The sequence below is a fragment of the Bidens hawaiensis genome, unplaced genomic scaffold (genome assembly GCF_021521415.1).
Source record: "Bidens hawaiensis isolate Kalapana, Puna unplaced genomic scaffold, B.hawaiensis_p1.1 tig00036355_1, whole genome shotgun sequence".
NCBI classification, from domain to species: Eukaryota; Viridiplantae; Streptophyta; class Magnoliopsida; order Asterales; family Asteraceae; genus Bidens; species Bidens hawaiensis.
Genome location: NW_027496341.1, coordinates 14,384 through 85,020, shown reverse-complemented (window position 1 = coordinate 85,020; position 70,637 = coordinate 14,384). Strand labels below are relative to the sequence as shown.

Here is a 70,637-nt window from a genome sequence, read left to right as displayed (position 1 = left end):
TCTCACTGTGCGAACACGTCGCGCCCCGCCACCCCACTCAGGCCAACTATGTTGACATGATCGGGATCCACGCTGGCATCCGAGTTTGGCTTGGCGTTCCCGGTAAAACCCAGTTGGCTCACCCCGCCCGAAGGCACGACAGGTTTTAATGCTCTGGTAAAATCTAGTCGGAATCAGGATTCGAATCATTATTTACGAAAAAAATAAACTGCATTTACATCTTTTTATGGAATTAAAAAATCTTGAAAACGAAAAATATAAAATTAACTTTATTTCTAGGTGACTAAAAAGACAATAGATCTTAGCATATATAGTGTGTCACGTATTTACGTTGATTTACCTACTTATTAATATAGTATTTTTGTTAGCCATAGTATGTGCCGAACTCATTACTAGCACGTCCTTCCCGGATGGTTTTCCTGATCCGGCTCAGTCCTCCCCCACTACTTTCGTCGGCCCATCTCCTGTCACACGTGCCGCCCAACCGTCCACTTCATCAGCTAGCCCACCTCGCGTCACACCTCAGTCAGGTTCGACTGTTTCCACAACCCATCTTATAATTAACCACCCTGTGCGCGAGCCAACATCTCCAAGCCCCATCTCATGAATCCCGGCATCTTATAGCTAGATTATTGTTAAGGGTATGCATGAGTCGGTTTTGGGCAAAAACACAAACCGAAAGCAAAAATTTTGGTTTTAAGTTTTTGAAAACCGTGGTTTTAGTTTTTTTATGTTGTTTTTTATTCAGGTTCGTTTAGTTTTGGTATTTTCAGTTTTGCTACATGATTGAAGTTTTAGGCCAAATAAAAAAAAGTTGGCCAAAAATGATGAATTTAGGCCTAAATTGTTATTATATTTAATAGCTTGTTTTAATTATTATATATTTGGGTTAAACTATATATTAAATTATTATAATTTACTTAAAAGGAAAATTTATAAGTTGGGTTCAGAGTTTTCGGTTTTAGATGAGTACTAAATTGATTACTGAGTTCCAATCTATCTATTCTAATAAATGACTATTTATTTTTGCCACTTTTCACTTTCTTAGCTCTCTTCCTTTTTTTTCAACATTTCAATATTAATCCTTATATTTTAAATCATTTCAATATATGAATTAAAGTTTATTTTTCTTTAATGTAAATCCTATTTGATTCATTCATTAACATTAATGGTGAAAGATAATAAAATGAGGAAATATCAAAATTGAAGTTTGAGACCTATTAGAATAACTCATTTTTGCCACTTGTCACTCTCATAGCTCTCTTCCTCTTTTTTCATTTCAATATTAATCCTTATATTTTAAGTCATTTCAATATATGAATTGAAGTTTATTCTTTTTTAATGTAAATCCTATTTGATTCATTCATTAACATTAATGGTGAAAGATAATAAAATGAGGAAATATCAAAATTGAAGTTTGAGACCTATTAGAATAAAATTTTAAAATCATAGGTAATTAATCAAAGTGTAAGGCCCCGTTACCGGTAGCCATACTTTCGCGTTGGATTTACTCATAAACACAGTTCTAAATATCAGAGTTAATTAAAACATTTACGCGGAATATGAAACTTTCATAAAACATTACATAACAATTCATAATCATGTCTTAAAACATTCCTCTTGTCTTTCAAAATCAAAACATAACTTATAAAACATATCAGATCATCAGATGCCAGGCTCTTGCTCGGTGCCATGTGTCTCCTCAAGCGAGCTGCCTCATCCTACTCACCTGCGTGCATACTAAAAGTCAGCTACGCTGAGTGAGTTCTAGATAATCACATAATCATACTATTCACATAACATAATATTCTTTCATTCATACTTTCATACTTTCATACTTTCATACTCTCATACTGTATTAACTTACTGTCATATCTTACGTTATAAAGAGCGTTACGCCCTACATTCCTCGAGTATTATTAGGGCTCGGTACCCTCCTTCCTCGAGTATTATTAGGGCTCGGTACCCTCCTTCCTCGAGTATTATTAGGGCTCGGTACCCTCTTTCCACGAGTATTATTAGGGCTCGGTTTCCCTCTTTCCACGAGTATTAGGGCTCGGTTTCCCTCTTTCCACGAATATTAGTAGGGTTCGGTTCCCTAGTTCTCGAATATTAGTAGGGTTCGATTCCCTCTTCGTTACCATACAACCATACATCATACCTCGAGTATTATTAGGGCTCGGTACCCTTTTCGTAACCATACAACCGTCCTTTCCTTCTTTTATTAACATTATCACATTCATACACATAAGCATACATATCATATCTACATTCCTGCTAGCGTACAACTTGGCAGTACGTGCAATATCCGAAGATCGTTCACGCACCATCAAGCAATCATTCGTACATAACATACCTACCTTATACATAACTTTACAACCTGACAGTACGTGCAATATCCGAAGATCGTTCACGCACCATCAAGCAATCATTCGTACTTACATATTATTCACATAAGGCATACACTTATCTCTTAGGATAAGCGTATTAACAAACATATTGAGTATGCACACAGCCCCGAAAACATAACACATAAGTGGGGCTAGAAACTCACCTGGATCCTGTTACGCTCGCCGTTGATTGTAATTCCTTTCTTTAACTGGGCTCGGCTAACTGTATAATATTTACACATATCAATTACTACTACTACTATTACTACTACTCATTTTCGATAACCGCCTTAACACATTTTCCATTAGGTTTTTAATTTATTTCATAAACGAACTTCACTTCAGGCGAATCTTGGAAACAACTTGGTTCTGGCTTGATTCGGTCGAATAGGGACATATTCGATCGAATCTGAGGCACACTCGATCGAACTAGACACACACTCGATCGAACCAGTTGGGGAAACTCGTTCGGTCGGACATGGCACTTGTTCGATTGAATAGGAACTCGTTCGGTCGAATATGCAGCTTATTCGGTCGAATAAGATGGAGACCATTCGGTTGCTTCCCTATTCGATCGAATGGACTGATTCGATTGACTCATTCGATCGAATGGACTGATTCGATTGACTCATTCGATCGAATGGACTGATTCGATTGACTCATTCGATCGAATGGACTGATTCGACGCCTTCAAGCTGGGCGACGGAGAAACCTACGGATTTTCCGGTTTTTCCAGATTTTTGACCCAAAATCGAAGTTTTTGACATGGAAATGTTCGGGATTGAAAGGGCTATCGATTCCCAGTGATTTTAAACATCAAAAGTTGCATTTTGACACCAAAACAAGACGGTTTTTGACCCGAAAACTCAAGTTACGAAAATGGGAGTTTTTGCTCGATTTGAGGCTGAAAATGGTTATGAAAACGGATGATTTTCGAGAGGGACTTACCAAAAACGATTAGGAACAAGATTGTGGACTCGGATTTGTGATTTGAGAACTTTCTCTCTCTAGTTTCTCTCTCTAGAATTGAGAGTGTTTGGGTGTGGGAGTGGAAGGAAGTTAGTGAAAAATGGGAGGTAGGGTCTTGTGGTAGTAACTCTCGAGCCCACGGGCCCAAGGCCCATTCTCATTTAACCCATCTTACGTAATCTAAGCCCATGACCCGTTCCTTACTCGACATTAAATAACTAAAACGTGAAATCACTAAACATAACTTTCTTTTATTTATCATTATAAAAATTTTAGGATGTTACAAGTCTTCCTCCCTTAAAGAGGTTTCGTCCCCGAAACCTAACTATTACATAAACAAACTAGGGTAAAACTTGCGCATCTCATCCTCAACTTCCCAAGTAGCATCTGATCCCTTGCGGTGTTTCCATATCACTTTGACCAAGGGTATAACCTTATGACGAAGCTGCTTCTCCTTGCGATCAACGATCTTTATCGGTTGCTCGATGTAGTTCAATTGTTCATCAACCTCGATGTCCATTAATGGCACGTGAGACGTGTCATCAGCTAGACACTTCCTCAGATGAGAGACATGGAAGGTTGAATGAATTCCTTCTAACTCATCGGGTAAGTCCAGTTTGTAAGCTACATCACCCACACGTTTTACAATCTTGAACGGTCCAATGTACCTCGGACTCAACTTTCCTCTTTTCCTAAAACGGATAATCCCCTTCCAAGGCGAGACCTTAAGCATCACATTGTCACCAACGTCAAACTCAATTGGTCGTCGCCGCTTATCTGCATAAGACTTTTGTCTGTCTTGAGCGGCTTTCATTCTTGCTTTGATCTGATCGAACTTTGAAGACGTTTCTTGAACCACTTCTAGGCTTCCCATTTCTTTCTGACCAATCTCACCCCAACACACCGGGGTTCTACATCGTCTACCGTACAACATCTCAAACGGTGGCATACCGATACTTGAATGGTAACTGTTGTTATAGGAGAACTCTGCCAGATGCAGATGATCATCCCAACTTCCACCAAAATCTAAAACACAAGCACGTAGCATATCCTCAAGGGTTTGGATCGTCCGTTCGGACTGTCCATCAGTTTGAGGATGATACGCCGTACCGATGTTCAACCTCGTCCCCAAAGCTTCATGAAATTTCTTCCAGAACCTCGAAGTAAACCGTGTATCCCTATCAGACACGATCGATAACGGTACTCCATGCTTGGTTACCACTTCCTTGATGAACAAGCTTGCTAACGTTTCTGACGAGATGGCCTCTCGTATGGGCAGAAAGTGAGCACTCTTGGTCAAACGGTCCACAATCACCCAGATGGTATCATGTTGCTTAGCCGTACGAGGTAGCTTAGTTATGAAATCCATGGTGATGTGTTCCCATTTCCACTCAGGTATCTCTAGCGGTTGCATCTTCCCATAAGGCTTCTGATGCTCGGCTTTGACTTGTAAGCAAGTTAAGCACTTACTAACATAATCCACTACATCATTCTTCATTCCTGGCCACCAGTAATCTCTCTTCAGGTCTTGGTACATCTTTGTAGCTCCAGGATGGATTGAGTACCTTGACTTATGAGCTTCATCTAAGATTCGACTTCTAAGATCACCATGGCGTGGGATCCACATACGGTCGAACCTAGTTTTAACTCCATGAGTGTTTTCCACCAACTCATCTTGCTGGCCATAAATCCTTTCTTTCTTTACTAACCCTTCATCTACTAACACCTCCGACTGCACTTTGATGATTTCTTCAAAAAGACTTGAGTTCACAATCAGCTTGTATGACTTCACTGTTGCAAGGACTTCCTCATTCTTACGACTTAGCGCATCAGCGACCACGTTAGCTTTACCGGGGTAATACTTAATCTCACAGTCGTAATCCTTTATCAATTCTAACCATCTTCTCTGCCTCATGTTCAATTCTTTCTGCTCGAAGAAGTACTTTAAACTCTTATGATCGGTATAGATAGTACACTTAGTGCCGTACAGATAGTGCCTCCATATCTTAAGAGCATGCACTACAGCTGCTAACTCCAAATCATGCGTCGGATAAGTACTTTCATGGACCTTCAACTGTCTGGACGCGTAAGCTATCACCTTCCCTCGTTGCATCAACACGCAACCTAATCCTTGATGCGAAGCATCAGCACAAACAACGAAATCCTCGTCACCATCGGGTAGAGTAAGGATTGGAGCTTGCGTGAGTCTCTTCTTCAATTCTTCAAAGGCTTCTTCTTGAAATTTTCCCCAGCTGAATACTATCGACCTTCGGGTCATACCGGTCAGCGGTGCGGCTATCTTGGAGAAACCTTCGATGAATCTCCTGTAGTAGCCGGCTAACCCTAGGAAACTTCGTATATCAGTCGGATTTTGCGGAGTCTTCCAATTCGTTATCGCTTCAATCTTAGCTGGGTCCACGGTAATCCCTTCAGGATTAATCACGTGACCTAAAAATTGCACTTCTCTTAGCCAGAACGCGCACTTCGAAAACTTGGCGTACAACTTCTCTTTCTTCAGTGTCTCCAATACCTCTCTCAGATGCTCAGCATGGTCAGACTCGTTCTTTGAATAAATCAATATATCGTCAATGAAGACGATAACCGACTTATCCAACATCGGCCGACACACCCTATTCATCATGTCCATAAATGCTGCAGGAGCATTTGTTAGACCGAATGACATTACGAGGAACTCGTAGTGTCCATACCGCGTTCGGAACGCTGTCTTAGGGATGTCTGCCTCCTTCACCTTCAGCTGATGGTAGCCTGATCTGAGATCTATTCGTGAGAACCAACTTGAACCTTGCAGTTGGTCAAACAGATCATCGATCCTTGGCAAAGGATATCTATTCTTTACCGTAAGCTTATTCAACTCACGATAGTCTATGCACATTCTCATACTTCCATCCTTCTTTTTCACAAACAAAACCGGTGCGCCCCACGGAGAAACACTCGGTCTTATGAAACCTTTGTCGAGGAGTTCTTGCAGTTGTGACATCAATTCCTTCATCTCGGACGGTGCTAGACGGTAAGGCGCTTTCGCGACGGGCTGGGCTCCTGGTACTAGATCTATCTGAAATTCTATCTCTCGCTCAGGTGGCAACCCCGGAAGATCCTCAGGGAATACTTCTGGGTAGTCGCGCACAATAGGAACATTCTTCATTTCTTTCGTCTCGGCCGTAGCGTTGACAACATACGCCAGGTAGGCTCCGCACCCCCGCCTTAACAAACCCTCGGCTTTTATCATCGAAATGACATTAAGCCCACAACTCTCCTTATCACCATAAACCGTCACCGCACTACCATCCAATGACTTTAACCTTATCATCTTACTTTTACATACTATCTGAGCCTCAAACTCAGACAACCAATCCATACCCAAAACTACGTCGAACCCTCCCAAGGTCATAACGTACAAGGTAACCGGGAACTCATGCCCTTCCAATTCTATTTTGCAGTTCTTAACCATATTCGTTATTTTAACCGAAGTGTCACTAGCGGTTTCTACTATCAGGGTCTCAGACACTCGGCAACATATCATTTTAGCTAGTTTACTAAATGGTGTGGCTACGAAACTTTTGTTTGCGCCCGAATCAAATAATACAGTAGCGGAAACACCGTTCACTAGAAACGTACCTGTGACAACATCCGGAATCTGCTTGGCTTGTTCTTGAGTCAGCATGTAGGCTCCGGTTCTTTGCCTAGCTTGACCAGCATCCTTCTTCCCGCTACCTCCAGCCTCACCATCGGTGCATTCCCTCGCCATGTGGCCTGTCTTGCCACATTTGTAACATGCTGGTTTTGCACTGCACTCATTGGCATAATGTCCTACCTTCCCACACTTATAGCAAACATTCGACCCAACTCTACACTCTACAGCATGCATCTTTCCACACTTATGACATGTATCCGAACCCTTTCCCCATCTACACTCACCATTGTGTGCCTTGCCACAGGTCTTGCACGACCTGTTCTCCCAAACTCTCGGCTGCTTGTTCTTAGGGTTCCACATCTGGGTACCGGGTCGTTTAGCAGGAGCGACCCATTTCTTTTCTTTCTTCTCATCTCCCACCACCACATCATCCGCAGTTAAGTCTGCATAGACCATTTCTGCGAGTTCGACAGCAGAATCGAAAGTAGCAGGTTTACTTGTCCTGACTAGCATGCGGACTCTCTGTGGTAATCCCCTCACGTAACACTTGATCCTTTTAGCCTCGGTGTTGACCATATCAGGCACCAACCTAGACATTCGATTGAACTCGGTGGTGTACTCACGATGTGTCATCGTCCCAGCTTTCAAGTTTAGGAACTTCATCTCCGCCCTTTCAACTTCGGCGTCAGCACAGAACTTCATCATCACTAACTCCTTCAGATCGTCCCATTTCATCTCCTTGATCTCTTCACGGGTCTTCCTCTGCTCCACACTCTCCCACCAATACATAGCTTCATCCTCGAATGATTGAGTAGCATAACCTACCGCTTGATCGGGACGGCACTCGCTAATGCGGATAACCTTATCCATGGCGGTTATCCACTGAAGAGTAGCGATCGCGTCTCCTAAACCAGTCAGCTTAGGCGGGTCACAACCTTTGAAGGACTTATAGTTGCAACCGCCTCGGCCCCTCCTCCTAACATCAACCTTCACAGATCTTACCTCGCTTGAATCGCCCTTTTCCCTATCGTCATTCTTTCTATCATTACCACCAGCCCCTTCAACAGTTCGTTCACGGCTTCCAGCAGATCCTTCAGGGTTCAGGTTCTTCACAGCAGCAACTACAGCCTGAACAATGGCTGCTTGAACTGCAGGGCTAAGTTGAACTTCCTCGTTGTTGTTCTGGTCTCCTCCAGCTGCGCTTCCTTCATCTTCGGTGTGGGAAGCTTCTTTTACCGAGGGTTGCCGGACAAGACGAGGCCTGCCACGACGCCCAGTGCGACCCCCAGTTTCAATAAATTCTCCAGCTCCAGCCATCAGTATCCTATATGAGAAAACACAAACATCATCACTCAAGGAACTATTTAGTACAAGGATAGTAAGGCTAACAGGTAATAACAGTGGCCAGTTGTGATTAGCTGATCACGTTACTTTCCGTGTCCTGTACACTTCCCTTTATGAGTCTATTTGTGCTGGTTCTACTTAAGCAGTTTGTCAAATCAAACAATCAATTATTCCTATCCCTGACGTTCACATATCTTTCCTTTCTCATTAATATATATCATTTAATCATACACCTTACCTTCACTGATCTTGCTTGAGCGACACATGGCATTCTTGGACTGGCATCTTCTTTCCTTTCTTACTTAAATCTCATACTCTGTTCGAGTCTAAGCATGTAGGATGCTTAAATCTCTCGAACTTTGCTCTGATACCAACTTGTAAGGCCCCGTTACCGGTAGCCCTACTTTCGCGTTGGATTTACTCATAAACACAGTTCTAAATATCAGAGTTAATTAAAACATTTACGCGGAATATGAAACTTTCATAAAACATTACATAACAATTCATAATCATGTCTTAAAACATTCCTCTTGTCTTTCAAAATCAAAACATAACTTATAAAACATATCAGATCATCAGATGCCAGGCTCTTGCTCGGTGCCATGTGTCTCCTCAAGCGAGCTGCCTCATCCTACTCACCTGCGTGCATACTAAAAGTCAGCTACGCTGAGTGAGTTCTAGATAATCACATAATCATACTATTCACATAACATAATATTCTTTCATTCATACTTTCATACTTTCATACTTTCATACTCTCATACTGTATTAACTTACTGTCATATCTTACGTTATAAAGAGCGTTACGCCCTACATTCCTCGAGTATTATTAGGGCTCGGTACCCTCCTTCCTCGAGTATTATTAGGGCTCGGTACCCTCCTTCCTCGAGTATTATTAGGGCTCGGTACCCTCCTTCCTCGAGTATTATTAGGGCCCCGGTACCCTCTTTCCACGAGTATTATTAGGGCTCGGTTTCCCTCTTTCCACGAGTATTAGGGCTCGGTTTCCCTCTTTCCACGAATATTAGTAGGGTTCGGTTCCCTAGTTCTCGAATATTAGTAGGGTTCGATTCCCTCTTCGTTACCATACAACCATACATCATACCTCGAGTATTATTAGGGCTCGGTACCCTTTTCGTAACCATACAACCGTCCTTTCCTTCTTTCATTAACATTATCACATTCATACACATAAGCATACATATCATATCTACATTCCTGCTAGCGTACAACTTGGCAGTACGTGCAATATCCGAAGATCGTTCACGCACCATCAAGCAATCATTCGTACATAACATACCTACCTTATACATAACTTTACAACCTGACAGTACGTGCAATATCCGAAGATCGTTCACGCACCATCAAGCAATCATTCGTACTTACATATTATTCACATAAGGCATACACTTATCTCTTAGGATAAGCGTATTAACAAACATATTGAGTATGCACACAGCCCCGAAAACATAACACATAAGTGGGGCTAGAAACTCACCTGGATCCTGTTACGCTCGCCGTTGATTGTAATTCCTTTCTTTAACTGGGCTCGGCTAACTGTATAATATTTACACATATCAATTACTACTACTACTATTACTACTACTCATTTTCGATAACCGCCTTAACACATTTTCCATTAGGTTTTTAATTTATTTCATAAACGAACTTCACTTCAGGCGAATCTTGGAAACAACTTGGTTCTGGCTTGATTCGGTCGAATAGGGACATATTCGATCGAATCTGAGGCACACTCGATCGAACTAGACACACACTCGATCGAACCAGTTGGGGAAACTCGTTCGGTCGGACATGGCACTTGTTCGATCGAATAGGAACTCGTTCGGTCGAATATGCAGCTTATTCGGTCGAATAAGATGGAGACCATTCGGTTGCTTCCCTATTCGATCGAATGGACTGATTCGACTGACTCATTCGATCGAATGGACTGATTCGATTGACTCATTCGATCGAATGGACTGATTCGACGCCTTCAAGCTGGGCGACGGAGAAACCTACGGATTTTCCGGATTTTCCAGATTTTTGACCCAAAATCGAAGTTTTTGACATGGAAATGTTCGGGATTGAAAGGGCTATCGATTCCCAGTGATTTTAAACATCAAAAGTTGCATTTTGACACCAAAACAAGACGGTTTTTGACCCGAAAACTCAAGTTACGAAAATGGGAGTTTTTGCTCGATTTGAGGCCGAAAATGGTTATGAAAACGGATGATTTTCGAGAGGGACTTACCAAAAACGATTAGGAACAAGATTGTGGACTCGGATTTGTGATTTGAGAACTTTCTCTCTCTAGTTTCTCTCTCTAGAATTGAGAGTGTTTGGGTGTGGGAGTGGAAGGAAGTTAGTGAAAAATGGGAGGTAGGGTCTTGTGGTAGTAACTCTCGAGCCCACGGGCCCAAGGCCCATTCTCATTTAACCCATCTTACGTAATCTAAGCCCATGACCCGTTCCTTACTCGACATTAAATAACTAAAACGTGAAATCACTAAACATAACTTTCTTTTATTTATCATTATAAAAATTTTAGGATGTTACACAAAGGTAAACTATAACTTGTTTTTAAACTGGGATTTGAGAAACAATGCATAATCTTTTATATAAGATTGGTTAGAAAATGGGATTTAAAATTTCCTCATGTGTATTTGAACTCAGGAAAATGTGTATTTTCTTAATTTTCTCCAACCATTTTATATAAATATTGCAAACATGAAAAATACATTTTATATATATCTCGGTGTTTAGCATTAAATCATTGAAGTTGAATATTATAATTATAATCCATATGGATAATGATTTACTATATGAACTATCTATCATTTATTTATATAACTTTTTTGTGCAGTATAAAATATTAGAAATAAGAAGATCAATATTTAGTTTCCAATATTTTTTTTCATAACTCAAGACAAAAATGCTCTAGAAACATATATTTTATGACTTGATTTATACTTTTTTATACATTCAAATATATTATAATTTATCTAGGGTCACGATATGTACTTGAATAACCATATTTGTCACACAGACAACTATACATGACTATATAAAGAGTTACAAGCAGACATATATGTTGCCTTATAAAGAGTTACAAGCAGACATGAATTAAAAATTTTGATTATTAATAAACAATTAACCAATACAATTACAAATGTAGTGTACAAGGAAGGTTACACTCCCTCCATCCCATTAAAAGTGCCAATGTTTTTTTTTTTCATTACAAATGGGCACTTTCAAAATTTATTAGTCAATTTTCAAATTTACCCTTAAAAACACACAATTACCATTAATAACCAATGTTGATGGACCCAATTTTCAAGGGCATTATGGTCATTTGGTAAGCAAAAAAAATAATCATTCAATCTACCTTAAACTTTGTGTTTTTCAAACCATGACATTTCTATTGGGACGGGGGGAGTTTTTATTTGTAACATATTTGTGTAATCTTAGTTATGTAATTTATGTAATTTTTCATATAAATTGTAATTGTGTTAACAATATATATCATTTTGTTGACTGTATACTACTAGAAAAAAGGCCTTTAATGACACGCATTGTGTGTCATTAAAGGGTATAGATGACACGCAAATGTGTGTCATTGAAGCCCCGTCATAAATTGAAAATGACACGCAATCTGCGTGTCATATTTTATGACACGCATTAATGACACGCGTTTATGACATGCATGTGTGACACTTGTATATGACTAGCATTTATGCATGTCATCGTATATTGTTTTTAAAAATAATATATATATATATATGCATAATTACTAATATTTACATTAATGACACAAATATAGCAACAAAACCGACCATTTCATTTTCTTAATTAGACATTACAAGTCAAAATATTACAAATATTCTCAAAGTTAACAAAAATTTTGGTTACTATTCAACACCACACATAAAACTACTGGAAAATAAACTATGTTGCGTAAATCGACCATTCTTCATGAACTGCATCGAAATCAGCCTCCATGTATTCGTCTTCATCTCCCCAACCTAAAACGAAAAATAAACAAAGAAAACGTTACAAAATTTAGTCGGATCAAACCGAATTGGGTTAAAACAAACCAATATAAACATAATCGAGCAAGTATTATTACACTTACATTGTTATTGACGTGTATTTGAAGTCCTTCATGAATTATAAGACATAATAACCACTTGGTACTTCTTGGCTGAGTCAGACGCAACAAAATTACAAACAATAAAATAATTAAGACATATAATTAAGCTTTCTAGTGATTTATAAACAAGAATATAGTACCCAAACCCGACCATTTTAACCTATATATTAAACATGTCCGATACATTTATGGGCCTTTAACTATACGCTTTTACATTACTTTTAAAGTTGATACAAAGTAAAAAAGGATTATTAACAAAACAAAACATATATTTATTTGTTTCACCTCGTAATCCAATCTGTATATTTTTCAAAGTCAAACATAAAAAAGTGCTACCTGTGATAATAAGTATGTGTGTTTAGTTCATAGATATAACATATTAGCTAACCTTGGAATACTATAGCCAACCTTGAACATTAAGAAAAAGCGTTGCAGCAACATGAAGGTGACTGCACCATTAAAAAAAGAAAAATAAAACTATACATATCATTAATGCAAGAAAATGATTGATACATAATGCACAAAACATATGAATACAAATAAATAATGATAGATTTTTCATAATCTTACTAAAAAGATAAAGAGATACCTTTATATTAATTATAGCAGAAAACTCGACCCATTTGTATCTGCACCATACTCCATTTTGCAAGTCTTAAATACTTCCAGAAATACCCTTGATGATGACTTGGGTTTTTAAGCCTCTTGCGCCTTATACTATCTATTGACCAAAAGAGTCAACAACCCATAATACCCTTATGTTTACTAGCATGATCCGCAACTGAAGATGGCACTGAAAACAGAAGATGGGACTAAAAGCTGCCATACGAATTGCTCTCGTCGCTCATCCATCTGTGGACTTCCAACTTTTTCTCTGTCAAAATCTTTATATTCAATTGAGTTGTATGGTGAAATTATGATCCTAATAATTGGAATATGATGTCAACAAAAAACTTAGTCAAAACCTTAACGATGGGAACTCATAATAAATAACAATTAAGTGAGTGCTTATGAACTTGCCTCAAGTGCTTAGACACTATGATAGCTTTCCACACTTGCCTGAGTTTGTTAACCATAAACCGCAAATATTATCACAAACTGTCACCCTCCGGCCTTCACGATCACCACTGCTTTCCTTATTATCTTGCAACTGTCCAGGCATGGTACTGCAACCTTAACTTGATCACACCTTGATTGTCTCCGATGGTATCATAGGAACCCACGGTCCGTACTCCTCGATGCTTCCCCAAATCCAAAACCGAATTTGGCAGCCCAAAACCACTTGGTATCGTTTGATCATAACATCTCAAATAACTGCTGCTCCTGTTGCGTGTTGCGTCGGACAAGTAAAAGTGTAATCAAAACAGTCATCAAGTAAAATTTACATATTATATTTGTGGATGTATAACGCGGGTTTAGAACAATAGACGACTTTTTTAACTATATATATAATTATCTATATATTACATGATCTATTTAACTGTTAGAGATAGAACATAAGAGCATAAGTGTATAACCCATTCATAGGTGGAAGGATCATTTTGGCAACTAAATAACCCATTAAAAAGCATATATAAGTCAACTTCTTGGCTGTTGCTACTAAATAAAGCATAACAATTTAGAACTTAAAGATAAAATGAGTGTATTTTTTAAGAATTCTACTTGTTTCCAACTATATTTTAAGTTCACACTGCAACACCTCAGCATGGAAAGCTTACCTTCGTTGTTGCAGGTCCTGTCTAATCCCCTCCAATTTCTGACTTAAGTGTTGGAACTTGCTGCAAATGAGCATCAGCTTGGCAAGATCATGTCGTAGTCCGAACTTGATTAGTAAGCTTTTGACGTATGGCAGTCAATTCCTTAGTATCAGAAAGAAGCGAGTAACCCCTGGTCAATCAGAATTCAAACAACCTGTACAAAAAGAGAAGTGTTCAAATATTATAAGATGATACATCATACAATGATCAAAGTTAAGAAACTAAACTTAATACCATTAATGACAGTGAAAAAAATGTTAGAACAAAGAACTTTAAGCTATAGCAGTACCATCCTTCTTGTTTCTTACCATATCAATGTTGACATAAGTAGTCCAGCTACATAACTGAAAAATAATAACATACATGTAATATTAAATTAGACGAATTTGAGTATGATAAACATGAATACAAATTAGCAACAATGTAAGATAATTGGAGAGCACCTTATCAACCATTGAATTGTCCAACAGTTCTGCAAAAGTCATATAAACAAACACATATGCTGCCCCAATCCATGAGTCTTCTTTAGCAGCTAAATATTCTTACATGGTAACGTCTACAATAATCATACATCGGCCATTGATTATGGTTTGAGCTCCATTTACAACCCATGGATGGATGCCCTGCAACAATATTCAACAAATCATTCAATTTAGAAAGATAAGGCTATAAACGTTGATTTAGGGCTTAAGATTAATTGTCATTTTATATACGTAAATTGATCATATGACAGCAAATAAAAGCAATTACTAATTGTGCCACACTTGATTCATCTGTTACAAGATTATCAATCAATAACCCCGCCCCCCAATCCGTGTGCATAATCAGCCCTAAATGATCTCTGATGTGCTAATGATCAGCATTCAGAAAAATAAAAAAAATATGATTTTGCAAGCAAACATTAAATTAACAGTCCATTAAACCCTAGCCAATTAACATTAGAACAAGATAAAATTGAAGGCATATACCTCACAATAGATGAAAATCCTCAATATAATCCTTCAATTAGCTCCAAATAAGCAAAAACCCTGGCCTATTGAACCCTAGCCTAGCCGACTGAAATTGAAGGGGCTGTGGTGAACAGAACCATAGATGGTGTTCCTTGTGCGGCGTGGGACTAGTAGAGAAGATCAATGGAAGAAGTGGATAAACTCTAGGGTGGGCCTGGTGTAGAGTGAAAGATGAACCCTAGCGTGGGCCTGGTTTAATTTGTAAGGAAATATTGGGCGGGGGTTTTAATTTTTTATTTGGCTTGAAACATGACATGACATGCATAGTTGTTTTTTTAATTTATGACACTAGTTTAATTACATACAAAAAAATGTCATAAGTCGTCTAATTTTTAAATAATACGACGTTTTTTTAATGACATGCACATTTGCGCGTCACAAATCATCGCGTGTCATTGTGCGCATGTCATTAAAGGTCTTTTTTGTAGTAGTGGTAATTCACCAAATGGTTAAAGTTTAAAATTTTCATCAAATACCCGTGTAATACACGGGGCTCAATGTAGTTGCAAAATATATTGAGTTCAATACATTCATCTTATAATTATCTTGGTGTGTAAATGTGTTTCTCTGCAGGAAATGGTTCCTACAAAGCAAATGAAAGTGATGCAAGATTTCTAGAAAACAATTTGAACAAATGGATCGATATGACTCGATCTTCTTGCATGTAATTCCAATATAAATCACAAACTCATCTCTTTATTTACTTTAAATAATCATAGCTACAAATACATATATAGTTACACTCAGAACAAACAATTATCTTAGTTTAAGAAAAAAAAAACAAACATATATAGTGATACTTGACAAATCAAACACAACACACCAGAATTACAGATACAATACTTAACCATGGGTGAGTCACTCGCTACTCATAAGTGATGGTTCTTCCTCAAAAACTTACAAAGATCATCGCATTCGTTTTTGGGACTCCAAATAGTGAAGTAAGTTTGAACGGCACTAAGAGAAAGAGATATCACTCCAAAAATCGAAAAATATGCACATGGGTTTTTGCCATATTCATGATTGAGTTGGGACATTAGTGTGCCATTCCAATTTTCATAATGCTTTTGTATGTCGTACCTAACTTGTGAATATGCGAAGCTATTTGGTACTAAATCAGTGCATATTTCTTTAAACAATTCCACGACTTCTTTATCGCCTCCTAACAAGTTTTCTAGCACCCCGGCTTTTCTAAGAACCTTAACGTCTTCAGGGTCTTCAATCAGAGAATGAAGAAAACATACGTACGATGTAACCCATGCATCACGTTCTCACTTGAGTATTTTTCATAGGCTATCAAGTTTAACAACATAGGCTTGGTGGAATCATCCACGCATATTGGAGGGAGTTCAACAACCAGTGAAAACCCCCACCAGACATTAGTGACCTTAATAAAAGCCAAAGACATGGTGTAACTTGCCTTGAAACGAATCCCTACATCCACAAGCTCCCTTACATTGCGATAAGTGTACCTGGAAATGTTTCTTGGTTAATAATAATCGTTCTTGAAAACCGGGAAATGTTTGATAAGATTACGATGAATGCTACTTCTATAAGCTCGCTAACTGTGGTAGTGGGTGGTGGTGGTGGTGGTGGTGGACGGTGTTAGTGGTAGTAGAAGTTGGTGGTGGATGATGGTGGACGGTACTGGTTGTGGACGATTGGTGGTAAACGATGGTGGTAGGTGGTGAACGGTGGTGGTGAGAATAGTGGGTGGTGGATGATTGGTTGTAGGTGGTGAACGATGGTGGTGGTGATGGACGGCGGTGGTTCGACGGTGGTGATGGACGGTGGTGGTGGGTGGTGGACGATGGTGGTGGAAGACGATGGGTGGTGGTGGCGGACGATGGGTGGGGGTAGGGTGTGAAGAAGTTTGATATTAGCTTATTTATTAAGATCATAATAACACTATTCAGATCTTTAAAAAAACAAATTGTCTTCAGAGCAGGCAGCTTATGTATGTGCGCCCGCAGACATAAATAAGCCCATTGCAAAAACATAAAGCAAAAACAAACAGAGCTGAAAAGTGCACCTGTCGTTCGGTATTACATCAAAAGATTCCTCTTTTGTAAGCCTCTTTCGCAAAAGTTCAAGGAGATGATTATTGTTTTGTTCAGTAATAGGAGCATTGGCCCGTGATCTTCTTCTGCGTGGAACTGTTGCTAAAATGTTGTCGTCCACAAACCGGTTGATCTTCAAATCCCACATTTCATCGGGTACAAACTTCATCACCTCGGTTAGAACTCGATATGGGATTTGATTCTCTAGCAAAAACATATCTTGTTGAACAAATTTGATTTGGTGGCTTGTTAAGCCTAGAGCATCCGATTTCAAGAATATGTGCTCTATAACATACAAAATGAAACAACCATCTAGCAGCATCATTCTTGTGAACTCATCTTCTGAAAGATTATCAGCATTGTCTTCATAATATCCTCTCAATGCCGGGACCATTTTCGCAAGATTATGATACAGAGTTTGAATCATATCTTGGTTACCTTTAAGTAGTTTGTTTGTATACAGAGGTTTGAAACCCTCCAGTGACTCGAGGCTTGGTTTTCCATGATGGTATGGACCAAGAGAGACAACTTGTGGGACATAATATTTCTCATGATCCTTGCGTTCTTTCAGGATCATAGGAACTCTGGGGAGTCGAGTTGTATTAGAAGGCGGTGACTCGGCTTTCAATATCGAATGAAACCAGTCTTTGTTACTATCTTCGATGGTTGGTGTAGGTGTAGTATCAATGGCATCCGACATTGGTGGATGCATCTTAGGACGTTGTGTATGTATGTTAGCTAGTAACACATAATGATCAGGACCTAGTTCTTATAGATGAAGTAAGATTCATGCACAGAAAAACGAGTTTAGATTTGTGTTAATTAATAATTAATTAAAGATATATCCTTAACTTGACCCGTGACTTAAGTATGGAATAATATCTGAGTTTATAAATTATAAATTATGTAACTTACAAAGTGATTGCTTCATGTGGAGGCTACGGGACTTCCTTCACATTATAATTGTTCACTTGGTTTCTTAATTTTGAGATAAAATCATTAATTAATCCTTAACATAATAAATAAAAAGTTTTTTTTCTTCTTAACTCTTAACACGTTTGTTGTGTTTGTTTAAGCGAATTTGTGTAAGATCTGAATAGGGGATTAGGGTTTTTTCTCCTTAAAACCTCCGACGATTCGGCGATTGATTCTTTATCTTCTACTAAGTCTAATTTAGTGAGATCTATTTCTCCTTTTGATTTACAGTTTGATTAGGGAATTTTCTTGATATTGATTATTGTGAATAGTGTTGTGACTACTGACTAGAAGAAAGAATAATGGCTTCATTTTTTAAGAACAATTAAGCTGATTTGAACAGTGCTTGAAAACATAAATTATTACCTTATCCAAAACTCATACAGTCATACTACAGACTCTTGTAATATTTTAAAACGTTCAAAAAAAGAAAAAAAAACATTAACATGCAGATTACAAAAATTCAAAAGGGGGTAGCGGGGCAGCTTGTGCCCGTTTGCCTGCCACTTTATTGTAAACGTTTTCTAGAAATGGAAGTTATATCTTCATGAACTAAAAAATAAAAATTACATAAATGGTTTTGACTTTTGCATGTTAACTCCAAATTTAAGGATATGGTTTATTGGTTTTGACTTTTGCTCTCAAGCTGGTTGTATTATATATTCAAAAGTAAGTCAAAATTTATCTATATAAATCGATACATTTGTGCTTTGTTGAAAAGAAACATCGCGACATGTTGACCGATCATAAATATACTTATATTATACACGATGCAATTGTACGTGTTGTATGTATGATTCCACAATCTGTTCTCTTTGTTAAGCTTTTTCAAAACTAGGATTCGTTGCCGTTCCAACTGCGTTTTCTATGTTGAGAGGGTTATGTTCAATTGAAGACTGATGTGAACATGTGGTGGATTGATGTTCATAGCAGCCATGGCAGTAATGAGTAATGGGAGGTGAGATGCATATGATGATTGTTGTCTGATGACACAATTTGTTAGATTTCAAGGTAATGTGCTTTGTGTATTGCTTATGATAAAAAATAAAAAACTCACCCCCTCAAGGTCTTAAAAGTGTGTTGATATGAAACTATGTGATTATATAACAATTTGACTTGATTTTAAATTATGCATGCTATATTATTTAAAGTTTATGGTTTAGAAGACATGCAATTGCAAACTTAGGTGGTGAGGCTTTAAAGTTTAGGCCGATCTAAGAACTTAATAAAGTGAAGTGAATTAGAAGATATGAACATTCATAATGAAATAAACATTAATTTACATGCATGAGGGAGGTCCATAAAGTGCAAATGGTTATTGGCAAAGTCAAAACTTGCATAAATACTTTGACAAAGGTGAATAAAAATGTGGTGTTATGTGCTTAATGAATTGAAATACGTTGACAATATAGAAAAGGAGTAATAAAAAACAAATCTTTAAAAAATATATACTTGACAAAGGTCAAAACTTGCATATAAATGTTATTCCGGGTCGGGTATTGCAGCTGTTGTATGAGCTTGGACGATTCTATAGACCATGTGTTCACTTCGTGTTGCGTAGTGTAGGTTGTTTGACAAAGCATAGGTACTTGTTGTGACATCCTTCCCATCTTCGCTTTCTCTATCCATGATGTACAACCAATGTCGAAGCTTGTTCAAAAGTGTGGAGGGGGACTGGACTCAATATGGATAAAAAATTTCATAAACAAAGAGAGTTAGACTCAAATATTCAGACGAAAACGAGTAAATTTACACTTATGAGAAAAAAACGGGGGGGGGGGGGGGTCAAGAACCCTAGGCTATACACTAAGCTCCGTCCATGCATGTATAATGTTTCAGACATTGGGAGGAAGGAGGAAAAAGTTGCAATCTCATATAGTAGTGTATTTGAAAGGCACGAAACAACGTAATTTACTTCAACAGCAGATAAAGGATCGATAACATTATTGATAAGATTAAAGTTATATATCGATTAAGAACAGGTCTAAATGTCTAGAAATAAGTGGACTTAATGCTGTAGATGTTTATATTTGTGTACATCATGTTATGGGATCAAACAATATTGATCGGGTGTTGTTAAATGCTAGTGGAGTTACCACCTTTCCCAAAAAAAATGCTAGTGGAGTTAGATATGGGCTACCCAAAGCCCATGTCTATATAGTTGGCAAACAGTGTTGAGTGTGCTCGTAATTTTATTTTGAACTAGGTTCAGAGTGAAAATGGATATCAAATTTACTTAGTAAAGGAACCGGATAATCAAGAGTGAATTTGCCTCAGGTTATCATATCAAGTCACGGTTTTGAATAACTCTGCTTATATAATTTATACAAATTGTCAATGTGTTTATAAGTACTTATGGTTATATGAAAGGAAATTATCAATTCTTAAAATGTCTCTTTTGATGAGAGAGAGTCCTAAAATATCCTTCACTTATTTTTAAAGATCCATTCAAACACGTCGCCGGAGATCGACAAGTTTTGAACCAAATCCATCTTCACATACGAGTTTTGTATGAGCCAATCAAAAGTGTTCCAAATCCGTCTTCGCCGGCAAGTTTTAATCGAATCCGTTTTGGACGACCAAACTTAGTTATTCTTTTTTCTTTAATATTTAATTACTATAACTAATTTCACTTATATATAGTTTTTTTTTCTTTAATAACTTTTAAAATATAGGGTTTTACAAAATTTTGAGTATACCGTTGAGACGTGATCATTTTTATCTACGTGCTAGTATAAATATTTTACTTAAAACCAAGTCAGGTCAAATTTATATCGAATTATAATTGACCTAACTTGGTTTTAAGTAAAATTTCACGTAGATAAAAATAAGCACCCTAGTTAATGCCTTTGTCGTTTGCTTGAACTTGATTGACTTGAGTTCTGGTCTTTTGTCATCCCGTTGTCACCTTCTAACTCTTCATGTCGGAAACCACTCCGTGCCTCTGCCATAGCCCATGACTACTTCCGCTAATGGAATTTAATTATGGTTGATTAATATAATTAATTAGTATATATTGGTTTAGATGAGTACTAGTTTGATTACTGAGTTCCAATTGCCAAATATATGTGTCCAATACATTCATATTATTTTCTTGGTGTGCAAATGTGTTTCTCTGCATGAACTGGCTCCTACAAAGCAAATGAAAGTGATGCGAGATTACTAGAAACAATTTGAACAAATGGATATGACTCACAATATAATATCACAAACTCATCTCTTTATTTATTTTAAACAATCATAGCTACACATGCATATAAAACATATATACTTCACCTGGTTGCATTCAGAACACAACAATTATCTTATTTAAGGGGATCGAAAAAAATCAAGCATAAAAGTGATACTTGACAAATTAAACACGACACACCTGAATTAAAGATACAATAGCAACCATCAACGACTCGATCACTCGTTGCTCATAAGTGATGGTTCTTCTTCAAAAACTTGCAAAGATCATCACACTCGCTTTTGAGACTCCAAATAGTGAAGTAAGTTTGAACAGCACTAAGAAGAAGAGATGTCACTCCAAAAAGTGAAAAAAGCTTGAGTTGGGAAATTAGTGCGTTACTCCGACTTTCATAATGCCTTTGTATCTTGTTCTTAGCTTCCAAATATGCTAAGCTATTTGGTACCAAATCAGTGCCTAGCTTCTTAAACAATTCCACGACTTCTTTATCACTTCCTAACGAGTTTTCTAGCACCCCGGCCTTTCTAAGAACCGTAACGTCCTCAGGGTCTTGAATCAGAGAATCAAGCAAACACACGTACGATGTAACCCATGCGTCATCATTTGAGCACATTTCATAGGCTATCAAGTTTAACAACATAGGCTTGGTGGAATCATCCACGGATATTGGAGGGAGTTCAACAGCTGCTGAAAACCACCACCCGCCCTTAACGACATTTATGCGAGCCAAGGACATAGTGTCACTTGGCTTGAAATGAATCCCAACATCCACAAGCTCCCTAACATTGCGAAAAGTGCACCTGTAATTGTTTCTTAGATAGTGATCACTCTTGTAAACCTTGTCATTAAGTTTAGTAAGAGTGCGATGAAGAAGTTGGAGAAGATGATCTGGTTCGTTGTCGCCTCTTAACTCCATGTCTCGCTCGTCTAGAAAGCTCCTATAATTTCGGATACAAAGTATTGATTTCAACCACTTTCTTTTCGGCTTCCCATATGTCAGAATATTACCTTCGATTAACCATGTTAATTTCCTGTGAAAACTGAAATCCATCAACGTCATCGCCATTATAAGAGGTTTGAAAGGAACCTGGTTCTCCAACAAGAACAAATCTTGATGAATAAAGACAATCTGGTGGTTGTTTAGCGCTCTACAATCTTCAGGTAACCTGCCAAAAATGTATACAATGTAATACAAGATAAAACAAGAATCCAGCAGCATCATCTTAGCGAAGTCCATGTCGCTAAACATGCTTGTCGAGTTTTCTTCATAATAGCCTCTTAAATCTCGCACCGTATCTGGTTCTTCAAGCTTACTGTACAGAATTTCTAGGATCTCTTTGTTGTTTTTGACGAGCTTCATTGCGAAAGTAGGCTTGAGTTTCTCGACCAACTCAAGTTTCGGATTCCCATAATGGTAGGGACCGATGGAGACAACCTTTGGAACAAAGTATTTCTCGTAGTCGTGTATCTCTCTCATCATGGGTGGAATTTTGGAGATTCGTTTGGTTGCTAACCGTGGGGAAGCGTCAGTGACCGAGTTAGTAATAGAGTCAATGACCTCGTTGCGGCCTTGGGTTTGATCTTGTTGCGTTGGCATTTTTGGATTTCAGGGTTTAGGATTGGTGATTATGGGATCATAAGCAGGAGCTCGGTTATGGTTATGATTATAGTTATGATTGTAATAGAAGGATATATATATATATATATATAAGTACTAATCTTGAAACTTTTACTATTTAAGTCTTGCCCATAGATGAAGTTAAGAATCATAATACAACACATAAGTTACTACTAGTTCATTTGGAATATTATAATGGATCATATACCTAACTTAATGTATATATAAAGTTAGTGCCATGAGTTTCACATGCCTTAAAAAAGTAGAGTGTTTGTTTTATCTTCGGTTTCAAGCTAACATCTACATAATTTTCATATAAATAAAACTGAATTTGTATATTATATGCAATCAATCTAAAAAATGGTGGAAATGCATTGACAATAAAGAACAGATCAACGAAATATAGTAATATTTGGATAGTAATCGCTAGTAAGTAGACATATATAAGACCAAGTGTATAGTGAGCCATTGAGGGGCCAGTTAACAATACCTATTGTCACGTCACGTACTGTCACGTAGGTGAAGAGACATTAAGATAAAGTTGTTTGATGCGTTTAAAATATCCAACCTATGGGATTTCTTTTTTAGTTTTAATCTCTATTGACATATTTTAATGCAACTAAATTGTATTCATATACACCGACAATATAGAACAAATCAGGGAACAACATAAGTAAACAAAAATAAATTAACTTAATTTGATTTCAAAAACGACATAAATAATTGCGTTAAAATACACTATAAATTTGATTTCATACCCTTTCCAATTTGTGGAACAATCATACATTCAATTTAGGTTCATTACTTGTTTTAATATTTTAAGGTGTGAAATAAGAGATCATGGGTTATAAAGTGCAAAATTTTAGTCGTTAAGAACTTAAGAAACAAGATTTTAATATGATATTATAACTTAGTTGATTTTGGGCTGGTTGTTTAAAGTTGCATTTTTAAAATATTCGTAACAATTCGTTTTTTATTCCACACGAGCCTCTATAATGGGTGAGCCACCCCTTGCTATTAGGGGTGGTTGCCTATACTTCAAAGATTACTCGTGGGAGAGATTTGATGCTAACATGCTCGAATTTATCGTGTCCCTATGCGTGCCATAAAACTAATCAAGAAAAACAATATTAACTTCTTCAATCACGATTGGTGACCGTATAGCTAAAGAATCTCATGGCTAGGCATGGGTGAAGGAACATATTTAAACCATATAAAGAAGCTTATAGTAATTAGTATAAAAAAGACTGCAAGGGACACAACTGATTGGTGCAAAAAAGTAGTTACATCACCGTAAAATCGCTTGTACCACCAGGCACCACCCAATAAGGGGGTGGGCTTTTTAACTACACCCACTTAGCAAACCTAGCCTGAGGTGACCTGAGATTTGAACAAACTAAACTCGAAAACATCAAACCCGAAAGAATGATAAACCCGAACCAGACTGAAGATTTGTGGTTCAGTTATTGGGGTGAAAAACTCGTGATTTGGATGAACCCAACAACTCGAGCATTTTTGCTTGTCGTATTTTGATGTTTGATGTTGAGATCTTTTTAACTGCTTTCACTAGTTCACCATCATTATTAATATGTTTTTTTAATCATTTTACTCTTTCAAGTTTCAAGTAGTGAAAAAAATGGGGGGTTTTACTAATTCTATGGCGTCGTGTGTGATATACTCATATAAGCTTGTATGCATAAGGTATGATGGAAGCAAACTGAGTTACCTTATATGATATCAAGTAACAATTTTTGTTAGGGCCTTAGAGGCACATTTGGTTTCTTAGCTCTTAAGGCAGTGGATTTCCTGAACAGGGTTCGACGGGTCGTGTATAGTAATTTTTCAGTCAATAAGAACCAAAACATTATTTCTAGTAGGATTGAGTTTGCTATCCATTAAGGGGCTGCAACGTAACTTGTTGCCGGTTTACAGATATATTAAAAGTAGTATATACATGAAATTCTTCCGTAATAATATTCAGTAGTCCACAATGATAACTAAAGGCTTCCAATGTGGAACTAGTGAATATTTATACTAGTTGGTTAAATGTGACCTGAAACCTGGCCCGTATTAACCCGACCCATTCCACCCAAAACCCAAGCAACCCACATATGAACGGATCGGTGTTTGGGTTAAAATCTACTACGCTACGTCCCGAAAACCCGAATCACACCCCTTGCCAAACCGGTGTTTGAGTCACCAACAAACTCAACACAAATTGTAAAAAAACATGTATCATATGAAATTAAATACAAGAACAACCAAGATGTTGAACAACTTACATGTGAATATGTGATTAATTCTGAAACTAAAACTTGAACAATGTGATTAGATTAACATACTCATGAATCAAAATAGACGATTATAAAAACCCTTAGACTTACATTAACTCTCACACCCCGACCAGAGGCGGCAGAATTACATGCCGGGGTGCAACGTGATTGGACAAATACACAAGACGCTATTAAAGCGACAATATTTAATCAACTCATTTTATTTCATAAATCAATGAACAATACGTAACTTGTTCATACAAAAACAAACTGAATACAAGTAAACAAATATATATTGTTCGTTTTGCTAATATCATAATAGTCTTGGTAACGTTTTCCGTCAAGTCCTCAAGTCAACAAAAGTCAAACCTGTAACATTGCATAAAATAAAGTTTGTCAACACAAAGGTTGGTGAGCAATTTCAAAGTTTTTGAACAATATGTATATAATAAGAAATTCCACAACTTGTATACGAAACAATAAATAAATAGCAACAATTTGTATAATATGAGATCGCTAACACATTAGCTACACCTGCCATAAGAGAATACCAGATGGTTCAGGATTTTTATATGGGATCGTTAATGCCTTAACGACACCGTGCTATAAGAGAATACCACATAGTTCACGGATTTAATATGAGATCGTTAATAAGAATACATTAGCGACACCGTGCTATAAGAGAGTGCCAGATAGTTTACGGATCTATGAATCAACCAATCAAAAGCGGTAAACACATAAGCATATAAGCATGTAAGCGTAGACCACCAAATCGAGCATTTATTTAAGTAAAGTATACGATAAAGTTTGTGGTTTAAGACTCAAGTATATAAAACATTTAGTTTGAATAAGTATGCAATATCACCCCCAAAACGAAAGATGGAAAACGGGGTATGAAAAGTACTCACGTTCAAGTAACAAACTTGATTCGGTAAAATGACGGGTAAACGGAAGGATGAGGTTTAACGAGCAAGGTCTAGGTGGAAGGAAGTCTTGTATTAAAAAGGTTGTCTAGGAAGTCTTTAAGTAAAATAAATGATAGGAAATGTAAACAGTTTAAAGTTTAATGTTTAAAATGTAAATATTTAAGAAAAACATAATAATAGTCTTTAAAATATAAGTTTGCTCGAAACCGGGTTAAAGTATCTAGCCCTTAATATTTACTCAACCTATGTTAAGTAACAAGGTGGGTAAAAATGTGAGAATGCAAGTCCCTTGGTAATATAGATACTAAAACGGGTTTTAACGAGTGTTTCAGGTTGTTGGTTCAGGTCTTGATAATTGATCAAACCCAAAGTTAACTTTCCAAAATAATAAATGTAATGAGATAATTCATAAAAATATTAACACTTAACCAAGTATGTAGTTCTATTGTTTTAGAACTAACAACGCACGTTAAGCGAGTGTTCGGTTTTGTCGGTCCAAACTTTGTTATAAGATCAAGTTGGATTCAACATTCCAAGTACTTTAATAAAATATTTAAAATCAGTTTGTAACATATTTTTAAAGAAATATAAAAGTCTTGATAGCTAACAACACACTTGTGTGTCTTAAGGGAGTGAAAATCGGTTTAGTTCGGTTTGGTTCGGTTTCCATCTCACAATAAGTTCATAGATGGTTTCCACATGCCCAAATATCGAATGACTTGTATAATAATTTATAAATGGAGAAAAACAACCAAAAAGTTAACAATAAAGTCTTTAAACGAAAGTTCAGTTTGGTTCGGTTTCCATCTCACAATAAGTTCATAGATGGTTTCCACATGCTCAATATCTAAGAACTTGTATAATAATGATTTTAGAAACTTAAATCTAACATAAAGCATGTTTAAACAATTATTTAACAAAACTAGTAAACAAAGTTCGGTTTACGGTAGGGCTGGCAATTCGTGTCTTAACAGGTTTAACATGTAAGAGGCGACGCGCGTGACACAAATATATAACTTGAATACGACTCGTTTAACTACTTTATATGTCATGACTATAAGACAGTTTTAAGTTTTGTGTACCAATAAGGGATAACGAGGGAGTCTAGCCTACTAATTTCAATTATTTAAGAAAATAAAAAAATCGCATACCGCAGTTTTTTTATTAACAGGTCTTATCGTGTCTTTAACAGGTACCCAAATGCTAGCCCTAGTTTACGGTCTAGAGCTATTTACGGTTAAACCTAGGCATAGACTCTTAGAACCCTTAACCATGGAACTTGTAAATATGACAAACAAACTAAAATGAGCAGAAGTTAATAAGCAATAATAAAGTTAGATGGTTAGCTGCGGAAAATATATAACAAGGACCACGAAAGTCCTTCATGTAGTCTTGCCTTAAGAGGCCTGAAACTTAACCGACCGGGGCCGGAAAAGTAACTACCAAAGGTAACAAGGGGTGTATATTATATATATGTTGTGCCATATGTTTCGAAAGTCAAACTGCCAAGAACATAAAGAAACAAGCTTAAAGATCAAAGAATTTGAGTGTGGAAATGAAATGAGAGCAGGGATGGATGTGGGAAATGGTCTTGTATTTATGGGACAAGGTTTGGAGGGTTAACATGAGGTTTAATGGTTAAAAACCGAGTTTTGGTCACAAGAACAAACAATAAAACACAAAAGTGCAGATCTGGTCTGCTAGGGGTCGCGATACGCGGCGTGTAATGGTCTCCCCCATCGCATATCGCGATGGGGGTGGTGGCTGGTATTTACAAAACTTTGAAAAATGACAATTTGTCCCCTCGAAGTTTGTTTTAAGTGATTTTAACGTGTTTTAATGCCTGAAAAGGATGTTTTCAAGACCCAACAGTGTAAAACAACATTGGAACATAAAATCCATCATTTTGATTATCTCGAGGGTTTCGGTTTACAAAACGGGACGGTTTATAAGAAAACGAATATAATAACGAAAACGAATCGGACCCAAAATTGACAAATGTCACATTAACCCTTTCAAATAACCTAACAGTCTCAAGATATTAAAAAATGGAGATTGATCATTCACTTATAGTAATTATGAAATATAACCCGGTTGATCCTTACACTCATGCTTAGGGGTGCAAATGAGCCGAGCTGCTCGCGAGCTACTCGAGATCGGCTCGTTAAAAAGCTCGATCGAGCCGAGCTTTATTGAGCCCGAGCCCGAGCTCGAGCCTAAAAATAAGCTCGTTTAATAAACGAGCCCGAGCCCGAGCTTTACCTATCGAGCTCGAGCCGGCTCGCGAGCCTAAACGAGCCTGCCATTTATATAATTTTTTTAAAATACATATTTAATAATTATTAATTAATAAATATAATGTAATGAAAAAATAAATAAAAAATAACTAAATAATATATATTCTTTTATAAATAAAATTATAATATAAAAATATATAAAATAATTATAATTATATAAAAAAATAATTGATAAATAATAAACGAGCCGAGCCCGAGCCGAGCTCGAGCTTCAAAATCCATTCACGAGCCGAGCTCGAGCTTTGAAAATAGAGCTCTGTGTAAGTTAAACGAGCCGAGCTCGAGCCTAGTCGAGCTCGAGCTCGAGCTCGGCTCGGCTCGTTTGCACCCCTACTCATGCTTTCTTTATATGTAGTCCTCAAAATATCATTTCTTTATTATAAAATATGGGTGATCAATAACCGAACTGAATCAAAATTAACCGAATTAAAAACAAAAATTAATTGAATAAACCAAATTAGTTGGTTAATTTTGTTGAGAAGAATGACCAAACCAAACTGAATCGAACCATACACACCCGAAAGTAAACAAAATCTTTGTGTTCCTACCCCCTGATTACAAATTACAAATTAAAAGAGTATTGACATAATTAATAAGGAGCATTAATCACAAAGATATCATCAACCCCCAAAAATATATCAGCAAACAACTATTAATACTAATTTGACTCCTCCAAATTATTATTATTCAATTTTCTTCACATCCAGCATAAACCCTGGAGGTAAGTAAGTAATAATCAATCATTAATTCATTCATTCATGTCATTTGATCTTCGATTCATTTCAATTTCATTTTTATAGAAGTATCTGATGGCCGTTGCACTGTCAGTCTCCGACTTACCGGCGATGTACTCGCTGCTGTCGAATTCACTCAGCCGCGATGATTCCGTACGGAAGCCTGCTGAATCGACGCTAGCTCAGTCCGAGAGTTTGCCTGGCTTTTGCTCGTGTTTAATGGTATGCTGCTGCTGAATTTGAGATTACGTGTTGTGTTTGGTATGATTTGTGGTGTGGATTAGCAATTGGATTGGTTTGGTGTGTTTCTAGGGTTTGTGATTGTGTACATTGTGTTAGTTTGATTAATTAGCATGTGTTGCTAGGGTTTCAGATTGTGTAAGTTTGATTTTCAAATGTAGGTGTAGCAATTGGATTTGTTTGATGTGTTTCTAGGGTTTGTGATTGTGTAAGTTTGATTGGATTACGTGTGTTGCTAGGGTTTCAGACTCTGTAAGTTTGATTTTCAAAGGTAGGTGTAGCAATTGGATTCGTTTGATGTGTTGCTAGGGTTTCAGATTGTGTACATTGTGTAAGTTTGATTGGATTATGTGTGTTGCTAGGGTTTCGGATTGTGTGAGTTTGGTTTTCAAATGTAGGTGAGGTTTTGAGATGATTTGTGGTGTGGTTTTAGGAATTGGATTCATTTGATGTGTTTCTAGCCTCTAGGGTTTCAGATGTCGTTGGTTGTGTACATTGTGCAAGTGCGATTAGCATTATGATATGTTTGTTGTTTTGGTTCAAGAGTAGGTGTAGTTGAGATTTTGACATGATTTGTGGTGTGGATTAGCAATTGGATTCATATGATGTGTTTCTAGGGTTTCAGATGTCATTGATTGTGTACATTGCCCAAGTTTAATTGGCATTGTGATATGTTTGTTGTTTTGGTTCAAGAGTAGGTGTCGTTGAGATTTTGACATGATTTGTAGTGTGGATTAGCAATTGGATTCATATGATGTGTTTCTAGGGTTTCAGATGTCATTGATTGTGTACATTGTGCAAGTTTAATTGGTATGGATTGGATTCACTTAAGGTTTAGGGTTTGTTGTAAGTCATTGTTCAGCCGAAATGTTGAAAAATATTGTATGCATTAATCAATATTTCTTAACAAATGTAAGATGGGAAATGATGATGGACACTATCAATTGCTCAAATATGGCCTGTTTTCTATGGTGCAGGAAGTGATAACTGCAAAGGACTTGGTATCTCAAGCAGATGTTCGTCTAATGGCATCAGTGTATTTCAAGAACAGTATCAGTCGGTACTGGAGGAACAAGCGTGACTCGTCGTAAGTCGTCTATATCTATCTAAAGCAATGCTTATATATTCATATTTGTTATTTGGGAGATCAATCCTTATCGTGCAATGGTGGAAGATATATGGATGCTAAACATTACATGTTTGGTTTTAAAGTCCCATCGTAGTTTTAGGAAATGTGATTATGGACTACGTGTGTGTTGTTGTGCACACGGTCACGGTTCTTTGTTAATGTTCGTTTTTATGGAGCTTAAGTTGCGTGATATATGTTTGATTCTTTAGATCGATTATGAGATCTTTCTTAGCATAAAAAGGAAGTAGATAAAAACAAACTGCAATGAGTAATCAAGCAAATAAGCAAAGCTCAGTTTATAGGCGTGCCGGTGTGATGAAGGGCGGATTAAGCAAAGTTAATAAATAAAGACCACAAATTTAGATAAGAATCTGTAATTAATGCCTAGTCTCGCATTGCAATGATTGCATCGGCCATAATAAGCGAACTCATAGGATGAGAAATATAGAAGACTCTTGATCTGAATCAACTCCTAACAAACAAGGATATAAACAATCAGGAATTTTATCCTATTTCTTTTTCTAACATAGTCTTTTTGATTGATTTACGTCACCTAAATATAAACCTAACTCGAAATAGGAAATTCTTTTTTGTTCGCCTTTTCTTTTGTGCGTTATTGCTTATCACTTTTGGCGAATATTGTGTAGCGTTTCACAAAAATCTAACTTCTGTTAGTTAGGTTGCTTATTGGGCATCTCTTACTGCTTCTGTTAGCAACTATTATACATTTCAATATATTAAGTAGATGCAACTGACTTTTACTACTTGGATCATCACCCACTTCTCTCAACTTGGAGGGAACCTTTCTAACCTTTTTTGAGTAATTTTATTAAGGAACTTAAATTAGCCGTTTTGAGAAGTTACTATATCGGCAGAATGTAGCATCAATATATTCTTATGTGTTTATGTGACCTAAAATTAGTTACAGTTTCTTTATTTGATCGAACTGTGTATGCTTCTTAGTTCTTCATTGTTCTCTCAATCTGTCTAAATGATCAGGTGCTAATTGTCACTTATGTATACACACTGTTATTCTCTTAATAAATCAAGTTGCAGTATTAATACACTAAGTTAACTTGTTTTTTTTTGTTTTTGTCTTTTAAAATTACTATTAAATCTGTATATTGAACAAAACTGCTGCAGGGGTATCTCTACTGAGGAGAAGTCACATTTGAGGCAAAAGTTGTTCTCTCACTTGAGAGAAGAGAACTATCAGGTGGGACCCACATTATCTTGTCAAACGGATCAATTTGCTAGCTATTTTGCCAATTTATGTAGTTTAATTATGTTCTCAAATCTAAAACTTATTGCCGTCTATAGTTTTAATAATTTTGTTTCGCCTTTATTTGATTTTGACTTAAAAGTTATGATTCATTTAATGCATTTACTGTCCCAATCACAGATTTCTTTGACATTGGCTGTTCTAATCTCTAAAATAGCTCGCATTGATTACCCTAAAGAATGGTAAGCTTCCAACACTATAAACTTCTATATAAAGTCTTGTATAAATCATTTCTCACATGTTTTTGCATATGATCTTTTTTCATAGCATGAGTTATTGCAATTGTCAGAATTTCAGTTGGTGACATATAGCATGAGAACTTATTATCAAGCTAAAGTTTTATGTATCATGTTTTTCTTAATCAGGCCTGAGCTGTTTAATGTTTTAGCCCAACAACTTCAATCAGCCGATGTTTTAACTTCACACAGGATCTTTATGATTCTCTTTCGGACATTGAAGGAGTTGTCTACCAAACGCCTTGCTTCGGACCAAAGAAACTTTGCTGAGGTGGATATATGTTCTTTTTACATTTTGTTTGTTTGTCCAGCACTATCTTGTAAAAGAAGTGTAACCCATTAATGTTTTTGGCAGATATCATCCCAGTTTTTTGACTACAGCTGGCATCTCTGGCAGAGTGATATGCAGACTATACTAAATGGCTTCTCTTCACTTTCTCAAATTACAAACTCAAATGCTTCTCATGATGATCTTTATTTGACATGTGAAAGATGGTTTCTTTGCTCAAAGATAATACGCCAGTTAATCGTTTCAGGGTTTCCCAGTGATGAAAAATCTTTACAGGTGCATTTGTTTTGTCACTATTTGTTAGTAGCAATAACTTATGTTATACTTATTATTCTTTTGTAGGAGGTTCGACCCGTTAAGGAGGTCTGTCCTTTGATGTTGAAAGCAATTCAGTCCCTCCTTTCATACTGTGAGGATCCTCATTCGGAATTAGCTTTTAGAAGTTAATTTTAATCTATAAAAAGAAAATTCAGACATATAATATTTTGAATTGCAGATTCATCTTTTCGGGAACGCTATCCGAAGCTTTTTGAATTTATATGGAGGGCATGCACAAAGGTGATGAAAATCTTAGTGGCAATTCAGACAAGACATCCTTATTCATTTGGGGATCAGAGTGTTCTTCCACTAGTGATGGACTTTTGTTTGAATAAGATCATAGATCCTGAACCAGAGATATTGTCATTTGACAAGTTTCTCATTCAGTGTATCTCTATGGCTAAAATTGTTCTGGAATGCAAGGAATATAAGCCAATGATGACTGGACGTGTGGTGGATGAGAATCATCTCACCCTTGAACAAAGAAAGAAGAATATTTCTGATGCTGTAGCAGGCGCACTCACATCTCTTTTGCCCAATGATAGAGTCATACTTTTGTGTAATGTTTTGATAAGGAGGTATGCGAATATTCTTGCTCATATGGGTCGATCTGTTTTTTTTTAAATATTACACGAGTCTTTAAAAAAGGTAATTTATCAAGTGGACCAAACATGGTTGAATGCTACATTAAGTGTATTTTTGATGCACGCAACCTCGTAAATCGCCCTATTTAAAAATTAAGATCGTTAGTAATAAAAGTACCAGTAGTATTGTTTTGTTACCATATTTAGCTCCGTTATTATTACTTAAAAAGTTTATGAAATAGTCAATACTCATATGGGTCGATCTGTTTTTTTTTAAAATATTATACGAGTCTTTAAAAAAGGTAATTTATCAAGTGGACCAAACATGGTTGAATGCTACATTAAGTGTATTTTTGATGCACGCAACCTCGTAAATCGCCCTATTTAAAAATTAAGATCGTTAGTAATAAAAGTACCAGTAGTATTGTTTTGTTACCATATTTAGCTCCGTTATTATTACTTAAAAAGTTTATGAAATAGTCAATACACATGTATTAGGTCAATTTGACCGACTTGTTTTCACCAGAACATGTAACCAACTTGCCACCTTCATTATTGAGCGGACTTTAGGGCAGTTCAGTTGCTTTTTTCTATGGTAGAGAACAAATATTACGTGTTAGACTAATCAATGTTTTTTCAATAATCATGGTTGGTTTTTTCTGTAGTTTAATATTAGGAGTCGTATTTTAGGATCAAGATATTGAGTCTTTACAATGTTTCGTATTTGAGTTGCTTTATGTTTCTTATTTTTTAAGTTTGGTCAGTTATATGGGTCAAGATATCTTTGTTTATGTACTTTAATTTTTGGTTTATATAATACGAAAGAGTCGATCACTGTTAAATCAATTTGTGTTTTGCATTTCTGTTTAAACAACTTGTGCTATCATTAGGATTATTTCTAATTATTCAAGCTAATATTGTTAAATTCTTCTACATCAGGTACTTTGTGTTAACAGCAAGTGATTTGGAGGAGTGGTATCAGAACCCTGAGTCTTTTCACCATGAGCAGGATGCGGTTCTTTGGTCAGAGAAACTGAGGCCGTGTGCTGAAGCATTATATATTGTCTTATTTCACAATCACAGTCAAGTAAGTGTCACTTGAAAAACATTTTTATCATTTATTATAACTTACTCTTTATAAGATGTTTGATTTCATATTGTACTTGCAGCTGTTAGGTCCTGTTGTTGTGTCTATTCTTCAAGAGGCAATGAATGGTTGTCCACCTTCAGTAACTGATATTACTTCTGGGATGCTTCTAAAAGATGCTGCTTATGGTGCAGCTGCATACATATATTATGAGCTATCAAATTATCTCAGCTTCAAGGATTGGTGTGCCTTCATTACTATTATAATTATATATAATATAATTATGTTTCCATAAATAGTACCTGTGCATACTATAAATAATACACGCCTTTAACGTATTTATGTATCGGTTAATTTAATTTTCTCTAATAACTTTTCTTCATCAATTTAAAAAAAAAATTCTAAATACACAGCTATGTTTAATTTTTAATTCAAAACATTTCAGCATAAATTTTATTGAAAAAGGAGTTGTATTAAAAATAAAGTATTTTTTGGTATTGTAAACTACTTTTGCACGTGCTTTGATAGGTCAGATTGTAAATACACATACATGTATAGAATTTCCGCCACATCGTTTTCCCCGCGGCATTGTGCGGGAGGAACTTATTAGTTTATTCATAATTTCTGTGACATGTAAATTTTTGTTTTCTGAGTTCATTTTATATGAAATGGTAGTTTCTTTTGTTTGGACTTTTTACAGGTTTAACAATGCTTTATCGTTAGAACTCACAAATGATCATCCCAACATGCGGATCATACGTAGGAAAGTCGCACTTATTCTTGGTCAGTGGGTTTCTGAGGTAACATGAAGTTCTTGATTTCTTTCTCTTTTCTGTTAATGCATGTGATTTTCATGTTTTTGGCATCTTCTCTTTCTTGTGTAATTTGAATGTGGCTATATTTAGGCTTGTAAATGAATGAACATGAACAAATTTTATTTGTTCATTTAGTTAAACAAATGAACATGTACATATGTCTCGTTTGCTTGTCTATGTTCGTGAACGTTTGTTTATTTTCGTTATTATTTTCTAGTTTTTGCTTAATTAAGTTTGTTTGTTTACATTCATTAATATAATCATTTTAAATTTTAGGTCCTTAACAATTTAGTCTAGTTTTAATAACCCTTTAGGCTTAACTTATTGTCTTTCACATTTACTTTTAGTTGGCTTGTGAGATACTGTTAACGAATGGACATAAACAAATTTGAACATGTTCATTTAAACGAGACATGAACATGCTCTGTTTGCCTTGTTTACAGGTCTATTTTGAGTGTCCAGTTATTTGGCAGTTGTTTTACTTATATAATGCTCTGCAGATTAAAGATGACACAAAACGACCCGTCTACTGTGCTCTGATTACGTTGTTGCAGGACAGAGACTTGTGTGTCAGGGTATGGTGGTTAAAGGTCACACTATCTTATCTTTAATTCCATTTCTAACTTCTTATCCTCTGAAGTACCATTTTCTTTATTATTTTTAGCTGGCAGCTTCTCGTTCATTGTATTTCCACATTGAAGATGCATCCTTTTCACAGCAAGAATTCTCTGATCTTCTCCCAGTTTGTTGGAAACTGTCTTTCAAACTAGTTGAGGATGTTCAAGAATTTGATTCTAAAGTTCAAGTTATAAACACAATCTCTGTATTGATTGCCTATGTTGGTGACATAATTCCTTACGCTAATGAACTGGTTCAGTTTTTCCAAAAGGTATACTTTAATCCAACCACTAAATTTGTGCTGTTTGATCTATCATATTGTTATTATCTAATTTGAAATTATTGTTCTTCAAGTCGTGGGAGGAATCTTCTGGTGAAAGCCTGTTGCAGATTCAGCTTTTAACTGCCCTCAAGAACTTTGTAGTTGCTCTTGGTTACAAGTCACCTATGTGTTATACTGTACTTTTGCCTATTTTAGTGAGCGGTCTTGACGTTAATAGCCCCGATGAACTCCTTGAGGACAGTATGCAGGTACTTTAATGTTCTTTTTACTTGAGATTAAAAATAAAATAGGGTACCGGGTCAAACATGTTGGAACCTGAAAGTCTCGTATTGTCTAATTTTTAAATGCATAGAATATCCTATATCGTATTATAAAGACTTCGTTTGTCATTTTGTTGATATTGTTTTTGTAATCAACTAGCTCAATTATGATTTGTAGAAAAGGTAGAATTTAGAAAAATATCTTACGGGTTTGGAGATCAACTCAACCCAATGCACTGAAAGTAGGGTTGGTTTCGGACTTTTCGGTTTCATGCACACCTACTGAAATACCCATTTCAACTCGAACAAGTTATCTTTAATAATAAGAAACTTTCTGTTTATTTACATTAACCTGTGCAGCTATGGGAAGCTACAATTTCCAATGCTCCTTCAATGGTCCCACAACTGTTGGGATTCTTTGCAAGTCTAGTGGATATACTAGAAAGAAATTTTGAGCACTTAAAGGTTAGGTTAATTGCAACAGCTTATTCTATATATGGTTTTATTTTATGGACCATCCAATTAATAATGGCATAATTTTGGTTTCATTTGAATTAAAATAGGTTGCTGCATCTATCATTGAAGGTTATATAATTCTAGGAGGAACCGAGTTTCTAAGTTTGCATGCTTCAAATGTTGCTAAAGTCTTTGATGTTGTTGTGGGAAATGTGAATGATAGAGGGTTACTTTCAATTCTTCCTGTCATTGATGTTCTGATTCAGGTATTTTAAACACTATTACCTTAGATATAACTGCTTGATAACCTTACTAATTTTTGCTTTCTGTTGATAGTGTTCTCCTTCTGATGGGCCACAGTTAATTAGCAGCACCCTGCAGGTATCTTATGTGTTTTCTGAGGTGTCAAAATGGGTGGTCAGAGTTGGCTAACTTTTTGTACTCCCCTAGGTTGACCTTAGACACTTAATACTAAAAAAGATTGAAAACCCTAATTTTAAGTAATTTATACAAAATAAATAAATGGTGTAGCACAAAACTTTTAGGTCCAAATATGTAATAATTAATTAACAAAAAGTAATAAAAAGTTTAGGTCCAAAGTTTCAAGCCCAAATTTATTATTGTGGACCATTTTTTAGGTCCACAAATTTCAAGCTCTTATGATAAAACCAAAACCGAACCAAACCTAACCCATTATGAAAACCAAAAACTGAATCCAAGCAGTTTTAAAAACCCAATAACTGCAATTTTGATTTTTGGTTCGCTTTGAGCACAAAACTGACGGGTGACATGTGCATACTTCTACTGTATGTATTTTTTCATATGCATTATCTCATGTAACGTATTTACAGTTGAAATTTTTAATGATGTTTTATGTGTTTCAATTATTTGCTAGAAATTGATGGTCATATGCTTAACTGGAGACGATGGTGTTCCTTCCAGTACATCTGTAAAGGCATCTGCAGCCGCCATTTTAGCAAGAATCTTAGTAACCAACACCAATTTCTTAGCACAGCTGGCATCCGAACAATCACTGTCAATGCTCCTTCAAAATGCCGGTTTTTCTGTTGGCGAGAACATACTTCTTTGTCTCGTTGATGTATGGCTTGACAAGGTTAGTAGATTTGACGAGTTTAGATAAATATATTGAATTTTTATTTCAAATTACATAAAAAGAACATAAGCTCTGCTAAAAGTTCTTTGTTCCATTGATAGGCGTCTAAACTAACCGGATGAGCATGATGGTGCTTGTTCGCGTTTGTTTTTTTTAACTTTAATTAAAAAAAGGAATCAACAGGAAAAGATTCCTTTAGAAAATGAGCGTGTTTGTTTTCGTTTATGTTCGTCCGTTAAATTTCTTAACGAACACAAACGAGCATAATCAAACACTAACGAACATAATTTTCAAAAGAAACGTATACTCAAATTAAAGTCTAAAATAATTACTTTCGATATTTCAAAAGTAAACAAAATGTCTGCTAAAGGTTTTTAAATATGAAATTCAAGTTGATTATAAATTAGTATTGGTAATAAATAAGTTTGAATGAATATTTAAACGAACGTAAAGAAACAAACATAAATAAACGGTTATGAACGGACGTCAATTAACGAATGTAAATTAACGAACATTCACAAATGTAAATGAACGGAGTAATGGAGCATGTGTTTGTGTCTTGGCTCATTTAATTGAACAAAAACTAGTGTTCATGTACAAACATAAACGAACTTCTTGTCAAACGGTTCACGAACAGCTTATTGAACGTTTGGTTCGTTATAGGCCAGGCCTACCCGTCGACCATGTTCTGCTGACCTTAGTGTATAATGTATTACCAAATAAATGTATTTTCTATAATGATTTGCACTGTGTTTGTACAGGCTGACAATGTAAACTATGTTCAGAAGAAAACGTTTGGATTTGCATTATCTATAATTCTGACATTAAGGTTGCCTCAAGTGCTTGATAAGTTGGATCAAATACTGAGGTATGTTAACTGATGGTTGATTTCACTAATAGGCTTGTAAACGAACCGAATGAACACGGACGAGGCATGTATGTGTTAGTTCGTTTAACTTAAGCCGAGCAAACGATCTGACACGATGAATAAACGCACGAAGCTTTCTTGTTTGTGTTCCTTCATTAATAAAACGAGTGTGTTCGTGTTCGTTCATATATGTTTGTTAATAGTGTAAATGAACGCAAACAAAACGAATGAACATGATTGAACATAGATGGATGAACATAAACAAGCGAACACCAATTTAAAGTAAACGTGAACATCAATCTGTTGAGCTAGACTAAACTGTAAGGTGTGATATATAATTTCATAAAACTAGACTAACGAACATAAACGAGCATAAATGAACAGCGTAAGCGAAGGTTCATAAACGAACAAACAAGACATGCTCATATTCGTTTAACTAAACGAACAAAAAGTACTGTCCATGTCTGTTCGTTTATTAAACGAACTTCGCACCGAACGGTTCGCTGAACGTTGGTTCGCTAACAGAGTCATCATGTGAGTCATCTTTGTTCATGAAATTGGTCGTTGGTAATTATCAGTGTATGTACAAGTGTAATATTGGGTGGAAGTGAAGACGCGACAGAAGACGAATCTAGGTTAGAATCGTTCTATGAATAAGTACTTGCTTTCATAGCTTATTATTATTATTAATTAAATTCTCATTCTTTTTTTTGTACAACAATAGTAGCAGTGATAGTATGAGCTCTAGCCGACCTCAATTTCCAAGTAAAGAATTTAGGAGGAGACAGGTAATAAATAAACAATTATAAATTAATTTGAAGTATGAACATCTCCACATATATACACATTTTATTTATTTATTTATTATGTTAGCAGATGAAAATGTCGGACCCAGTAAACCAGTTGTCACTGGAGAACTCGGTGAGGGAGAACTTGCATACATGTGCTAACCTACATGGAGAGGCCTTCAATACTGCAATGGCTAGAATTCATCCTGCTGCACTTGCCCAACTAAAACAGGCTCTTAAAATGCCATAGTTACTCAAATGCCATTGTGTCATACCGATTTTTTTTTTCTTTTCAACTTGGACCAGATTCGGGGCACCGTGTTAGAGATGCTCATGGTTTTCTATGAGTAAAAAGTGTGAGGTGAGTTACAATATATTTTTTTTCTTTTCATATGTTACATCTACGAAATTAAATAAATATACGTGGTTTATAAACGTTTGTTACAGTTATGCAAATTACACTATTTACACATATATGTAAACTTTTGTTACACCTATATTAATTGTCAATCCACACATTTTTTATTTATTTTCCTAGATGTAACTTATATCTAATACATTTGAAAATGGAATATTGTTGAAATGGATTTAGGCCCAAATTCATTATTTTGGGCCAATTTTTTTTTTTAGCAAAAGTTTTCAATACCAAATGGCAAAAGCGAACCGAACTTTTAGATTTTCATTTTTAATTGAATTTTCAAGTAATTTACAAGAATTTAATAAAAAGTGTAACCCAAATATTTTTTTAGCCAACATTAATGATAATTAGTTAAGCTTAAAACTGAAAAGTCAAAATCCAAAATTTTGTTTTTTTGTTTTACTTCCTAAAACCGACCCCCCACACGGCTAATATTAACTCTAATCTAAACACACTTAAATTTGTGTAGCCCCAACACGACACATTTAACCATTTTTCTGAACGGATTGGCGACTGGATCTGATAAGTTGGCTAAATGAGATGTTTTAAGTTAAATGGGTTAAACATGTCAACCTCGAATACGACTTGTTTACATATTGAAAGATGTTGAATGTTTGTTTTGGCAGGTGGTGGTTTACAGATTCTTGTGATTTTGATTTTTTGGGATGGATTTGTTTGTTTGTTTTTAAGTTATGGTTTCTGGAAGATGCAGTAGCAGCAGCGCAGGTGCGGTGTAGATAGTGTTTGGTCCTTCATGTCTGTTTTTTAAGGGTGTGAGGGTCAACATATTTACTAAAAATGAGTTGTAAAACTATAATGGAGATTTTGGTTGCAATTGCCTGCACCATCAATCAAGCCTTTGGCTCTATTTATAGCTGACAAGTTTGGGACTGAAATGAATTTTTATTTTTCTTTTTATTTTTCTATATATTTTCATGGCATATGGCATAAGTTTTGAGTATTCGAATTCATTTTTCTAAATTGTAAGAAAAGTAAACATTAGCTTTATAGTGTTATGAACAAATACATAATCATCATCGTACTCGGTAAATCCCACCAATAGCAAAACTATGGTAGGGTCTGAGGAGGGTAAGATGTAGACATCATTACCTCTAATCTTTAGGAATAGAGAGGCTGTTTCCGGTGAGACCCCCAGCTCGATAGTAATTTTGCATATTAGTATAAATACAAACAATATAAATGGTTAACATTTTAGAGTAACTATAGGAATCAGATTAACGTTAAGAATAATTACTATTGCATTACTATATGAATCAAATTAACATTAATTAGAGTAACTATAGGAATCAGATTAATGTTGAGTATTTAGTATTGCTTAAGTCAACTCGGGTCTCCTTGGAAAATCAATAGTCTCATCTGAGACACATGGGGTGAAATATGTGGAAAAAACAATTAGCTGTTACAAAAACAAAACTCATGTACATTCAGAGCCATTACAGTAGTTCGTGCACACGGTTTGTATGAATCCCATACATAACCAAATTACGTACAAAGCCTTTTCAAGTAATGGAGCATCCTTGAATGCTATTATGTAAGTTGGTGACTTGGGGTGTATGGCGTTATCAGTTGTAACTTGGTGTTGTTTGTGACTGGTTACTTGCTAGTCCTTTTAATAATATCCGCCGTCCAAAGAAAAAGTAATGAAGTATTCGTTACGTATTTTATAGACCCATTTCAATGTAATGCATTTATCTTGTCGGTTTTAAGACCCGAGGAAAGATGGGAAACAAATTCAACAGTAATTGATAAACTTCTTTAACTCTTTCTTAATGCAATGAGGTTGCGCTAGACCAAACCCAACATTTGATTGTGTTAAAACTTCTTAAAACTTTTTTTTATTAAAAAAACAGTTTTAACCCATTTCATAAATACTTTTTACACCCTTTTCCTAAATAATTTATAATAATGACGGTAAACGTATTGAACCGAATCGAACAATGTCTTGTTCATGTTAGTCTGTTAAGCAAATACCTAACCGAACGAGATCTACCGTTCGTGTTCGTTCATTAAGATAATGAACCTGTTCGTGAACTGTTCACGATCACAAACGAAATTTTGTTTGATTTAGCTAACTAATAATGGTCAGTGTCAAAGAATCGGTCCGTCTACCAAGTTTGTGCTGATGATCTTTTCTTTTAAAATTCATATTCATACCTTAATTTTTCATATAAATTATCACATAATACTCCTATATTTTTATTTTAATAACAATATTACTTAAATTTAGATACTAAAATCAGAAACGTCATTAAAAAGTAATAAAAATCTTTAATCAACAAACATTAACGAACGTAGACGAACATACACTAACACATTACCGAACATGACAAACACAATTGAACGAACACTGTCTTTGTCCATGTTCATCGAACAGACGTAAACAAACTTTCCATCAAACAGTTCACAACTAATTCCCCAAACATTCGGTTCGGTTCGGTTCGGTTCGGTTCGTTTACGACCCTCGTATTAATCCAACAAAACCAGATTTAAAAATAGTTAACACTTAACTGAGGTCACTTCTCATACACATTACACACCAACCAACCAACCAACCAAACCGGTGACTGAATCCAATCACCGGCAAATGTTCCGATCACTCAAACTCAACCGCCACCACCAAACCCTCAAAACCCTAACCCGTCAATTCTCCTCACACCCACCACCACCACAACCACCACCACTCTCCGCCGCCACCTCCACGTCACCCCACCTCCGCAAATACCTCGGCTACTCCGCCCTCCTCTTAGGCTGCGCCGCCGCCACCTACTACTCCTTCCCGTTGCCGGAAAACGCAAAACACAAAAAAGCACAACTTTTCCGGTACGCGCCGTTACCGGACGACCTACACACGGTGGTCAACTGGAGTGGGACCCACGAGGTGCAAACCAGGGTTTTCTTGCAACCCGAGAGTTTGGAACAGCTGGAGAAGATTGTTGACAATGCGAATGAGAAGAAGCAGAAGATTCGGCCTGTCGGGTCCGGGTTGTCCCCGAATGGGATCGGTTTGGCCCGAGGTGGGATGGTGAATTTGGCATTGTTGGATAAGGTGGTGGAGGTGGATAAGGAGAAGAAGACGGTCACGGTGCAAGCGGGGATACGGGTTCAGCAGCTGGTCGATGCGGTTAAGGAGTATGGGATTACTTTGCAGAATTTCGCGTCCATTCGGGAGCAGCAGATTGGTGGCATTGTTCAGGTGTGAATGCCAACACCCCTATTTTGATTCGTGTTAAAAACATCAACTTTAACCTGTGCACACGGTTTAAGTGTAATTTGAACATGGCCCGTTTGAATCATTTAGCTAAACGGGTTGATGGGTAGTAATCAAGTTTTAAACGTGTTTGGGGTTTTAAAAAGATGGGTTAAACGGGTCATAGACGGGCTAGTGGGTCGATCTGTTTAAGTTAATAATATAAACTTGTTAGACGAGTGTAGCGGGTTGATGGGTTGTAATAATGTAATCTAGTTGCTAATGTGTTAATTGGGTTGGTGAGGTTAAAAGGAAATGAATTTAATGGTTCATAAACGGATTAGTGGGTTGACCCATTTAACTCATTTACATAAACCGGTTAGTTGGTTGACTTGTTTAATTAAATAGGCTGGCGGGTTGGATTTTCTTAACTAAACTGATTAAACGGGTTGACCAAACATGACTTGTTCGATTAAAAAGGTCAGCTTGAACAAACCCGCTTTTTAAACAGGCCACTCGAACACGACCCGTTTTTAAGCGGGTTAGATATGCTAACTCAAAACCTGATTATTTTTGTGTTATGTTCAGGTGTTGTTGGAAATTGCCACCTCTAGAGTTTTATTAATAACAATAATCAGAGAATACAAATTTTAGATAGTTAGCCTCCCTGTACACACTTAAACTGTGTAACACCAAACTTTTTGTTTAACCTGTTTATCTTAGCGGGTCAAACGGGTTGGTGGGTAATAATTAAGTAATATAAGTTGTAAACGTGTTAATCGGGTTAATGGGATGTATAAAATGGGTTAAACGGGTTAGTGGGTTGGCCTAACTAACCAGCTTAGCGGGTCAAACTGTTTAACTAAACTGCTAAAATGGGTCAACCCAAACACGAACTATTTTTTTAAACGGGTTACATATGCCAACCCACAAGCTGCGACTATTATCATGTCGTGTTTCGTGTCACTTTCAGAATAATGGAAGAATACAAATTTTAGGCAATTAGTTCACCCTGTGACGTTTCTTCCAAGGGTTAACTAATCTTAGGGAAAGAGAAACTACTTTTGGGCCTGACTTTGGGTCACATAGGCCTGGCCCAATAATGCCTATTTTGGGCTCTGTGCAAAGTGGCATGATAACCCGGCCCTAGTCCCCCTAACATCTGTTTGGACCACAATCGGCCGAAACACAAGCACAAACACATCACAATGCCACTTCTCATAACAGGCCCAAACTCGGCCCATTTGAGAATATGAAAACCTTTAATTCAATAAATAAAATCAAATTAATTAATAATACTGATGAATTAATTATGTGATCATTATAGGTTGGTGCACATGGTACTGGTGCAAAGTTACCTCCAATTGATGAACAAGTTATTAGCATGAAATTAGTTACCCCTGGCAAGGGTACAATAGTAATTTCGAAAGACAAAGACCCGGAACTGTTTTATTTAGCCCGATGCGGGCTCGGTGCGCTTGGTGTTGTTGCTGAAGTCACTCTTCAATGTGTTGAAAGACAAGAACTTGTCGAACACACATTTGTGTCTAATTTGACAGAAATCAAGAAAAAACATAAGTATGTATTGTTTGTTTAGTTTAAGTTTAATTTGCTAGATTAATTATTATTATTATAATTATTATTATTATTTTAATTTTTTTTTTCTTATAATATTTTTTTATGGTTGCAGAAAGCTTTTAAATGACAACAAGCATGTAAAATACCTTTACATACCGTATACCGACACTGTTGTAGTTGTGACATGTAACCCGGTTTCAAAATGGTGGGGCGCGAACAAATTTAAACCCAAGTATAGCGTAGACGAGGCTTTACAGCCCGTTCGTGATCTGTATCGCGAGTCAAAAGAGAAATACAGGTGAAAGTTTGTTTATTGCCCAGTTGGCAGTTTTGTCCCATTTTGTTATATGGGTCAATTCGGGTTATGATTTTCTTTAAACGGGTTATTATTATTATTATTTTTTGCACACCCTTTACTCATTTTTCCGGTCTAATTATTATTTCATATTCAGAGCCCAACCGATAACTTCATCAATGGCTGAAGACGAGCCAAAAATTAGCGATCTTTCATTCACCGAACTACGAGATCAATTAATAGCCCTCGATCCGCTCAACAAAGATCACATAAAAAAGATTAACGAAGCCGAGGCCGAATTTTGGAAAAGATCTGAAGGGTATAGAGTCGGGTGGAGTGATGAGATTTTGGGGTTTGACTGTGGCGGTCAACAGTGGGTGTCCGAAACATGTTTCCCAGCTGGCACGTTGTTGAAACCTAGTATGCAAGACATTAATTACATCGAAGATGTTTTGGGGTTGATCGAGAAGGAAGAAATACCTGCGCCTGCACCCGTAGAACAACGATGGACTGCTTGTAGTAAAAGTGTAATGAGTCCTGCTTCGAGTGAATCTAATGATATATTTTCATGGGTAAGTGATTTTAATAGTTGGTTTTTTCGGGTTTAAGTTCATGCAAAACCAAAACTGAACTAGAAATTTGGTTTTGGTTGAGTTCGGTTTTTTCGGTTACCAGTAAGTTATTTTGGTTTCATGCATATATTATTTGTCGTTTTGACATGCGGCATCTAATACTTATTTTCCAATGCAAATTTTTTAAAAAAATATCTTTTTTAAACTTGTAAAGTATTCTATTTATATACATACATATATATTTTTTTCTTTCAAATAAGCATATTTTTTTGCGTATGTGGCTGCTGACATGGCATCAATTACTCAACTAGTGCCACATAATTATATACATCTAGTAAAGTTAGTTTAATGAGGCTGCTTGCTAAAATCAGTATTCTAATATTTACTTAATTTCTATGTGGCAGGTTGGTATTATTATGTATCTTCCTACAACCGATGCTCGCCAAAGGAAACGAATAACAGAAGAATTCTTCCATTATCGACATCTTACGCAAGCGCGTTTCTGGGATAAATATTCTTCTTATGAACATTGGGCTAAAATCGAGGTAAATTAACATTCTTGACTTTTATTGAATTTATCTTTTTAAGATAAAAATAAAGTACATGTTTATTATTGTAAGAAAGACAAGCATAAAATTCGATCATATATAATAGCAAATTTCTTCACATGAAGCAATGTGAGATCAAAAACACATTGAATGAAAAGACATTTTTTGCTTTTATTTTTGGACATTTTTTTGAAAGAAAAATATATTTGATCTTTTATTATATCTGTAAAATAGTATTAAATTATTAATATTCGTTGCTTCTATAATACAAAATAGTATTAATATATTTTGTTTATATATTATTGTGGTTTCCTCTACTTGGGCGCACACTTTTTTTAGCCTTGCAGACTTGTGAATGAATTGAACGAACACAAATGGAGCATGCTAGTGTTGTTTAACTTTAATGAAGCACGAACGCCTAAACGAGCGAGGTTTTCGTGTTCGTTTGTTAAGGAAATGAACTTGTTCGTTCATTAACGGTATGAACCTAAACAAACGTAAAGTAATGAACATAAACGAGCGCAAACAAAGAACCTAAACGAATTTAAATGAAAGACCGGGGTGTAAACGAGCATAAATGAGCGAATGATAAATGTGTTCATGCTCATTCGTTTATATTGAACCACCCCAAACGGTCAAACATGGCCCAAAGTGTATTTAAACGTCTAAACAACCTCTTATATCGGTTTGCTAAAAGGTAGTTAGATTAGTATTTTTTTTACAATATAGTTATCGTAATTATAGTTAATACATTATTCACTTATAAAAATTTTTTAAAAAAGGGATGTAAAAGAATGTTAACTGGGCCAACCCATTTCGACCCAAACCTGTTTTGACCCGTTATCAACCGACCCGCTTCAAGGATGACCATGTGTCTTTATTTAAAAATATTGTATTTTCAGGTTCCAAAAGACAAAGATGAGCTGGCAGCACTCCAAGCGAGATTAAGAGAGCGATTTCCTGTAGACGCTTTTAACAAAGCGCGTGCTGAGTTGGATCCTAATCGTATTCTGTCCAACGCTATGGTGGAGAAAATGTTCCCATTGGATGATAATGCTTCCACGTAAGCATCATTCACCTTACCAAAGTTTACAAAAAAAAAGGTAAAAAGGATATTTATTAAATGTTTTTATGTTTTGGTATCTCATATAATCTAAGTTTTAGTATTTAAGTAAAACTTGTTGAAAACTGATGTTTTGTTCCAGTAGAGTGAAATAGGAATGAAAAGTTTAATGTATTTGATTGTTTGATTTAAATGTGTTTTGTTATGGTTTAATAAGAGAATAATAAGTTGACGGACCATTTTTGTAACTATTGGTATTTTCAATGGTCTATTATTGTATAAGTTTTATAATAATGAAAATAGTGGGAACAAGTCAAGACAAAGCAAATAGTAATGAAAATCAAATCATGGATAGAGAGGAGACACCTTATTACCACAACAGTCAGCAGTGGGTCGGTCTTTGTTGTTATTTATGTTAATGTAGAGATATAAGTTGTGATTTTGAGCAAATTAATAAGTTGTAGAGATCTTTCTCACGCACGCACGTCGGTCCTAGTGCATTGACCGACGTGCATTGCGAGTTTTGCATGAGCATAAGATGTGACATGTGCACACATGTGTGGATACTATGGACGGGGGAATTTGCATACATCTATGCACATAAGCTTCTATCGTGCATAACCGCACAACATTTAGTATAAACACACAACTATAATTCTACAAGTTAACATGGTTGTGTCACCATTACGCCACCATCTGCCTCACCCCAAACAAATTAATAACGACGATGGAGTTGGTGGCCGGGTTCTGGGGGTGGGATGGAGCTTTGAGTTGACGAGGCGAGCAAAGGCTTCAGGTGGTGATGGTTCTTCGAAGGTGGCTTACCAAAAGAGGGGGTCTGTCGGAAAAACCTGAGTAGGGAATGAACAATTGTGAAACCCGAAGAGTCTAGTTATACAAATAAAAGACTGTTTTGCCCCTCATTAAACTTTGAAAGACAAGATTATCAATTTGGACAAATTGCGTTAGTTGTGAAACCCGAAAGGTCTAGTTGCACAAACAGAACTCTTTGGACGAAAACCATATAATTGACTAAACTTTAAGGACAGTTTTGGCACTTACTCTTCGCTTTTATATGATTCTTTTGTCCTATAACTTTTATTATATTTGTGTTTTTTTTATTAAAATAGTTAATAATTTATAAGCAATGCATGTGAATGTGATGGAAAGTGTCAAGTCGGTCATGGGTATGTCACTTCAATTCCAATAGATGTTGGTCCATTTTAATGCTAAGGGTGCATGGGAACACTTTCCACATCTCAAAAACATACCGCAAAATCCAACCAAACTAAACTATATAGGACTGAGTTTAAGAAAACAATCAACACTTTTATTTTTGTCAATATCACAAGTCACATGCATACATATATTATGAAGTACATGATACACGCTAGAGGTGCATAAACCGGTTTAAAACTAAAAACTGGTTTGGGTTGAAACCGGTTCGGTTTGGTCAACAAAAGTCAAAACTGGTTTATGTTCAGTTTTTTGGTTGAAACCGGTTTCTTGAATCAATTTTGATCGGGTTTAGTTCGGATTTTGATTGGTTCGATTATGATTTTGACCGGTTTTGCCGGTTTCGGTTTGTTAACCGGTATGGAATCGGTTTGGCAGAGAAAATTACAAACCGGTTCCAACCTACAGTATCAATCGATTCCAAAATAGTTAATCATTCATAATTAAGTGATAAAAACATGTATTTAAAACTTGTGCTTTGCAATGAACAAAAAAAAAAGAACGTAAATAAATTAAGCCAAACACCTGCAAAATTTAGATTGAACCGTAAAACACTATCACATAAAAGAATAAGTAAGTCAAAATGAAGAAATAGACGCAAAAACATTAAACCACATATGCGTGTTGCTACATGTTTTCTCGCAATTCAAGCGGATTTGAATTAATGCGTTGCGGCGAGACCATTAAACCGAAATGCATTGCATGTTTGCATCATATGCATTACAATTTGGGAAAAAAGTTAAACAATGAAAAGCTTTCATGACTAGTTTCTAAACCTTTTAATCTTCAAGTTCGAATGCATGTTTTCCAATTTTAGTTTGTTAATTATTATCTTTTAGCTTTTATATAGTTTATACTTTATTGGCTATCTTATATAAACACTTCAAAGGAAAACATATGCACATGGCGCAACAATCGTTATAAATCTTATCGTAAATAGTATGAATGATATTATTTCTTGACAAATACAGTCCAGAAGTTAAATGACATACACGTAACACCATTAAATCTCTAGTAATAACTTGTACTATAAATTAAATTGGATTGTACATTTGTTGGTTAATATATATATATATATATTTGTAGTGTTGGGACACTTATTTAATTGAGTTTAATTCATTGAACCAAAAGTTAGAGATGTTAAAACAAAGTACGTGTCACTTTCCTAGCGGTTAAAGGTTCTAGTTTCATGGTGGATATATATACAGATTTAAAAGAAGAATTAATTGTGTGAGAATTAGTCGTTCTAGAAAATGTAAATGTGCTTTGTTGTTCCAATAATCAAACTTGTGTCAATTGATACTCATACATGAGAAGGTAATCAATCATATATCTATTCTTTGACTTAGGGGGAGGGGTGGTGGAAATCTCACACACCTCACCCAATTAAATTATGTCACATCACCAACCCCAAATCCATCATATTTTGATGGAATTTGGTAGGGGTGGTGTGGTGTGATAGGTTTTGGTATATATACATACATATATATATACATATAGGTTTTTGTGTGAGTGAGAGAAGTGTATTTGGGGTGTATATATATGTATATAGAGAGAGTGAGTTCCATCACTCAAACCCATCACTTGCGTGATGGCCATCACGCAACCATACCCATCATGCTTGAAGAAAGGACCGGCGGCGGTGTTCAATTACCCATCGCGCGTGATGGATGGCTTATCACGCACCGCCCCGTCCCCCCTTATGTTTTCAATTGGTAGAGTTAATTTTCATTTCATATGTTTATAAAATGTAAATCGATCTCAAGATGCTTGGCGTGCTACTTAAATACATAATTCATCTTTAGATATGTTGCACCAATGTGATCATAGGTATATGTAGTTAAACTAGGAGATAACCATAGGTTATGCATCAATGACATAATCAACATGTATTATTAATGTTAAACTCAATTCCTCGATTCATTTAAGCTTATTTTTATATAAATTTTCCAAAATGTAACCTAATAAGCCCAGTTAAAAATCTAGTTGTTTAATTCTAATTATAATAAAAATAGTAAAAACAAATCTACTCAAGGCTCAAATATTTTTCTCACGTTGGGCTCAAAAGTTGATTAGAATTTTCAATTGATTTGGTTAGGTCTAAGAGCATTCTCAATCAATTCATCAAATTATGTGACAAGTGTTTTTATAATTTATGTTGTGGTTTAGAGTGTTGTGAGTGAAATAAAGAGAAAATGTTGTAACTTTTATGTATATTTGAAAAGTTTTTGTATCACCCTACTAATTTATTAGAGTAAAATGCGGTTTTCGTCCATCTGTTTTGTTCAAATATGCGGTTTTAGTCCAATAGTTTCAAATTTGCGATTTTCGTCCTTGTGGATTCATTTCACTTGCAATTAAAACTGAATTCATTAACTCCGTTAAGTCTGGTCATTAAACTCATCAGTGTGCCCCTCACGTGACTACGTGAGGGGCAATTTTGTCTTTTTTCTCTCCAAATAAACTTCAGTACTAATTCGCAAGCCCTCACGTGAGAGGTTGGGGTGTATTGGGGGGAAAAGAGGACAAAACTACCACTCACATGAAAGGCACGCTGACGGGTTTAACGACCAAACTTAAAGGGATTAGTGAAGTTGGGTTTAATTGCAAGTGAAATGAAATCAAATGGGCGAAAATCGCAAATTTAAAACTATTGGACTAAAACCACAGAGACAAGCCACATGTACGAAAATCACAGTTCACTCAATTTAATAATATATTTTGAAAATGGTTGTGAGTGAATGGGAGAGAAAAATGTAATGATAAAGGTATAAAGACACATTATTAAATTGAGAATGAGAGAGAAAATGTAATGTGTTTTAGTGTAATATTTGGATTTTGAAAATAGTGAATTGAATATGAATGCTTAAGGAAGACACAATAATCGTAGCTGAATGACGATCATAGGTATGCATAGTAGTCGTAGAGGGACTAGAGATAAGATCCCTAAAGTTACAAGACATCCGTCGGTCTGAAGAAGCTAGCGCAAATAGTGGCTTACACTGAGCTAAGCAAGTATGTTGCAAAATCTTTTAGGGCAAATTGAGAATGTAATGTTGAATCACCTTAAAGAAAACTCCAGAGGAACTGCTACTAACAAGAATATTGCTATTGCATATAAGCACTGACGCACATAACAAGTGACTGAACTTAATGAACAAATAATGAATTGTTCGATGTTATATTAAGTGAAACAAGTGTCATGAAAATCGTAGATATCTCCCAAGGCTTGCTTATAAAGGTTTGGATACAAATTCTTCGTATCACACAAGGTGTAAAAGGGATTTTGGATCATTAGATTAAGTACGTCGGAAGAGAAAAAGGAAGAGAATACCGTATCACACCTTTTCAAATGTGAAAAGGCTTGGAGGGGTAATACTGGTATAGCCTATCGTAGTTGATTTTTTTAAGTTTCTCCTGTGTTTTTTAAACGTCCATAACAAAATATTATTTTTATTAAATTATACCATAAATTCAATCTATATATTATGTTTAATTTGAGTAACATATCGTTACACATTCTTTTTTTTAATAATCTACTTTTCTTAAACTAAGATGTGTTGTTTGTATAACGTGCGAGATTACGTACATGTGTAATTATAAAAATAGCTCGCATCTTTATCATATAAGTTGGGTAACTATTTATGGTAGTTGTGTACTTATGTACATGCGTAATTTTCATACAATTTGTCTAGCAATATAGTTAATTTTGTGTGTAATTATGACGCGGACGAATACCCGAAGGACATGTGTTGTTTCATGACTCCGTACGCTTTGTACGATAAGATCCATTTGTACATTATGTTGCTCTCTCTCTCTCTCTCTATATATATGGTGAGGTTATTTTACAATAATTGCTTAACGTACGATATGTACGCGACACGCTTAAAGGCAAAAATAGTAAAACGTTTAGCCAAAAAACTAAACCGCTCAGCCAAAAACCTAAAACGCTCAAAAACGGTTTTCGTGAAGAAAAGTAAAAAAACGATCGATTAACGATCCAAAACTGTTTATTTCGGTGAACCAATGATTAATTGGATATGCATTGACGATTTCGAGATCTGTGATTTGATTTCATGGATCGATTTCATAAATATAAGTATTGTTATACCTAATGTAAGTTAAACAATTATTTTATTTTATCTTTTCTATATATATATATATATATATATAGGGGATGGTTCAAGAGAGAATGAAATTACTGCGAGAAATGAATATGAGCCACTGGTTTTATTTTAGGTTTTAAAAGCTTTAAGATTAATTAAGAAACTATAAATGCATCTCTCTATTCAATTAATATAACTAATCAAATTACTATAATTGAAAAATATTAAGAATTTATTTATTTTCTATCCAAATTTTTATCCTACACAAGTACAATTGATCCTACACATGTACAATTTATTCACACGTTAAAGTTTCTTTTCTATCCTAATTTCTTCCAACTCGATATATAACTATTTATCAACACGTAGTTACATTGTGATAAATAATACAAAAAACTATTTTACATGTGTTAACATTAAATATTAACAAAAAAATACAACCTACACAAAAAAATATAGCCTATACTTGTTCTGAGAATAAGAAAACATATAACCTACACACAAAATTCATCATCAATAAAATACATACGCACACGAAAACATATAACCTACACACGAAAAACATATAGCCTACACACGAAAATTTCATACTACACAAATACAATTTATTTATACATTAAAAAAATTCTATTTAAAACCAATTTCTTCCAACTCAACTTATCAATATCCATCAACATGTAGTTACATTGTGATGAATAATACAAAAACTTATCTTATATTTGTTTGCATTAAATGTGAAATATACAACCTACACAATAACATATTACCCACACTTGTTCTAAGAATAAGAAAACATAACCTACATACGAAAAACATATAACCTACACACGTGTAGGATATGTGTATATTTGTGTAGTTTATATAATTGTTGATGTCGAATTTAATATGTAAGTTGTATGCTTTTTTGTATGTTGTACGTTTTTATTGCTCAAAACAAGTGTATGTTATTTTGTGTTTGTTGTATATTTATTGTTTATATTTAACGGACACATTTGTATGACATATTTTTTTATTATTTATGACAATAGTTTTTCTAGATATATCAATTGAAAAAAAATATATTATGTTTTAATATTTATTGTTAAAAATTACGCGTTGATATATGCTAATAAATTGAGTGAAATGAAATTGTTTTTTAATATAAATAACTAGTATATGAATAAATTGTATTTTTGTTAGATAAAATGAAGATGATGTAAAATAAATTAGAAAACTAAATTAATATTTTTATCTTTTTAATTATTATATTTAAATTATGTAGATATATTAATTAGAGAGATGTTTATTGTGGTTATATTAGTTGTATTAATTGGAGAGAGAAAGTGTATTTATTGTTGCATTTATATCTTTTTCATTTATGTTTAAGCATTTAAAACCTAATATAAAACTAGTGGCTCATTTTCATTTCTCGCATTTCTCGCGGTAATTTCATTTCTCTTTTGAACTAAAACACACATACATATATATATATTAATTGATACAGTAACAAATTCATGGCTGGTCTCTGGGACAAGTTCTGCACATCATTGATAACTCAAACCACACAAAGAAGCACTTTTTATTGTGGCTGTCTTTCTTTAATTCTGAGTCACATCTGTGCGTGCGTGCGTGTGTTGAAATGGGTCTTCTCTTGTACAATCAGTTTTGACTGACTCAAATTTTAACACAGAAAATTATATATCATCATAAAAGCAAAAAACTGTAAAGTGTGAACTATAAACAAATGTATAGTGATGGTGAAAGAATGAAATAACAAGAGAAAAGATGATGTGATAGACAATACACCTTCAGCAATTATACTCCTTTCACTCTCTCTCTTTTTCCCTTTTACATATTATTTAATAAAAAATGTCCATATATTTGTCAAAAAGATTCAAACAATCGAAACTATGAACCTGCACAAATTTGTGGGAAAAAAGTAATCATGTCTGGACCCCATAAATGGAGCCAAGGTAAAACAAAAACATAAATACTTCAAAACTCACCTAATTGTTTATCATGTTCTAATCTTGTTTTCATTCATTTTCTACCTTAATACTTTACGTGGTTAGCAGGATACTGATGGAACCTATAATTTTTCTTGTAACGGCTTTCATAGTTAAAGAAATGGAGATTCAAGTCACCAACTTCTAGTTCTACTTGTGACGTATTTTGTAATTGTAAACAAGAACCGAGATCTAGCGTTTACACATGTCGTATGTTTTAATCAAGATATACTACATCATTTGTCGTTCTTCACACCTTTAAGGTCATACATACCTGAAAATGTGGATAATATAGTTAAATCGAATAATGTTAAAACATAAAACAAGATGTTGAGTAAACTAAACAAAATAAATCCAATCCTAAGCCTATTAAGACTCAACTACTTAGTTGGCCGTTAAATAAACTTAACAAGCTCTAACCGACAACTCGAAAAACATTAATAGACTCATACTTGTCTTCGACTTCTTCCCCGGCCAAAACTATTGTCCCTTTCAAGATGAATCCATCAAGGGTGTTAAGAAGTTTCGAAACTATTTGCTATTATACATGGAATAATGCTCTTCGGTTTCAATTCACCGTTTCTTATACAAGTCTGAAGTGTTAAATTTTATATTCGTTCTATACATTTACAAGTATAAAGCTCTTACTACTTTTACTTAGATATGAACAATTTATCTTATTTTAAGTGTTTATAAATGTGAAATAAAGTTATTATTTTACACATTTGAATGTTTGATACATTGTAATAATTAGGTTAAGACCAAGTGTAGCATGTCTCTTTCTCAACCAAGTTACAAAAATAAAATACTTATAAATGTATGTAAACATGTATACAGATCCCAATGCACATAACAAATTCAAGCTTTGATCAGCCATATATCTACACTTTGAGTAGTTCACCAAAGATTTAAAACTATTTTACTTGGTTCAACTGCAAAAGAGTTAAAAAGGAAACAGTTAGAAGTGAAAGCACTTACTTTACTGCAGAAAGCTGTTATAATTAGCCGAGTTAACTCAGTTATAGACCATGAGACAAGACAATCTTTTCATTAACAGGTTAGGCTAAGGGGTGTGGGGGGCTCTAATGGGGGCGCGAGTGAGGGCTCCAGCCAATAATATTATGACGTGTGGCAGAGAGAGAAACTGGATAAGGGGGGTGTTGGAGCCCCCGTTGGAGCCCCTGGCCCTGGTGTGGAGGGGCTCCAACAGGGGCTCCAGCGGATTTTTTTTTTATTTTTTTATAACTATATTCAAAAAACGTATTATTAAAAACTCATAAATTATTAAAAAAACACACATTAATGAAAAAACACATTAATATCTAAAAATAAAATAAAAATAAAAGTACTAAAAAAACATTATTCTTATTCTTCGGCTGGTGCGGTGACGACCATAAATCGTCGTCAATATAATCTGAATCTAGGTTTGGGTACCAATTTCCAGCCATGTTTTTAAAAAAAAGTTTGGAAGATGGGTTGATTTTGGGTTTTTTTTTGAAGTTGTGGTAATTGTTTTATGTGATTTTGGGTTATATATAGGAAGAAAAAACTTTTTTTTTTATTAAATAAGAGCCCAACGGCTCATTTATCATGTCCAACGGCTCTTTCTCCCTTCCCAATGTCCCTTTACGCCATACTGGTCCCGCGAACAGGCTTGCGCCTGCTTTGTTTTTCGTGCTCGCGCCCCTCTCGCGCCCCGGTGGTGTGGTGCTCGCGCCTGGGGGCGCGAGCGGAGGGGCTCTCGCGCCCCCGTTAAAGCCCCACACCCCTCAGCCTTACATATGTAAAAAAAACCTTAAACTAAGTTAACCCTGTTTACATAGGGAGCATGCAACTGAAACTGAAAACTTAACAGCTCAGTATATCAATCCAACCAGGTTATGGGAATGCTTGCATTAACATCTTGTAACTTATGCATCACATATGGAATCTTGTTGTGACATTGCTGTTAACAACATTCAAGACAGATATTGACAAAAGAGTTTTCTGGGAAATGAAATAGCAGATTTACAGAAAAACATAGAGATGGAGTGATTGCATATAAAAATTTATTTTTGTTACTGTTGACATAAGAACACAAAACAAATACTAAAGTTTGTTAGATAACAAATTTTCATCAAATAAGTTTCTTAAAATGTGTGAATTTTTGATACGACACGTAAACTTGACAGATAAATTGGTAGGATTGCGGCTAAATAAGTATAGATCTTAAACATTCTTAAATGTTTAATTTGTGACTACTTTGGTTGACCCGACAAACCCCTTTCTAGTCCATCCAACAATTCGGTTAAATTAGATAAAAAAAATTTACGAATTTCTAGTTCACACCCAGTGCTATAACCGATATATAACTTTTACATTCTTTATACGGGTCATGTTTGGTTTACGGTTTACATAGGTTAAATACTTATATCTATACTAAAGTTGATACTTGGCACTAATTAATTTTCTGGAATCTAATTTTATTTGTTACCATATTGACTTTTTATAACAAAAATAGAACATTTAAAATAGTAATCTAATCACAAAAACATGATATATACTCCATTTCTGGTATGTGAACATGTTTAAATTCATCTATAATAAAATAAGTTTTATTGAATAAAGTGCGACATCCTATAAGCAAAGAGAGACGAATCAAAAACTAGTTTAAGTCTTTGTTAACCGGATATATATATTAAGGCTAAACCTACAAGTTAGTATCTATATTCAATAACTAAATATTGAGATAAAAAAAATATTTACCAAAAGCATAAGGATTGAATAAAAAGCCAGAACTATTTGCAAAGAAATTTAGATTTTAAGTACAAAGATTAATTTTTTAATGTAATTTCTTAATATATCATCAAGGGTTTAAGCTTTATGAAAGATGGAGTTAAGTACTACTGCAATAAAGGAAACACATGAAGGGACATGAGACAAGATTACATGGAGGGAATCCAGAAATTAGATATCACACAAATTAAATATTAACTCTCTGCTGTGTTGTCACACTCACTTGTTGCATTCATGCAAGACAACCAATCAATCTATCCATTCAGCTATTTACCCCATTTCATGTCCTTTTTTTTCTATAAATATTTATTTTATGATATCCTACTTTTTCTCATGTCATAATAAAGCTAAAACCCATTATATAATATTTATAATACAAACTTCAATTACTCATTTAAATATACTTGAATATAAATTATAATATAATCCCTTTTGAGTGAGAGACTGCATGCCAGTTTGTCAAAATGTAGTATTTCTTATATATTAAATGGGCAGTTGTTATTTAAAAACTGATTAATGGAAGCATGATCAATAATCATGTATTTGGTCAATGTGTTGGTGGATTAAATATCTATTAATTTTCTCTTGCTCACCAAAACATCTCTTAAACTCAACCAGGTGCATGAACTTTCCAGCTTGTCGGTCGGTTGATAAAATATCGACATGGTTCTCTAAACGTATTCGCATGTATCAACAAACTGATTCGAACTCGTTTAAATTAAGTGAAATTTAATCAAAAGTTGTTATGTGAAACAATAAAACATTTTTTTTGTAACAAGTGTATTAATTAAATAGCCGGACTATATACATTTAATAAAAAGTTGTTTACCCCTGAAAAACTGAGCCTTTAAAGGAAGGACAAAATTGCAACTTTTTTTGGTTGGATTCAGCATATAATTATAAAAACTACAAGTAGCTGGGACCTATCCATCATAAATTAACTATGTAGTATAATATTTATATAAGGTAAACTAGATGATGCTTCTGGCTGAGGAGCAAGAAAATAATAATTGGCCAAAAAGTTATAAATACGATCACTATTAAATTCCAAGAACAAAACAAAAATGTATTAAAAGAGTTGACCGATTGTTTTAATAGAGAGATTGATCTCCACACAAATAAGTGAGCAAACACTTTGATTTCAAGATTCTTCATGTCCCATCCATCTCATCTCATGAGTGATCTTTAAAAAAACCCACCTTCTATGGTCTCTCACCACTGCCAATTATCATCATAAAACCAACAATACGCACCATCCATCATCAAGTCTTTTTTAACCCAACAATATATAATAAGTGGTAGGGTGTCGATAGTCGAACAATCAAGTTTTGACGGCTTTTAGATTAAACCGTGGGGCATAAAATTACTGATACGGCTTTTGATTCATGTAAACCAAAAGAAACATTGTTAAGAATAATCGAACAAATCCAAACCAATAACTAACATTTAGGCTTTGGTTTGGCTTTACAGCTTAGGCTTGTTGGATTTTTATAATACAAAAACACATAAATACGATAAGAAAAAGAATATATATTGTTAAACAAAGCATAATGTGTATAGTGCAACTTAAAATAACTAGATGCATTGGTAAAATGTAAAATGTTTAAAAGCTTAAAATCCGATGGTCTATTTTTCCACCTGGTTTCGAGTATAAATCACAAACTAGGCCGCTCAGTGCTACATCAAAACTGAGCGGCCTTTAAGTATTAATTTCACGGTTTCAAACCAAACCAAGAAAATCAATTTCATGAAATATTGTTACATGCTTACATGCGGATAGGTTATTATAACAATTTATTTGGCTTGAACCTTTCTTACAATAAACAACTCAAAGCTGAAATATTTGATTTCACTTAGATACACAGTTTAATTAAATAACTTTTGAACCAATATTGCATAAGATAAGCAATTTCATTAATAAGTAATATGTTGAACATCCTAAGTTAAATTGGAGAAAAGAATACACACCAAAAGAGAGATGAAAGGTGACCAAATATAGGGGAAAGATTATATCAATAGGTACCCATAGAGTTGTTCTTTTGACTGAAATATTTGTGCTTAATCAATCCCACTTCATGGGTGAATATATATAGTTAATTAATTCTAGATAAAGGAAGAAAGAGAGATAAATATATAAAGATAGTTGACCTAATACTCATGATGAGGATGGTGATACATTGATGTGTCACAACCACCTTGTGAAGAACCATGTCTATTATGACTATGATGGTGATGATGATGATCTTGATCTCTTCCACCACTTACATCCATCTTATTGCATCCCATTTGTGCTGCTCCAAGATTCAGATAAACCAACCTTGAATCAAGATTCAAGTTCCCAATATTCCCACTACTGTTTGAACTGCTGCTGTGAGTATGATCATCATTCATTTGCGGATAATTTTGTGTCGAATTCGAACCCGCATTTGCAGCTGCAGCATTACCTTCTTCCCTGGAGATCACCATTGCAGCTGATTGAACAAGCTCGAGGCAAAGGCGAAGCTTGTTCGGTTCGATATGGGTTAGTCCAGGAACCGCGCCTTTGAATAGGAAATCAGAAGTTAGGGTTCGAAGGATGTCGAGTGGTGTGATCCCTTCAATGGTTCTAACATTAGGGTCCGCGTGATGGTCGAGTAACACTGCGACCATATCCGGCGAGACCATTTCGGACGCTATGTGAAGCGGGGTTTTCCCGACTGGTCCCGCCGGGTAATTCACATCAGCAGCCCCTAATTCAAGCAATGCTTTCACTACTTCTCGGCTGCAATTCTCAACTGCATAATGTAAGGCTAATGCCTCATCAAGATTCAACCCTTCACCCATGACCATGAGCTTAACAAGCTCCACATCCGATGAATCAAGCGCGCGCCTCATTCGTCGAATCTTTTGGTCCTCGAGGTCCGCGGCTACCGAGAGGTCGTGGTGGTGGTGCGGGTGATGGTGCTGGATGATCGAGCGGCGGGATAGGGATGATTTTAGGCGAAGTTCTTCGATTTTCGCCACGATATCAATCGGAAGATGTTTTGCTAAAATTTCTGGTGGGAGACCAGATTTTGCTACCAAGTGAGAACAAGTAGTCCATAGTTGATGCATGTCTTGTTTTCTTGAAGCTAAAAGAACCTTCATCACATCTTCAATTGAAGCTTTCTCCACCATGATTGCTAATTGCTTCTAAAAATCAAAAGTTTTAAAAAGATCAAAGATTATAATAAGATTATATATAATAATCCCCATACTTTACCAAAAAAGATTACATATTTTAATCATAAAGATTAGTTATAATAATATTATTTGTGTTGGTGATGTATGGTATTAAAAAATGGGAAATTGAAAATTTCCATTTGTGCATTATTAATGGGACTGTATCTATACAACCAAACAAAACACAAATTAGTAGAGAGTTAGGGGGGAAAATGATGGGTGTAATAACTAATAACTGTTGAAGACAAGACTAGAGAAGGATAAAGAAAAAGATCTAAATTTAGAAAGCTGGTAGTGTGGAACATAAAGATAGAACAACCCAATTCAAGAAATGAACAATGTTCATGAAATCAAGATAACATTTAACAACACATGTACACATGATATTCATGTACACACACTCTAACACTTCACTCTCAATATTACATTTTTGGAAATATTCTGTCCATTTTCAAGAAAGAGTATTGTAATTCATCATCTGTTAAAACATTCTATTTGGTAAAGAATTTATTTTCAGGTGCCTACTTGACCAAACACTGCACAAAAGAAAACAAGAAACCAAAAAAATAAAAAGATTTAAACCAACAAAACTTAGAAAGAACCCATAAAGATTATTGTAAGTTTGGAACTCATCATCTGTTAAAGCTTTCTACTTGACCAGTTACTGTAGACAGGAAGAAGAAATAGAACATAAACAAGAAACCAAGAAAACAAAAAAAAAACAAAAACCAAGATTGAATTTTTTTTATAAAAAGATTCAAACTAACAAAATATAAAAACAACCCAGAAAGATCTATGTATAGATTACAAACTTTCATTAAGTTTAGAGAGAGAAAGATGAGAGAGAGTAAACTAAACTAAACCAAACCTGAGTGAGTAAAACAAGCTGCTCAACACCAAAAGATCTAGCGGCGGAGAGTGCATCAAGAGCAAGATCAACGGCTGAGGTGCAATGTGTATGCCAACACCCTCTCTCACCACAATTAGGTCTGGGCTCATGTTTTTGAGGTACTATTGAAACCTGACCACTATACAAAAACTGCAACATCAGCAAGAAGACCTCGTACCCAACCGAATTCACAGGTATCACAGTTGAGTTCCTTGGAGAACCGGGTCCCATCCGTGAGCCTAGCGGGTCGGATCCGAACCCGGTTGGGGAATCAGTTCCAGTTCCAGTTCCAGTCCCACCGGAGCAAAAGAACTTGCGGAAGAAGAGACTTCTTGCTGCTAATATGCAACGGTGTGCATGAACAATTCTGCCTTCAACACTAAAGGTCACATCACTGAAAGCTTGACCGTTGATTAGAAGGTTGAGGTAATCTAAGGATAAAGATCTTAATGAATCCTCTAGAGACATGGTTGTATGTAATAATAATAATAATAATAATAATAATAATAATAAAACAAGACAAAGAGTTTATGGGAAGCTAGAATTAAGGTTTTGATGTTAGTTGTGGAACATAACTGGTTTGGGTTTGGATTGTGTGTTGTTGTTCTTCAACTTCATGTTTAGAAAGAGAGATGAGAGAGATTATTGTGATTTCTTGTGGAAGATATTTGTTTAGAGAGATGAGAGAAATTAGGTGGATGGACGGCTTGGGGTATATAAAAGGGATGAAAAATTGAAAATGTATGTAGTGATATTATAAAGTAAATGATGGTTTTAATTATATATAAAATAATAATTCTTTCCAACAATACCACTTTTCAATTAGCCTAGCCCAATTATATTAATTATTTAGAACATGGACAAATAAATGAATTGGATTACTATTAATAGATACAACAAATTAGTTTGGATTCAAAAGTCTTCTATAAGAGGCAATATGACATATTTTAAAACTTATAATATTAAAAAAAAAAATATCGTACCTTTTTTAGCGAATGACGAATAAAGGTCAGGATACCTAGCTAACTCAGTGGTAAAAGATGACTTTACATGCTTGCGATTGCCCATCATCTCTTGTTCCAAAAAAACTAGTCACCCGAAAGGCCGTGGTGGTAAACCCATGCTGGAAATAGATTCGAACTTGAGACATTTAGATGCCCAACCCAAATATTCAGTTTTGCTCCAATCCAGTTGACTTAAAGCTCATTGGCAAATAATAATAACGTATTTTGGTCGGTAGTTACTTTGATGATTATTCTTTCTTTTTTTTTTTACTTTAATATCCTTTAAAACTTGCAATTGGCCTTATGGTTTAATGACATAGAAATGATAGTTAAAGGTTTAAAATTTTTATGGTCTCAAGTTCGAAACTTGACTCAACGAGGATTTTCCACAGTCGTGGTTTTACTCCTTGATGAGTTGATGGTGTTCCAGGGTGAATCAGCTTTGAGCGTTACCAAAATCAGTATATACGGTTAACATCTTGACTCAGAAAGACCACTCTAATATTAGAAATAATTCCAAACACAGTTAAAAAAGCATTTCCTTTAAACCTACTTCTAAACTTAGATTACTAGTTACCGTTAGATTAAATATCCTTAGCCACTTGGAATAATATATTTACTACATATGTTGATGTCTCTAGATTATAAGCAATTTGATAGTTCTTTTTTTCGGAACGATCAACTAACTAATGTTGGGTACTCCGTACACGGCCCCTATTAGCTAAAGGTAGCCCGAGCCGGCCACGAGTCCGGACGGACGGAGCCCCTAGTGGTCCACCTATTGAGGGATTCCCCGGATAAAACTTGGCCCCCACGCCCGCCAAACGGTACGACAGCGAGGAGCCGGTAAAACCGGGTAAGATCAGGACTCGAACCATGGCAAGCCAGGGTTATCTCTCATATCTCCCATATAATTGGTGATATTGAGATTTGAACTCCTTACCTCTCAATAGTAAAGTGAGTGTTTTACCATTAAGCACATCCAATTTATCAGCAATTTGGATGTTAGCAATTTGGATGTTATACTTGCTAATATCTTAATTGGCGAATAATTCTTTAAATAAAATAAACCAATTATGTCGTGATGTTTCTTGCTTTTAATTTATTTTTCTAATTATGTGGCTTATCGCTAAATATTAAAATAGTTCATCTTCTAATGAGTTTGTCGATCTGCTAAGTATCAAGATATGAATATGTTCTCTATCGTCCCAATAGAAGTGTTCATAATATAGACTTATAGCTACACCACTCTCATTTAATTTTACACCATCAAATGACCGTCCAAAAAACACCCATATAACCAATTTGTGGAGAAAAAAAAGTCACAACTTTTAAAACTCTTAAACTTTGTTTTTTCTTTGTCCGAAATTAGATATGTAAAATCTTTTACAAACGGACATCGCGTTTCGGTTCTATGCATTTCATTATTGAATATTAGGGCTGATATGATATAGAACACCGATGTTATTTGAAATAGGAGCAACGTAGTATGCATACAAATCCTGTCATAATTAATTGGCCTCACAAACTCGTCATACACATTCTCCAAATAAACTGTGTATAGTCAATGTTGCCGAGCATCTTAGAAAGGCTCCACTCTCATATATATTCACATGAAATGTCGTGGCTTATCATGTTGAAAAGACATACTAAACATTCGGATGAAGTCCTATCGGGTATGCCTATATATTCACCATATTCCACTTATAAAACCACCTAAGTTTCTCTTTTCACCGACGTGAGACAAGCTTAATTAAATTTCATAGTTTTTAGGTATCAACCACGTAACTTAGAGCAATGATATATATCATTCATTCTTAGCTCTGTTTTGGGCATTGTTTAGTTCGTTGAGATCCTCTCACATAGTAAAAATACAGACTTACTAAATAATAATTATATTACTAACGCATACAAATAATCATTTGTGTCCTAAATAAGCGAAAAAACACTTTCTCACTAAATTTTTCCAAGAGCATCATATCCTTAATATATTTCAATAAGTTATAGCGAACATATATGCATGTATCAACTATCAAGTGACCTCACATATACACCTTACACATTTCCTCGCATGCCCGTGGCCTATGTGAATATGTGATAGCACCCGCCCGATGGATGCGGGTGGAGCTCTTTGCCCGTGTAGAAGGGTTTGGAAGGACAGTTTAAGACAAATGAATATTATTACTCACACTTTCTGCATCAAGAAATTACATGTGATAAAAGTAAGTTAAAAAGAGCTTGGTTATAGTGTGTAAAGTCGACCTCAAATTAAGTGACCAGAAGTTTGATGTTGGTGAGCACTTTGGTGGTAGATAACGAAAGGCAATAGAAACATTATGGATTGACAACTCTTTACTGACTATCTTATGATTTCGAGTGTTTGGAATTGACACTTGACTTGTCATTTCATACACTCTGGTTCACGCAATTGCACCAAATTCATATCTCAAATGTTAGAATTATTAATCTCTTTGTGTTATAAATAAAGTCATCTGGCTTTGCATATTAATTTCCCAAGAATACGTAAAGAAGCTAAAACACATGTTAGTAATCCTTCGACACTAAGAAACTGATCGACAACCGTTTCCATATATCATTAATTTGAGATTATCATCCATGGATGACCGACGGCTAATCAACACGATCATAAAGCCAAACATTTGTTGTCGAATGTCTAAGTTTGTTTAACAACAGATTGCGTATGATAATATGACTGTGACACTCAAGATATTTTGAACAGGATTCGTGACTAGGCTTTTTACTCGTTGGTTGGTGATCGAGTACAGATTGTGACAGGCATGGATGTCATATGGCATACATGAAACTGAAATAACCAAACCAAACAAAGGCCAACGGTTTGATTTGTGTTTTCAAAGCAAACCTTAGATTTTGAATTTCTAGTAATTATAGGAACTTAATAAATATTTTAACCCAAACATCTTAGCCTAAATGTATAATAATCAATTAATTCGCAAAACATTTAGGTTAAATTTCATTATTTTGGATGTGAGTCATAGTTTTGGCCCAAATTCAAGTCAAAATGGCAAAACTAAAAAACAGAAACTAAAACATTTTCGCTCATGAACTTTAGTTCAACTGATATTGAAGGGGACGTGATATTTTAGCCGGAGGCCGAACAGTCTTAAGTTCAAATTAAATTACAACGGGGTTTTACCTACTTTAAGCCTTCGGGCAATGAATTTTTTCTTCGAAACAAAAGATGGTGGCCTTGAGTCACCCTTAAAGTTTAGGGGTTAAACAAATGTGATTATTCATACCAACGGCATCAGTTTCGTTACGTATTTTTTTAATAACAAATTAAATCTTTATTTTTTATTCAGAATAAACAAGTTTTTTTTTCACTTTATTTTATGGAAATTGATCTTAAACAAAACAAACATAACATAACACAACACAAAAATTCGTTTATTATTATTATTATTATTATTATTATTATTTAATATAACCTTTGTTTTTGGAATATAAGTTAAACAAATGTTTAAAGTCTAGGAGGTTGATTGTACATTGCTAAAAGTTCAGGGATAGACGATTGGATTGTTTTCGTTTTCTTTTTCTTTTTTTTTTCTGAACAGAGACGATTGAAATATAGTTATGTTAAAAGTGGTCGGGTTGATCGTGCAGGTTACTTCCAATTAGCGGTGTAAACGAGTCGAGCTCGACTAGGCTCGAGCTCTGCTCATTTAGCTTACACAGAGCTCGAGCTTGAGCTCGGCTCGTTTCGAGCTCTATTTTCAAAGCTCGAGCTCGGCTCGTGAGTAGATTTTCAAGCTCGAGTTCGGCTCATTTACTATTTATAAATTATTTTTTATATAATTATAATTATTTTTATAAATTTTTTCCTATTTTATGTATAATATATATATATATATATATATATATTAATAAATTAAATATGTATGCTAAAAAATTATATGAATGACGGGCTCGATTTGATTCGCAAGCCAGCTCGAGCTCGATAAGTGAAGTTTGGGGCTCGGGCTCGTTTATTAAACGAGCTTACTTTTAGGCTCAAGCTTGGACTCGGGCTTGATTTAGCTCGGCTTGATCGAGCTTTTTAATAAATCGATCTCAAATAGCTCACGAGCAGTTCAACCTGTTTGCACTCCTAGTTTCAACTAAAGCAAACATATTTGGACGGAAAATTTCTCTCAGTTGTCTTCCTTTAAGAACAATATTCATAAATAAAGTGATTAAAAAAACTTGTTTGATCTAAAAAAATAAAATTAAAAAAAGTTAATTTGTTGTTAAAAAAATAAATAATGAAACTGATGGCGTGGTCTGGATCAACATTTTGTTTTACATTTAAGATGTATAAATTACTTTTTATTAAAAAAAGAAAGAAAATATTGTAGGGTATTGCAAAGAAGTAACGTCACTAAGTCTGTGTGTTATAGGATAACTCGTAAAAGGTAATTATCATGCCATGTAAACGATTGAGCAAAAACAAGTCACTCATTAACTTAAGCGTTACGGGTTTACCAGGTTTATATATAGGGAAAAAAAAGAAAAAAAGGATTGGATGTTAGTGAGGTTGACCCCACCTTTATGACCATAGCGTCGTTATAATCATAGCGTTGGAAGGGGGGGATTGCTTGGTACCGTTATAATAGATGAGGTGGATGGATGGCGCTCAATTGCCATATCGCAATACCCAGCCTAATTATGGTAGTTCATGATAATTCAGGATAAAAATAATGTGGGAATGCAGGATTTGTGGATTCTTAGGGTACTCCAAGGTATATGAAATAGTGCTTTTAAACCATTTATACTCATAATGTCCCTCCTTGGGCATTTTGCGTCATTTACCGCCTAGTTAATTTTTTCAGTTATTGCAAAATAGGGGTGTAGTCAAAATGCTCATCCCCCGGGCATGTTGCGTCATGTGACGCCTAATCAGTTTTTCCACTTTTTGATTTTTTATTAAAACTAAACAAATAATAATTAAACTGAATTTAAGAAAAACTATATTTAATAGAAAAACTACATTCAAATTAAATATAGGAACTAAAATATATAAAAACATAAGATTACTTAAATAAATAAAAATAATCAATGTCGTATTTATTGTAAATTACATTACTTCTCTTTAGTGGAGATATCACCTTAAAACCTCGAGGTCGGTGTAAATTTTCCTGACTAAAATAACATCGACGACCTATTTATTGACCTGAAGACATTCATAACCAAGGTCGCGTATATTTTGGAGTCGATGGTTCATTTCTTCGAATTGTCCTGGCATAATCGGAATAAGCACTCGCCGACGATGACCTGGCCCCTTTCCCATTTCCCTTGCTTCTTCTATCCCCGGTCGAGGAAACTCGAAGACATCCTCAACGGCATGCTCGAGATCATTCTCGTTTAAGTTGATGTTATGGGCATCGGACCTGGGTGTCTCTGGATCAACCGAATACAAGGTCTTAAACCTTTTTTATTGCCTTTGACATCCGAAGGAGGCGTGGTTACAAGGCACTACTTAGGGTTGAACTTTAGACGATTCCAACAACTCATGTAGTTGAAGCTCCCCGGCCTCTTTGATACTCTATCAACGACTTTTCAATAATCTCCGCATCACCAGCACCACTACCCCACGCCTCTCTATTTCGACAGTAAACCTAATAAAAAGTTGACATCTCAAGTTTATGTTGGACCATTTTGACATTATCAAATATTTTCTCCAACGCGAGTCTCTTGTAATTTCTTTGAAGACCTCCAAAAGAAATTCCCAAAAAATGTCGGGCGCTTGATACTTGGCTACAATATATATATATATATATATATATATATATATATATATATATATTACTACAAATTTAATATTACTTTTCAACAAAAAATAATACAATGAAACTATAAGAATAATTTTAAACACTTACAACATTCGAGATCTTCCGATACAGCTAGCCACGCCAATGCAAGCTATTCATAATTATCCGTTGTCCTTGCTATAGTATCCTTTTTAGCCAGAGTTTCGCCGAGGGTTTCTTTGTGTGTTTTCTCTCACGTGCGCCTCCGCCTTTTCATGTTGGCTTGACCCAACACAAGTCTTCGGATCAGGTTATGTCTCCGGCACCGTCTCTTCTCCTCTTGTTCGAAACTGGCCATCATGTTCGGGAATGGAAAACTAGAACCAAGCAGTTGCATGTATGCCCTCATGCTCGGGTCGTAATTAACACCGACCGAGTATAGATATTGAGGGGTCAGTAGGGTGGTGTTCGGTTGTGGACTATTTGGGTCGAAATTGTTTGATTCGGGTTGTCGGGATATTGAGCGAAACCGAGCATAGAATTGTTTAATGGATTAATATTTGTCGGGTAAAAAATGAAAGTTGATGAGAAGGTAAAAGATGGTGAAATTGGTGGTTTATATAATATGTAAAATGTTGTTTTTTTAATATTACCGTTCCCCAACGGTAAATTTTTTAAAATTTTGTGCCATATGCAACGTTATGTAGCGAACGCTTGGAAAATAATTCACCCAAAACACCTGGGGAGGGGTGGTGTGCCAAAACGCCACATAATGTGGCTACTAAGGACGTCTTAATCCCCTTATATATATATATATACACACATCTAACTATCTATGTAATTGTCTACCATAAAATTCTATGTGTCACTCTCAGGTTGTTCCCCCCATTCTCTAGAGCCACCAGATTGCTTGATTTATAAATGGAGGCTTCTCATGCATTTGACCCGAATTCGTGGGTATGGGTCTCACCAAACCCGGATAGTCTTTAAATGGGTTATAACATCTCATTTATTTGTAAAATCCTTTCATAATCAAATAATAATTTTCACGGGTCGTGGGTCTCACCAAACCCGGATAACCCTTAAACGGGTTATAACATCTCATTTATTTGTGAAATAACCCCTTGGTTATCAAAGAATAATTTTCACGGGTTATGTGTCTTACCAAACTCTAATAGCCCTCAAATGGCTTATAAGATCTCATTTATTAATAAACACTTTTATTATCAAACCCTAATTTAATATATCTGCTTTACATGTTCTTCGTTGCTGGTCTATCAACTCCATCGTCGGTTAACTTCCAATACAACTCATCATCGTCAACTACATCAACGCCTCTTTTTCATTAGACAAATATTTGTGTTGATGTTTGTGCATTTAAAAAAATCAACATGCTCGTGTCCGTTTATATTTGTTCGTTAAAAATATAAAAAACCTAAACATCTCAACTGATAAAACCCAAACGTTAAAAAAAATAATAATAACAAACTAATATATATGTATTAAATTAAAACAAAACTACATTAAAAAATAAAATAATAATCATAAAATAGCAAAACAATTAAAAACAAAACTTTAAATAAACTCCCGTAACACGGGAGGATCAAACTAGTATATATATATATATATATATACTTTTATTCTTGCATAAATTTAATGGATGAATAGTAATTTATCTTATATAAAAAAGTTACGGGTGCAACTTTTTTTGTAATTTAAAGTTAGTAAAGTGAAATAATGAAAGGGATAAAGTTGGTTTTTTAAACAAATTCTTTTATTTAGATAATAAAATTTGATAAAATTCCGAACAAACTTGTATAGTTTTAAGTTTTAACTATCATTCATATAGTAATATATATTGTAATAAAGTGAAATACAGTTGAAACATCTCAGAAATGCTGTCCTTTAAAGTTAAAGTTGGACATGAAATTTATAAAATGGCGAATTAGTGGACTTATGAGTCATCAATCGACAATATGTGTGACATGATTTGAATATCTTACGTTGATTGTTAAGGAACTCATTTCATGGAATTATGTTTATAGTATTGTCATATCACTTATTTAAAATTCTACTTTTTATAGACAAATATGAGATGAATTTTCTGTATTTCTAACGGACTTTTTGATCAATAATTAATTCATTTTTAACAAATTACTGTTTGTTATGGTACATAGTACAAAATTTGAAATAGGACAGAAACTTGATCATAATAATAATAATAATCAAAACTTAAATTTAGTAATATGAAAATATATTTAAAAATTAATAACATTTAATAA

At 35.2% G+C, this 70,637-nt stretch overlaps 4 protein-coding genes, 1 long non-coding RNA gene and 1 pseudogene across 7 annotated transcripts; 2 read left to right on the top strand and 4 right to left on the bottom strand.

Moving 5' to 3' along the window:
• Positions 1-13,304: 13,304 nt before the first annotated feature.
• LOC143588402 (uncharacterized) lies at positions 13,305-15,004 on the bottom strand. Its single transcript, XR_013145102.1, has 3 exons — positions 14,809-15,004; positions 14,224-14,606; positions 13,305-13,828 (listed from the first exon to the last, which is right to left on the bottom strand). It is a non-coding gene; the product is annotated as an uncharacterized LOC143588402 (long non-coding RNA).
• A 942-nt stretch (positions 15,005-15,946) lies between these two features.
• LOC143588401 (UPF0481 protein At3g47200-like) lies at positions 15,947-18,054 on the bottom strand (annotated as a pseudogene).
• Positions 18,055-21,604: 3,550 nt separating this feature from the next.
• LOC143588400 (UPF0481 protein At3g47200-like) lies at positions 21,605-23,150 on the bottom strand. Its single transcript, XM_077069415.1, has one exon. The coding sequence runs from the start codon at positions 23,092-23,094 to the stop codon at positions 21,727-21,729; it is 1,368 nt and encodes a 455-aa protein (XP_076925530.1). The 5' UTR covers positions 23,095-23,150; the 3' UTR covers positions 21,605-21,726.
• Positions 23,151-29,278: 6,128 nt separating this feature from the next.
• LOC143588396 (uncharacterized) lies at positions 29,279-41,048 on the top strand. Of its 3 annotated transcripts, none has more exons than XM_077069410.1 (24): positions 29,279-29,332; positions 29,412-29,567; positions 30,563-30,672; positions 31,858-31,930; positions 32,117-32,178; positions 32,362-32,503; positions 32,588-32,797; positions 32,864-32,930; positions 33,018-33,417; positions 34,363-34,510; positions 34,593-34,753; positions 35,211-35,310; positions 35,826-35,900; positions 35,990-36,214; positions 36,298-36,474; positions 36,847-36,951; positions 37,050-37,208; positions 37,279-37,323; positions 37,838-38,056; positions 38,818-38,924; positions 39,503-39,559; positions 39,649-39,712; positions 39,798-40,073; positions 40,757-41,048. In XM_077069410.1, exons 2-23 carry the CDS (start codon positions 29,421-29,423, stop codon positions 39,960-39,962), a joined length of 3,018 nt encoding a protein of 1,005 aa, XP_076925525.1. In that variant the 5' UTR covers positions 29,279-29,332; positions 29,412-29,420; the 3' UTR covers positions 39,963-40,073; positions 40,757-41,048. The 3 variants fall into 3 exon arrangements, with proteins under 3 accessions (XP_076925525.1, XP_076925526.1, XP_076925527.1); XM_077069412.1 differs by having other exon boundaries at positions 29,284-29,332; positions 39,801-40,073; XM_077069411.1 differs by lacking the exon at positions 40,757-41,048 and having other exon boundaries at positions 39,798-40,211.
• A 1,635-nt stretch (positions 41,049-42,683) lies between these two features.
• LOC143588395 (L-galactono-1,4-lactone dehydrogenase, mitochondrial-like) lies at positions 42,684-47,620 on the top strand. The gene is made up of 6 exons (XM_077069409.1): positions 42,684-43,344; positions 44,666-44,916; positions 45,029-45,214; positions 45,369-45,783; positions 46,188-46,328; positions 47,234-47,620. Exons 1-6 carry the CDS (start codon positions 42,736-42,738, stop codon positions 47,396-47,398), a joined length of 1,767 nt encoding a protein of 588 aa, XP_076925524.1. The 5' UTR covers positions 42,684-42,735; the 3' UTR covers positions 47,399-47,620.
• Positions 47,621-59,456: 11,836 nt separating this feature from the next.
• LOC143588394 (BTB/POZ domain and ankyrin repeat-containing protein NBCL-like) lies at positions 59,457-62,090 on the bottom strand. Its single transcript, XM_077069408.1, has 2 exons — positions 61,566-62,090; positions 59,457-60,667 (listed from the first exon to the last, which is right to left on the bottom strand). The coding sequence occupies exons 1-2, from the start codon at positions 62,052-62,054 to the stop codon at positions 59,645-59,647; spliced, it is 1,512 nt and encodes a 503-aa protein (XP_076925523.1). The 5' UTR covers positions 62,055-62,090; the 3' UTR covers positions 59,457-59,644.
• Between the last annotated feature and the right edge of the window lie 8,547 nt (positions 62,091-70,637).

Excerpts from the sequence above, each read along its gene's own strand:
- LOC143588400 (XM_077069415.1), bottom strand. The coding sequence starts at position 23,094 with ATGCCAACGCAACAAGATCAAACCCAAGGCCGCAACGAGGTCATTGAC.
- LOC143588396 (XM_077069410.1), top strand. The coding sequence starts at position 29,421 with ATGGCCGTTGCACTGTCAGTCTCCGACTTACCGGCGATGTACTCGCTG. Across the intron at positions 36,952-37,049 it reads GAAATTTTGAGCACTTAAAG|GTTGCTGCATCTATCATTGA; the intron begins GTTAGGTTAATT and ends GAATTAAAATAG. Across the intron at positions 39,560-39,648 it reads GCGACAGAAGACGAATCTAG|TAGCAGTGATAGTATGAGCT; the intron begins GTTAGAATCGTT and ends GTACAACAATAG.
- LOC143588395 (XM_077069409.1), top strand. The coding sequence starts at position 42,736 with ATGTTCCGATCACTCAAACTCAACCGCCACCACCAAACCCTCAAAACC. Across the intron at positions 45,784-46,187 it reads CTAATGATATATTTTCATGG|GTTGGTATTATTATGTATCT; the intron begins GTAAGTGATTTT and ends TCTATGTGGCAG. Across the intron at positions 46,329-47,233 it reads AACATTGGGCTAAAATCGAG|GTTCCAAAAGACAAAGATGA; the intron begins GTAAATTAACAT and ends TTGTATTTTCAG.
- LOC143588394 (XM_077069408.1), bottom strand. The coding sequence starts at position 62,054 with ATGTCTCTAGAGGATTCATTAAGATCTTTATCCTTAGATTACCTCAAC. Across the intron at positions 60,668-61,565 it reads AGCTTGTTTTACTCACTCAG|AAGCAATTAGCAATCATGGT; the intron begins GTTTGGTTTAGT and ends TTTGATTTTTAG.